The sequence below is a fragment of the Cupressus sempervirens genome, chromosome 6, assembly GCF_028749045.1.
Source record: "Cupressus sempervirens isolate cs-2001-9-10 chromosome 6, ASM2874904v1, whole genome shotgun sequence".
Lineage (NCBI taxonomy): Eukaryota > Viridiplantae > Streptophyta > Pinopsida > Cupressales > Cupressaceae > Cupressus > Cupressus sempervirens.
Window position 1 is genome coordinate 82,471,103 of NC_143123.1, and position 72,089 is coordinate 82,543,191.

At 34.7% G+C, this 72,089-nt stretch overlaps 2 protein-coding genes across 4 annotated transcripts; both read left to right on the top strand.

Annotated features, from left to right (window-relative positions):
• Window positions 1-26,111: 26,111 nt before the first annotated feature.
• Window positions 26,112-39,056, top strand: EMB2768 (Tyrosyl-tRNA synthetase, class Ib, bacterial/mitochondrial). Of its 3 annotated transcripts, none has more exons than XM_089786828.1 (3): window positions 26,112-27,161; window positions 27,568-28,200; window positions 38,321-39,056. In XM_089786828.1, the coding sequence occupies exons 1-3, from the start codon at window positions 26,300-26,302 to the stop codon at window positions 38,362-38,364; spliced, it is 1,539 nt and encodes a 512-aa protein (XP_089642954.1). In that variant the 5' UTR covers window positions 26,112-26,299; the 3' UTR covers window positions 38,365-39,056. The 3 variants fall into 3 exon arrangements, with proteins under 3 accessions (XP_089642954.1, XP_089642956.1, XP_089642955.1); XM_089786830.1 differs by lacking the exon at window positions 38,321-39,056 and adding an exon at window positions 28,605-29,391; XM_089786829.1 differs by lacking the exon at window positions 38,321-39,056 and having other exon boundaries at window positions 27,568-28,513.
• On the top strand, window positions 29,806-39,744 carry LOC149551269 (uncharacterized). Its single transcript, XM_089786827.1, has 2 exons — window positions 29,806-37,729; window positions 39,218-39,744. The coding sequence occupies exon 1, from the start codon at window positions 31,131-31,133 to the stop codon at window positions 33,657-33,659; it is 2,529 nt and encodes an 842-aa protein (XP_089642953.1). The 5' UTR covers window positions 29,806-31,130; the 3' UTR covers window positions 33,660-37,729; window positions 39,218-39,744.
• Window positions 39,745-72,089: the final 32,345 nt, after the last annotated feature.

The window sequence follows — 72,089 nt, forward strand, 5'->3', positions numbered from 1 at the left end:
ACAACGAAGCTATGATATTCATTAGATATGCAATTTGTATTTGAAATGTAAACATGTATATTGATATGAAAGGTTGAACATGACATTAACAAATGTAAATTAAAACCTCCATGATTGTATGCTTAAAATCCACCTTGAAAGAAGTATGAATAGATCTTGAAGATGAATAAAGGATCTTGAAGGAAGATCACACCACCATGATGGCTAGATCTAGGGTTTTGAGTGATGAATCTTGAATGCTTGAAGCAAATTCCTTCAAAGGCTTGAGTGCTTCAATTCTTGATCTTTAATGGAGAACTTGAATGCTTGAATGATAGAATGCTTGCTAACTTGAAAAGTAAGTAGTTGCTCATAGATCATGGATGGGCTTATGAAGTATAGATAGATTGTAGATAGTGGTTCATAGAAAGTGGATGTCAAAATGAGGGAAGAAGGCTTCCTTATATAGAGATCTAGGGCACAAACTCTTAGAGAAGGCTAAAATGGGAGCATTAAATCCCATTTAACCTCCTAGATTAAATGTAATTTAAGAGTCTACCATTCTAAAACTTGAAATAGCCAACCCAAAAGTGGGAAAAGAAACTTTTTGAAGCCCGAGATTCCAAAACTTTTGGAAATTGAAAATGGGACCTAGGGTCAGGGATGAGGTCGACCCTACCCTAGGTTAGGGTTGAGGTTATCCTTGACCTAGGTCAAGGTCAAGGTCAACCTTGACCCAAAGGCCAAAGTCCTTAGTTTCATAGAGTAGTTTGTCAGAAAAAGGCTGAAAATAGAGAGAGAGAGAGAGAGAGAGAGAGAGAGAGAGAGAGAGAGAGAGAGAGAGAAGTAGAATAGGGGAAAACATCCATATCCATGCAAAGACTCATTCAGGGCACTTGGCATGACCTAAATGCTCTTAACATGGAAATGCTTCCATTTTAAGATGATACAATATATAATCAATTTTTTGAGTCTAATTTATATATTTATCAAGATAAAAAGGAAGTGTGAAGAGTATTAAAAGAAGAATTACTTTTGTAGAGTTAAAAGTAGTGAATGATATATATTAAAAGTGAAATGGTGAAGAAACTATATAAAGGTGGGATTTTTTATTTTCATCAGTAGTGAGAGTAGGAGCTTCTAGTAAGTTAAAGCCTATTAAGTGTGGAAGTAGGAGCTTCGAATAGGTTAGAGCCTGTGAAGTGTGGGAGTTGGAGCTTCTAGTGAGTTGGTTCCCATAAACGTAAGGATTGAAGCCTCTAGTAGGTTGTAGCCTACAAAACATTGTAAAAGAACAATTTATATAAGAATGCATTTATTTTTCATGGTTTTCTCTTGCATTGGGTTTCCACATAAATCTCGTGTTATTGTGTTCAAGTGCATAATTATTGATTTCATTAAATTAATTGTTTGGATAAAAATTTTAAATTGGAAAAATTATTATTATAGTAATTCACCTCCTCCCCACTCTCTCTTCCTCCTTCTCAGTATAACTGTGTTCTCTTTAGTGTCTACTACTATTAGTTGCATAAAGCCTATTTACAAGAGATAAACATGTGAAATCCAATTAAGACAAATTTATTCAAGGTTTTTTTGAAATATTTCCTTAGTTGAAATGCACAATCTTGAATGCACACAACTTACTTCTATTCCTAAAACTTTGATTTGTTTTTTATTATTTTGAAAGAATAGCAAAGACCTTCTTGAATGAGAGATCATATGAGTGTTTATAAAGTCATTGATTGATTAATGAAAAAAGTGAATAGAATCATAAAAGATCAAACATAGGTTGCAATCCATCACATGATAAGTATAACACAAAAAAGCATAATTATCTAGAATTGAATTGCATAAATCCATATGTAGAGAAAAAAAGATTATTACAATGCTTATAATATTTCTAAAATACAATTGCATTTATTAAATGGTCAATTCATTCATATTAACAAGTGTGACAAGAAAGAAGCTCAATGTGAGGTTGAAATTCCCTTAAAGATACTAATTAGAAAAACAAGTTTTAAAGAGGCCCTGAAACCTTTTACATCTAGATGTTGAGAGAGATCTATAATGCAACATAGATGAAACTCTATAGAAAGATATTCAACAACATAACAACAGGATACAACTAGATGTTAATAGGGATCTGAATCCCAAAGATGAAAAGATGTTGCAGACATACATTCAACAACATATCAACAGACAAAGGTTAGCTAGAAACTAACATAAAGACAACAACAACAAAATGGATAGACTAACACATAAGTTGCACTCAAAAGCCAAAAATGGCTGAAATAACCTCCAATATGATCATTTAGATCATGGGGTGAAAGAGGGGAATACCCCCAACCCCAAAACATAGCAATATTCTTTGAAGACATCCTAGTCAGCCATATGAAAATATGCATCCTTGATCCAACTAACCCCATATGAAAGAAAATCTCTCCATTCTAATCCTCCCAGCCAAGCATCCTTCCACCTCAAAAGAAAGGGAATCCACCTCAATAGGATAATAGGGAGGAGAAGCCTCAAAGGAGCGACTCCTGAAACCAACCCATTAAACTAGCATGGCATATGGAACTTCATCTCTATAGAAGCCCTAAGGGGGAGACAAAATAAAAAATAGAGTCCACCTAATGATAGATACATATGAGGCCCAAACTCTAATGAGGAGGAAACTCCCCTTACAATCATAATTAGTTAACCAAGAATAACTAAGATCCAAGATCTTTGATGGACCAAAAAAGGTAATGTATATCATACCAAAATAGGAATCTAAACTTGAAGAAACAACTGTATAATCAAACCCAAAATAGTCAAACCAAAGATCCTTGAAAATCTCCCAAAGCCTGCTAACCCTGCAAAATAACATCCCACAAAGTAGAAGAGGACACTTCAAGTCTTCTTCCAAAGAAGCAATAGTGAGCACATGAAGCCCAAATTTATTTAAGAAGCCACAATCATCGTCTTTTGGGAAAACCCCAATCACATTAAAACCCTTGCTTCAAAAAAGACCAGACCACCATCATGGAAGGAAGGAAGGTGGAAGCGGCACCAAATGGATAGACCCCAACAAGCATCTTGGGCTTGGTCATCTTCCATACCCAAACTAGCCCTAAGATAAGGGAAAGCCAACATCATATCCTCACCATCCAAATATTTGGCCTTCAACCGCCAAATAGGTTCACCCCCATTGCCCTTGCCACCATGGGCTTCCTCCCTATGATCATTATCCCTAGTGTTGCTAACACTACAACAACCTCTAGTCTATCCATGTAGCTGCACCTAGGTAGAAACAACTCTCACCCACCAAACAAAAATAGGCTGGCTAGACCAGTTGTGCTCAGCCCAAGCCTCCTCATCATCTACATCATCATCTTCACCAGATTCAACTTCTCCATCCCCTAAAGCAGCTATAACCCTAGCACTATGATTCAAAATCCTCCTTCCACGTGCTTCTCTTAGTCTCTCACCCATCGCTTCACCCATCCATTGTGTATTTTGACTTTTGGAAACTAGATGTTACACTATTGAAACCTTACTAATTATTTGCACTTGTAAATGTTTGGGGAAGTAACCAAGAACCAACCCCTTTGAAATGTCCCAAAAAATAATTTCAAATACACTTAAAGTGAAACCCCTTATTATAACATTCCAACACATCAAAATCCATAACCTTAGGAAAACATCACACAATGAATTAGGTTATATCAAAATGGATGTTGGGTAGATGAGATAAGGCCTTGCATTCATGGAAAATACATAGGGAGGGAAAAGAGAACAATCAAAATCCTTTCTCATATTCATTTTGTGCATTGAGTAGTTTTTAAAAATATTCAAATATTCATTACTTTTATTCAAGCACTCGAGGCTCTTTAAAACCTTTAGTATTTTTACTACAATATTTTCTTTTAATATTGTAAAATCATTAGAAATCTTTGTTATTTTTGTCTCTACCTTTTATTTCTCTCTATCAACATTGGAACTAGGCCTAGAAAGTTGATCAACAGACAATGTCACTTTGAATAATCAACACCTAGATTCTTTAGGGATTTATGTCAAATGTTAAACATTTTTAAAGAAAATGAGGGAAAATTTGGTGCAAAATCTAGCACATGCTTAGACATAGTTTTTTTTATGGAAGAGTTCAAATAATGGCTCTTGTTGGGGATTTGTACTTCTCACTAGTATGATGATAATCTAAAAGATTTCTAGTTACATACCACCTGGAATAAATACACATGCAAGAAGGACTCTTCATAGAATGGTTGTAGTTGGGGATGTATGCCTCTTACAAGTATAATGTGAATGCATGTAACTATAGTCACATACCATATAGAAGAAAAATATGCATGACACGAGACCAAATTATACTTTATCATGATACATAGAGTCATAATTGCACAAACAAAACAATCTTTGAATGGCAAGACAATTCAATAATTGACAACATCTACAAAATGCCAAAGATGAAGAAGAAAATTATATACAAGACAATCTTTCACAACCAACAAGAAGAGAATACAAAAAAATTTAACACTTGATTGGAAGTATAGCTATACATCTTTTATGTAACCCATATTGCAATATTAAGTGTTTTATTGGTACAATAAGCAATTTAAATAATATCAAGTATACCTTTTATTTCTCCACTCTTTTGTGAAGGGGTGCTATGGTTATTTCCAAAAATATTGACTTAGAGGTAAGGAAAATGTACGTCTTCTCTTGTTTTGGTGTGCTTACATGCCCCCCATTATACAATTTGTCAATTTAAGATTTTTTATTAAGATTGAATGATTTGATAAGAAAAAATCCATAGATCCAATAGAACACCCACATGCAAGAACCTATCATAGAGAAGAAAAAGACAATAGAAGGAAAGGGTTTGGTTCTTAAATATGCAAGAATATATTATCAGACAAAAATAATAAGAGAAATATACAATGGATTAATCCTTATAGAAGGAGATCGTAAAATCTAGAAGAGAAACCCTAAGAGGTAAATGACATTTAATAATTAGTATATAAAGTGAAATCTTAAGTAGGGAGTAAAGGTAATTAAATAAATGTAATTAATCCTTTATTCTAACACCCCCACCCCGCCTTAAGATGAGAAACAATGTAGCTACAAACAATGCATGAAAAAGAAAGGAAACTACAATGCGGAAAGCATAAAGGGTCCCAACAACATGGCTTGATGAGGTACCCAACATAACCACATCTCTCAAAAATAAAGAAATAGAGAAAACCACGTGATAAAAACCCTACTCCAAAAAGAGATAGAATAATGCTAAAAACAAAAGAAGGAAGGAATGACTCATCATTGAGACCCCCTAGTACAACTTCTTTCACCCTAAGCATATAATGCAAATAAAGATATCATAGAGATGAAAAAGGTTTAGTGAAGATGTCTACATCCTGCTCAACAGTGGGAATATACTCCAAGCTAAGAGAACCATCCTGAATCAAATCCTTGATGAAGTGCATATGAAGCTCAATGTGCTTGGTTTATTGATGCTCAACTAGGTTGCGAGAAATGTGCATAGCACTATGATTGTCACACCAAGGAAAGGTGAAACTATTAGGGGGAAATCCAAACTCTGTCATCAACTGTCAAAGCCATAAAACCTCTTGAATAGCTAGCACAATTATCATGTATTTTTCCTCTATCTATAATAATGCATGAACATGCTGCTTCTTGCAAGACCATGTGATAGGATCATAACCAAGACAAAATAACAAAGTCATAAGTAGATTTTTTATCATCAATATCACCATCCCAAACTGAGTCTATATAACCAACAATGTGATGATCCCCTGATGTATAGTGAATGCCATAACATGTGATAGCCTGAATGTACCTCGAAATACATTTGGCAGCTTGCAATGAATCTCATGAGAATCATGTGGGATTCTAGAGACAAGGCCAAACACAAAGGAAAGACCAGGATGTGTGTGCCTAAGGTACAACAAACTACCCATAAGTTGTCTATATGAATTAGGTTATATCAAAATGGATGTTGGGTAGATGAGAGAAGGCCTTGCATTCATGGAAAATACATAGGGAGGGAAAAGAGAACAATCAAAATCCTTTCTCATATTCATTGCGTGCATTGAATAGTTTTAAAAAATATTCAAATATTCATTACTTTTATTCAAGCACTCTGGGCTCTTTAAAACCTTTAGTATTTTTACTACAATATTTTCTTTTAATATTGTCAAAATCGTTAGACATCTTTGTTATTTTTGTCTCTACCTTTTATTTCTCTCTATCAACATTGGAACTAGGCCTATACAATTGATCAACTGACAATATCACTTTAAATAATCAACACCTAGATTCTTTAGGGATTTATGTCAAATGTTAAATGTTTTCAAAGAAAATGAGGGAAATTTTGGTGCAAAATCTAGCACATGCTTAGACATAGTTTTTTTTATGGAAGAGTTCAAATAATGGCTCTTGTTGGGGATTTGTACTTCTCACTAGTATGATGATAATCTAAAAGAACTCTAGTTACATACCACCTGGAATAAATACACATGCAAGAAGGACTTTTCATAGAATGGCTCTAGTTGGTGATGTATGCCTCTTACAAGTATAATGTGAATGCATGGAACTATAGTCACATACCATATAGAAGAAAAATATGCATGACACAAGACCAAATTATACTTTATCATGATACATAGAGTCATAATTGCACAAACAAAACAATCTTTGAATGGCAAGACAATTCAATAATTGACAACATCTACAAAATGCCAAAGATGAAGAAGAAAATTATATACAAGACAATCTTTTGCAACCAACAACAAGAGAATACAAAAAAAATTAACACTTGATTAGAAGTATAGCTATACATCTTTTATGTGTCCCATATTGCAATATTAAGTGTTTTATTGCTACAATAAGTAATTTAAACAATATCAAGTATACCTTTTATTTCTCCCCTCTTTTGTGAAGGGGTGCTATGGTTGTTTCCAAAAATATTGACTTAGAGGTAAGAAAAATGTATTTCTTCTCTTATTTTGGTGTGCTTACGTGCCCCCTATTATACAATTCGTCAATTTAAGATTTTTTATTAAGATTGAATGATTTGATAAGAAAAAATCCATAGACCCAATAAAACACCCGCATGCAAGAACCCATCATAGAGAAGAAAAAGACAATAGAAGGAAAGGGTTTGGTTCTTAAATATGCAAGAATATATTATCAGACAAAAATAATAAGAGAAATATACAATGGATTAATCCTTATAGAAGGAGATTGTAAAATCTAAAAGGGAAACCCTAAGAGGTAAATGGCATTTAATAATTAGTACATATAAAGTGAAATCTTAAGTAGGGAGTAAAGGTAATTAAATAAATGTAATTAATCCTTTATTCTAACATCCCCACCCTGCCTTAAGATGAGAAACAATGCATGAAAAAGAAAGGAAACTACAATGTGGAAAGCATAAAGGGTCCCAACAACATGGCTTGATGAGGTACCCAACATAACCACATCTCTCAAAAATAGAAAAAATAGAGAAACCCGCGTGATAAAAACCCTAATCCAAAAAGAGATAGAATAATGCTAAAAACAAAATAAGGAAGGAATGACTCATTATTGAGACCCCCCAATACAACTTCTTTCACCCCAAGCATAGAATGAAAATAAAGATACCATAGAGATGAAAAAGGTTTAGTGAAGATGTCTACAACTTGCTTAGTAGTGGGAATATACTCCAAGCTAAGAGAGCCATCCTGAATCAAATCCTTGATGAAGTGCATATGAAGCTCAATGTGCTTGGTTTGTTGATGCTCAACTAGGTTGCGAGAAATGTGCATAGCACTATGATTGTCACACCAAGGAAAGGTGGAACTATCAGGAGAAAATCCAAACTCTTGAATAGCTAGCACAGTTGTCATGTATTTTTCCTCTATCGATAATAATGCATGAGCATGTTGCTTCTTGCAAGACCATGATCATAACCAAGACAAAATAACAAAGCCATAAGTATATTTTTTATCATCAATATCACCATCCCAATCTGAGTCTGTTTAACCAACAATGTGATGATCCCCGTATGTATAGTGAATGTCATAACATGTGATAGCCCGAATGTACCTCAAAATACATTTGGCAGCTTGCAATTGTATGCACCCTAAAATGGTCGCCTAGACTATGGGCCCCCATTATTCAATTTATCAATTTATCAAATTTCCTGAATCAATGGTGTGTAATATTTTATTAAATCAATTTAAATTAATTTCCTTGATCAAATTCAATTATTCTATTTTTCTAAGGATGACATTTTATCCTAAGTCTTATTTAATTAAAAGAAAATCTCCCTTTTAATTAAATAAAATAAGTCCCCATTTAATTTTAAAAAAACCTCTCTTTTAATTAAATAATTCATCCACATTTAATTAATTAAGAAAAAAACCCCTCTTTTAGTTTAATTAAATATCTCCTATTTAATTAAAAGAACTTGCTCCCTTTTAATTAAATGAAAATTCTGCTTAATATCTCTTTTTGATGAAAAAGGAAATAAAATAAATTCTTTTATTTAATTTATCTACACTTAAATGCACATATTTCTAAGTGGGACTTATCTTTCCACTTTCTTCTCAACCACTCCTCTTTTCTCATTCATGGATCCTTATTTCACATGGATCATTATTTCTCCACCCTTGATTAAATCTTTTTCCTCTTAATCTAGATCGTCCAATCTTCTTTATAAGGGAGAGCCCTCTCCTCATTTTGGATACCCATGATTATGCTATTGTTATGCTACAAGATTGGAGAGCAAATTTTGAAGAAGGAGTTTTGAATGCTAAAGCTTTTGTGAAGAACTTCTATCTTCTTGTCTCATTCTCTCTTGCACCCATGGCTTTCATCATGGGCTTTTATCATTGCATTTGCATATTAGTTTAGAGTCATATTTTCTTTCATAGATTAGATCTTGCTTTGTCTTGCATTGTTATCATTTAGATTAGCTTGCATCTTCATTTTCATAAATATTTGATGATCATGGAGACTAGCACTCTTTCTTTTCCTCTCTGAATCTCTCATTTCATGGTGTACTTGCATGGGCATGAACTAGGTCAAACTGAGGGCCTCCATTGCAAACCCTTGCACTCCATGAATAAAGAGCTATGAGTTGCCATTTGAGACCTCACTTTTGAGAAATCTTGGATATAATGACCCATAGTAGTGTGCCCACATTTTAGGCATACAACAATGAATCTCATGAGAATCATGTGAGATTATAGAGACAAAGTGACACAAAGGAAAGACCAAGACGTGTATGCGTGAGGTACAACAAACTACCCATAAGTTGTCTATATAAAGTGGAATCCACTATAGGAGTAGAGAAAGTGGTAGATAAAACAACACTCGACTGAAAAGGTGTGGGAGCGTAATCAAGCATGTTGAATGTCTAAAGAATATCAAGAGCATGCTTCTACTAGAGTATGGCTATCACATCCAAAGACTGAACAACCTATAGGCCCAAAAAATAGTGCAGAACTCCAAGGTTTGTCATCTCAAATTTCTCTCTCAAATCTCATTGAGCACTCTTAATCATAGAGGGTAAGCTACTTGTAATAATGAGATCATCAACATATAGCACAAGTATCAGTAGATCAGCCCCATAATGTTGAATGTACACTATAGGATCAAAATGGCAATGTGTGAAGTGTGAAGCAAGCAAGAAGGAATCTATCTTCTCATACCAAGCTTGAGGGGATTGTTTGAGGCCATACAAGGACCTCCAAAGTCTACACACCATAGAAGAGTCCTACATAAAACCTTGAGGGTGCTCCATATATATCTCCTCATGTATGTCTACATGAAAAAAGACACTCTTTACATCCATCTAAAATATTTTCCATCCATGAGAAGCTGCAAGAGAGAGGACATGGTGAATAGAACTCATCTTGGTGATAGGTGCAAAGGTCTCAGAGCAATCAATACCCTCCACTTGTGAAAGGCCCTTCACAACAAGAGGTGTCTTGTACCTATCAATAGAATCATTTGTAGCATACTTGGTATAGTACACCTACCTACACTGAACCAACTTTCTTCCTTTCGGAAGAGGACAAAGATCCCAAGTGTGGCTCTTCATCAAAGAAGAATACTCCTCATCAATAGCCCTATCCCAATCTAAGTGTCTTATTGCCTATGAAAAAATTTGTGGATCATCTTAAATGGCATGAATCAATAGTCCAATACCAAATATCTAAGCATGAGTGCGATGAGAATTTGAAGGATCTTCTGTCATATGTCCAACTACATCAATAGTATCATAAGCCCACATGGGCACTTGGAGAACATTAGGGGAGGAGGGGAAGGTGGATCATCATCAAAGGATAAAGAATCTTGTAGAGAAGAAGAGGAATTACAAGTCAGTGAGGGAGAAGTTTTTGATGAAGGCTCCATCAAAGGATAATGCTCCATCAAATTGGACATCTAGCCAAAATAAGACCTCTCTGGAATCATGATCAAACAACCTATACACCTTCACATCCTCATAGTAGCCAACAAATATGAGTGTTCTACTCTTCCTTTCCATGGATTTCCTCTAAGTATCTGGAATAAATGTGCAAACCTCACTACCAAAAATATGAAATGTAGAAATGTCGAGGATGACATGAGTCCAAGCCTCCTCAGTAGTCAAATGTTCCAATTCCTTCTAAGGCATTTGATTATGAATATAATTGGCACAGCTAACAACCTCACTCGAAAAAGGACTCATATCTTGAGAACAATTGTGCCATCTCCCATAATGTCTCATTCTTTTTCTCAGCAACCCCATTCTACTGAGGGATATGGGGAACTGTGAACTGGTGATGTAAAACAAGCTCAGTGCAAATATTTTTGAAAGGTTGATTCATTTATTCCCTGTAATTGTCAATGCATATATTCCTGACAAAAAGAACAAGTTGCTTCTCCACAAATATCTTAAAGATTTGAAATGAAGCAAAGACATCAAACTTGTACTTTAAAAGGTACACCCATGTGTGTCTAGAGAAGTCATCTATGAAGTAAGTACATATCAGGCACCTGAAAAAGATTGAGTGGGGAATGCCATAAGATCAATGTGTATCAACTCTAATGGTGTCGTAGCACGTGTGGATCTACCTACTAGAAAAGGATCTTTGTAATGTTTTCCAAGTTCACAACCTCGACAAATACCGTCTGTACAAGAGATCTAAGGTAACCCAGTCACTAGCTCTTGTGTACTTGTCTATTGTAGATATCTATAGTTGACATGGGCAAAATGCTCATGCCAAAGTTTTCTCATTGTGTCCACATAAGAAATAGGAGAAACACCAGTAGCTCTCAAAGTCATCAAACTAATATAAGTAAGACTATAAATTAACACTCTCATTAGCAACAACCAAATCAGGATAATATAGGTCGCGAATAACCACATCATGTGGTGAGAACTCAATTGTCTTACCAGAGCTAGAATGAAAAATATGATAGATAGACAAGAGGTTCGTAGAAATGACCAAAACCATTATAACATCATGTAGGGAACCACCTTCCAAAGAGATAGTGCCAGAACCTGAAACTAAAAGTTGTGCAGAGTCGGCAACTACAATCTATGTAGTAACACTCTGAAAAAGTGTGGTGAAGAAATCAAGTGAGTGTGTCATATGGTGGGAAGCACCTGAATCAATGATCCAAGTAGTAGAAGTAGACAAAGCTCATGCAAAAAGAGCATGCCATTTCCCTGAAGGAGGAGGTGGTGGCTTTAGAGAAGTAATATTGTGTTGTTGCATGGCCTCCTCTAAAGCCTCAAGACATTTCCAACACTTAAAAATTGGATGTCCTTCCTTTCCACAAAAACTACAAGGATCACCTACAAACTTCTTATTCTTGGATAAAGACTCACCAAACTTATAAGGTTTACCCTTTAGAGTGGATTTCTAAGTATCTAATCTAGGAGATGGGTTGGAGGAACTCTCACTGCTAGCTAAATTTGTTTTGGACTTTGATTTTTTCTTTGGCTTCCCTATAGATGTTTGAGCAACCAATGTCTGGTTCTTTGATCTTGTTAGATAGTCCAATTGTTGAAGCTCAACCTACTCTCTAGTCAAGCAACCACATAATACCTCAAATGTGGGCATGATAAATCTAGGACCCAAAGCATCCATAGTGGAATAGAAGGTAGAATAGAAAATATGAAAGTTTCCTTAAAGCTTTGACATAATCAGGTAGATGCACTCTGTATCAATCTTGTTCTTTCCACAACCTTGTAACAATGATCTATGTTGTTTAAATCTCATCAGAATGTCCTCAAGGAGGGAAATGAATTGAGTACAAGTGATGTAAGTTATGCCTCAATCTAAAGTGTTATGAACTCATTGATGGTACTAAACAAGTTCTTGAACTTGGCCCACATCTCTTGAGGACTATCACACCCATCAAGATGAAACTATAAGTTGTCTGAAACACTCAAAGAAATCAAACCCATGGCCTCATCCATCTTATTCATGTGCTCCAAGATCTGATATGTACTCTAAAAAATTGATTGTACTTCATCTAAACAAGACCACAAACCCTTTGAACAAAGAAGTCATGTTATGGTAGTTGTCCATGTGTGATAATTATGTGAGTTTAGAGGAACTAGATAAGAAGAGGTCTTAGCCATTTTTTTAGAAGGTGTTTGTTTTAATATATTTCTAGTTTATAGATGTAAATGATAGAAACAAGAATAAAAAACACCCCCCACAATGCAAAAAATTGAACCCTAGATGCCAAAAAGAATGTGCATACAAGTAAAGAACAAAAAATAGGTTCAATTGAATGGCATGTGTACCTTTGAAAAAATTTGATAAAAATAATAGGGAATCTAGAATTAGCTTGAAGAGACCTTTCCAGCACTTATTTTGGATCAAAAAACATAGCAAAATTGATCAAGTTATGCCCCTCGGAATGCAAAAAGGATCATTGGACTTCAACAATGAAAATAGGTACCATACTAGAAAAAAATTGCACTAATGTGTCCACCTTAGAATCAACTTTCTGACAATATCTCATTTTCCCAAAATACCTCTATATACTCAAGATATCGCAAAAAAATGACCAAATACTCTATAAGGCAAACAAATTAAAACCCCCTTAGAGAAAAAATGTAAGCCCCACATGCTTGCATATGGTTGGTCGCTAAACAAAAAAGGCCTGGTGGCCCAGTAGTGGTGCAGTGACGATTTTCCTAATGGAGGCAACGCGATCGTGGCTCCCAAGTGGCAAATTCACAGAGCTCTAGTGGCACTTTCGATGAAGGCTGGGTGGTGGAGCACCGACAGCGTGGTAGCCCCAAGGTGGCACATGAGAGGTTGTTGTGTGGCACAACATCAAATTTTAATAAATGTGCTATGTTTATATTTTTTTGCCTCGATTTGCATGTCGATGGCCATACGACCTTGGTAAGCAAAACAAATTTGCCTTCCCAATCAACAACATCCAAAATTAAAGTTCTTTAAATGAAATAGGGGTTTTGATGTGTACTGAATCCAATCGTGATGTCCGTTTGGACTTAAAGTACTTAGAATTTCAAAGACCCCCCTTTTTTCACAAAAGAATATCAACAAATGCTAGATTTGTTCTGTCAACCCCTAGTTTCTCTTTTTCTTCAAATAAGAACAAGCTACAATAGATCCAACTCTGATACCATGAAGGATTTGATAACAAAAAATCCACACATCCAGTAGAACACCTGCATACAAGAACCTATCATAGAGAAGAAAAGGACAAGAGAAGACAAGGTTTTGGCTCTAAAATATGCAAGAATCTATTATCAGAGAAAAAGAAAAAGAGAAATATACAATGGATCAATCCTTATAGGATATTGTGAAACCTAAAAGGGAAACCCTAAGAGGTAAATGACATTTAATAATAAATATTTAATTATTAAATGGGAATGCGTGTGCATAAAGTGAAATCGTAAGTAGGGAGTAAAAGTAATTAAATTAATCCTTTACTCTAACAAAGATAAATTTCAAACTCAAATATTTGTCAAATTATTGGTTGAATCAAAGCTAAAATTTTGTTAGAGATCAATTTTGTTGTAATTGGATTGCTAAACCTATGAATGAGAATTCTTTGTACTCTTATGGCGATGATGAAAATATGATATAGCTTCTTATAAATTTAATATGGAGTGGAGGTAGGTAGGAAATCAATAACAAGTGTAATGGAACCATAGTAGGAAAAGTAAGATGGGGCTTGGATTAAGTCTCAAAGTGTTCATTGGAATATCAAAAGGCTTTTGTTGTCAACACGATGTGGCACATGCTTACTTCAAAAGAAAAATGGTAAACCAAATTTACATTAAATGATTATAGATGTCAATTACAAAATATAAAATTGTAAGCAATAGAGTGAACACGTTCATTTTTAAAATGTAAATCCTTTTAAGACAATATTTTGAAAAAAAAGGTTTCAATGGATCAAAATGGATAGAGGCTCCAAGAATAGTTAGATTCTAATAACACTTCTTTCCCTTTACATTTAGTCCTATCTTTTATCTATCTAATTATTAAGACAAGTGAAAAAATAAGAATAAGTATAGGAAATAAGAAAAGAGAATAATGAAGAGAATAAGGTAAGTGAGAGGGAAACTCTTTATCATGATAATATAAAGTGTGTTATCCCCAATTAATGATGTAATGGAGAATGTTATGAATGTATGTGAACTAGTCATATAAGTTGTTATGTTGTCATTGATGTCAAATCCTTAATTGGCTATGTTAGAATGTTTAGAATAATTAAGAGGGGGGGTGAATCAGTTATCTAAGGTTCAAATGTACCAATTGAACAAACAAACATTTAAACAACTCCATATCTTAACATTCAATAGCTTGGTCTCTATAGTCAACTTTCAATAAACATAAACTAGTTGTCCACTATCCTAAATATAACATACTTGCAAAATGTAAACATTAATAGTAAATCACTACATTTAATATCCACACAAGTTTGACACTAACATTTATCGTGGAAGCCCACTTTGGGAAAAACCTCTAGTAACATGTCACCAATCTTTTCACTCTTCTGAAGTGGTCTCTATTAGGAGCCAACCTTATTAAAGGTTACAAAAAACATTGTTAAATATGACCTTGTTAAAGGATTTAATCAGCCTGCTAGGAGTGGCCTTGTTATAGGACTTTAGAACATTCCATTAGAATGCCACCTTGATTAAAACATTTACATATGATTGTTAGGTCAACCTTGATTAAAGGATTTCAAATGTTGATACAATGGTTAGAAAGTAACAACAGGTTTTGATATGTCAAGTACAATTCACTTTGCAAATTCATATCTTAGTTTAGCTTACAAGTTGATCCATGGCATGCCTTCATTGTCGTCTCAGTCTCTGATTTGCTTGGCAACCCTTCCAGAAATCATACTTCTCCTATTTTCAACTCTTCTCAGACTTCTTCTTAAGTTTTCCAGTCAATAACATCAACTACTGCTCAAACCTTCAACCACTCTCTTAAGGTTAGCCCTTGTACCTCCTTAAATATGTAATTATGATCTTTTGTCACCTAAACACCACCGCAGATCTTAGGGTTATGATCAGATTCAATACATACAATGAATTTATCCACCTTTTTGTTCATCCTCTTCTTTTCAAGAAGCTTCTTCATGAATCCTCACATATAAATGCACAAATATAGTTTCTCTTTATTTGAATACTTTAGGTCACTCATCCTTATCTTCAACATGCTTTCCATATCCTAAGAAATCAACTATGTCGACTGGAAATTATGATTTCGCATAAACTATCAAAATGTTGTTCCTTGGCCAACACTATGTTTTGACACTTGGTCATCACTGGATTACTTGGTCGCTACTAGATTTCTTGCTCGGTCCATATACTATGACTCGGTCAATATTGATGCTCGATCAACACTATTTCTACTCGGTACATAGTGTGGCTCGGTCAACACTAGCATCACTCAATATATACTTCAAGTTCCTTAATCTTCTGCTCTATTGCTCAGTCAAGCATATGCATTCAGTCTATCTTTGATCTCTTCTTCAAGGCTTTAGTACTACTATCTTTTCCACTCATAACATGATTTAAAAAATCACTTTATCTTGTCAAAGTCTAACTAATCAAGTGCCCATTTTTGTTTCCTCTTCATAACTCAACCTTTCCTCTAGGTGCCTTCTCTATGACTAACTTCTCAAATCCTCTTCATCAATCAAATAGATATGACACTTAGATTAGATAGAAAATGATCTCACCAATAAGGTTTGACATTAATGATGACATAACAATTATTCCAATTGTAATTTTCAATAGGTTAGACATTATGTTAATTCGATAGAGTGGATATCAGTTCATTGATAAAGAGGATTTAAATAAAGTATGTTGATGACAGAGTTGATAAGTATGGTATTCAATGGGCACTTGAATGAGTTGGACAATGATAATGTAATATTGGTTTGATTGTTTTACAATCATGTAATATAATGATGAAGTCTATGTATTTGCTAAGTTATACGAGCTAAACTGATTAACAAGGTCAAAGGAGTACATTATTGATCGAGAAATCGGTAAAAAGAATGTAAAGTTTAGTATCAACCAAGTAACCCATACGTTAACAGAGTGATGTATTAACCGAGGGAAACGTAATGTTCATCAAGTATGAGTTGGAAGAAAAAGTTAAGAAAGATGGAATCTGAGGATGACTTATGGTGGAAATAAAAAATGCTCGAGAACTTTAAAGACTAAAGTCAAAGTTTGTTACAAGATCTACAATTGGAAAAATAAAATAGATGATGGAGATTTTAAAAAGATAAGGATGAGGATAAATTTCAATGAAAGCTATATTTTATAAGTGACTAAATACATTGAATTTGAGATCTATATATGTCGTTAAGTGATGAAACCTAGAAGAATCCAAAAGCGAAGATTTTACTATTTAAGGATATGTTAGAACAAGTTTTTGGTTGTTGATTGTATTTATGATTGTATTGTTGGTTGAGTGTTGATTGTTTGTGCAAAGAAATGACAAGGAAAGAAGAAAGGAGAATCAAGCAGAGCAGAAGGAAGATCAAGCAGAGTTAGAGCAAAGTGAAAGTGTGAAGAAGTGAATCAGCCAAACAGATATCAGAGAGGAAGAAGACAGAAGGGAATTGAGATCTGAACAAGCAAGGTAGTGTTAAATCTTACAGATGATTTGACTATTACTTTCTTACCATTGTATTAGAAAAATATCTTAACCAAGTGAACCTAACAAGTCTATGAAATCCTATATGGTAACATTGATTAGTGATGTTTTTAAGTCCTTTAGAGAAAACCACATGTTAGACGGGATCAATGAGTGATAGGTCTAGATGATCTTTATGTTAAAACCCTCTAACCAAGTCCCACTAAAAATGTGTATGTAAACCTTTAAACAAGTTGGCTCCTAGCAGAGCTCACTTCAAAAGAGTGAAATTATTCAGGTTGTCAGTCTTAGATGGTTGTTCCCTTTACAAGATTTCCACGTTATATCATGGTGTCAAATGCATGATTAGTTTTGTGTTGCAAGTTATTTTTCATAGTATTTACTTAATATTGAAACTCGATAGTAATAGAAATAATGAGATAACAGTTTGAAGTAAATTGATTACAAGATTGAATTGTAAGTTGAATGTGATCACCAAGTTATTGCTAATGAAGTTTTTGAATTTGAATTGGTATTAAAGTATTTGAAAGGGTTGTAGGATAACTAGACATAACTGATTCACCTCCCTCCCCTCTCAGTTATCTAACAAAGGGTTTGAGGTGAGGCACACAAATAACATCAATGTGATACAAAATTAAGGGAATTCAAGTAAATATATTTAAAATATTAAGATGAATGAAAACTAAAAAGAAAAATAATAACAACAAAGGATAGGAGACAAAGATAAAAATTCAAATAGAATATACCATTCTCTAAAAAATAATAATGAATGAAATATGTAATAGGAAAAGGGAAGACATGAAAAAATGTTATAAATGAAGCTACACGCACACACGCACACACACACATATACATATACATATATACATACATATATACATATATATATATATATATATGTATATATATATATATGTATATATATATATATATATATATATATATATATATATATATATATGTATATATGTATGTATATATGTATATGTATATGTGTGTGTGTGTGTGTGTGTGTATATATATATATGTATATATATACATATATATATATACATCTATATACATACATATATATGTATATATATAAATGTATATATGTATATGTATATATATATATATATATATATATATGTATATATACATATACATACATATATATATATATATATATATATATATATATGTATATATATATATATATATATGTATATATATGTATACATATATGTATACATATATCTATATCTATATACATATACATATATGAACATATATATGTATATACACATACATGTGTACACATATACATGTATACGTGTATATACATGTATATACACATACATGTAACGTGTATATACATGTATATGTTGTATGTGTATATACATGTATATACACATATTATGTATATATGTATATGTATATGTGTATACATGTATGTATATGTGTATACATGTACATACATGTATATGTGTACACATGTATGTATATGTGTATACACATATACTATACACATATACATGTATATGTTTATACATGTATGTATATGTGTATACACATATACATGTATATCTAGATACACATATACATGTATATATATGTGTATATATAGATATACATATATATGTATATAGAGATATACATATATATGTATATCTATATATACATATATATGTATATCTATATATGGGATAAACTATGCTACAAGTGATGAAAAAGAATAAATTTTTCATAAATAAGCCAAAAGAAAAAAGAACAAAAAAATTAGAGTAATTAGTTTGAAAGAGGAAGGAAAAGATAGAAGAAATGCTCTAGATAGGTTGAAGAGAAGGAAGGGAGGGACAAATGACAGAAGTGAAAGAAAATGGAGACAATGAAATGGGGTGGGGAAGAAAAAGGTAGGAATGAGAAAATTGGAGAGGGTTGAAAGGAAGATAACTCAATGTAGGAAGGATTGCATTTAAGTTTAATTATATTATCAATTATTCCAAAAAATATATAAAAGATAAATTCATATTAGTCTAATTTAATTTGAAGAAATTAGATTAAATTAATTTAAGGAAATTGTTTAGATGTATAATATATTTTTTCACTCACAATATTAAAAACTCCAATAAGATGAGATAAAACATAAATAAATAAATAAATAATATTTTTTTATAACATATTATTTAAACAAGCAAACCATTGTTTGAACAAATTATTCATCCAAGCAAATGATGTATATGTATCTCAATGTTTGTGCAAACATATTTTGAGTAAAGATGAAAGCATAATGTACATATGTATAAGTGGTTTGTTTTTAAACGATATAGATCTCAATTCTCTTTTGTTAGTGTTGAAGTTGATGAAAGATCAATCCCACATCTCCCAAGAATCACCTCCATGCAAACACCTGTCACAGAAGAGAGAAGCAAAAAAGTATGGAGGCTGGAATTTCCAGATCCACAAGTGAGACATTCTTGATGAGCAAAAAAAGAGATTGCTATTATCAAAAGTGAATAAATAAATTACAAAGAGAGTAATCCTTATTAAAGGAGATAAAAATCCTAATAGGTAAAACCTAGGTTGCATGATAATAATTAATAAAATAATTAATTATATGCTTAAAGTTTAGCTTAAGTAAACTAGAGATAATAAGTGACTTAATAATAAAATCAATATGATTTAATTAATAAGAAAATACTTTATTACTCTAATAGTTAGAAATTTGAAGCATGTTCTAACTGTGATATTTCTATCAGGAATTAACTATGTACTTTTTGAGTCAAACTCATTACCCATGTTGCATGAGTAGTGATCCAAACAAATCCATCTCTCATGAGAATAAATGAAACACTTAAAATTCATTGGATCTAGGTAATGCTCACAAAGGTGAAGCAGTGGAACTTACCAAGAGGTCACCCATCCCAATACTACTCCAACTTGAGTGTGGTTAATTACGTAGTTTCCTCCATGGTTAAATTCACATTGCTTGCAAACCCATTTGCAAAACCTTACCAAGTGTTTGTGCCTTATGGACCATTCACTAGAAAGCTCCTTAAGCTCGTCAATTGATAATATTTTCCCCAACAAGTCAAATTGTGATATTGATATCAGGATTTAACTGTGTAGTTTTTGAATCAAACTCATTGAACCATGTTGCATAAGTAGTGATTAAAACAAAACCATCTCTCATGAGTAGTGTTCTAATGGATTTTCCTTCATTGTGATAATTCATATTATGTATCTTACATTCAAATTAGTGACACATTGAAGTCCTTAAATATTAAAATACAACTCAACATGTGTGAATAAATATAAGTGTGCAATCAACTCATAATGGTTAGTAGAACTAGGGTGGAAAGTTAGAATTTAAATTTAAATTTGAATATATGAATTTAAGGTATATTATTTTATGAGATTCATCTTATCAAACTAGTTTGTCACTTATTATGGTTTGACTAAATTAACAAGGCTAAGTTCAAATAAACTTCTCCAAACCCAAAGGTGGTTTTGGCATTATTGGACCCAAAAACCAAGGAATCTATTTGGCAACAAAATGTATAATTTAAGCTATGAATGAAAATGTACCTTGGAAAACCTTGGTGTATTTTCCCATCAAATAAGCATCAATGAAAATAAAAATGTTGAATTATGACATAAAAGTACAAACTTTCTTTGGATCCTTTTTTGCAAATTAGAGCTTCTTGCTCCTTATAGTCTAGTTGGAAGGCACAACTTGACAAGTTTACACATTTTTTAATTGGAATAATTACTCACTTGAACATTGTTTTAATATTTTTGGTTACTCTTTTATTTGGTGGAATAGATTGATTTGATACCATGGATAGTCTCTCGTTCTCTCATTTTCAAAACAAGCCTACCTTAAATTATTCAAGAAAGAAGTTTGTCAATTTGGCAATTTGCAATATTTTTCCTCCATGAAGTGGGATAACTAGTTAAACATTAAGATAAAGTTTGGTGTACACAATAAATTCAATGAATTTATGTGGAATCTTTGGTCTCCATTGATTTGCCTATAAAGCTTTGTGCCACTTTAAAATGTAGTTTTTTCTAAGGATTGGTGTTGGTCTTTAGAGCATCATTTTGGTTTCTTTTCACTAAAAGAAATATACCTAATTATTTCACCTATATTTTCCTTAAATCAAAGTCTTGATAAAAATGGAAGTAAAACTAGTTTAAACTAATGTCTAGATTCTTGCTTCGAAAATTCTTCATTTTAAACTCCTATTTGGTGATAGATTAAAATGTGAGTATTTAGATAGATAAATGTTCATTTGTCATAAAAAAGAAAGTCTTAATCATATTTTTGGAGATTGTGTGTGGAATAAGACAAAATGGAATGCTAGATCTATTAATATGTTCCTACTATTTGATCATGATTTATGTTGAAAAGAGGTTATTTTGGGCTTGAATATTAGAAGAACATTATTGTTGATTCTATGAGGCATATGAAAGAAACTAGAAAGAAATTGTGTACAAATGAAGGTATGAAATGGATAATTTTTGAGTACTCAGTAGAATAAGATCACTATACATAGATCACAAGGGTATAACAAGAGACAAAATATATATTCACTCTTGAATCCTAAGTGAACATATCAATTGAAATGGGCAAGTGAATAAAAAGAAAATAGAAAGAAATTGTGTTCAAATGAAGGTATGAAATGGACAATTTTGGAGTTCTTAGTACAAACACTCAACATTTAGTATGCACATATCCAAATCACTATAGATACATAGATGATCACAAGGGTATGACAAGAGGAAAAAAAATTACAAAAATATTGATCATAAGTGCATGGCAAGAGACAAAAGATATATTCAATCCTAAATTCCAAATGAATAAAGGGCATAAGCTATGACACACACAGTGAATCATTTTCATAGAAAAAGAATGAGAAAAAAACCTAATTCTCAACCTTATTTGCTACTTGATTCTCAAGTTGTTGTCTAAGAGATTGCGAGAAAATTGTGCTTGATTTCAAGTGTTACTTGTGCTCGATTTGGGGATTTCAATGAAGGTAGCCTTCTTGCGGTCAAAATGGTAACTACGCATGTATAGAGATAGATTTTGCATTTGCAAGTTATTTCAAAATGATTTGTCTTTTCCTTTTTTTTAATATCCCCAACATCATCGCAATTGTGATGACCCATTGAAATTGTGATGGTGTCAGGGCTATAAACAAAAAACAAAGACATATTCAAGTTAAATTTCCTCAGTCATAGAAAATTATCGTCACAATTTGGGGTCAAATGGACTAGTGTGAGCTACCAAAGTTGTCACCAAGCACCTAATAAAGAAGTGAAGGAACATAGTGTTAATTAAGTGATTTCAATGTTAACTAAGTCTAGTATTGATCAAGCGAGATGTAACACCAAGCATGAACATGAAGAACAAGTTTAGAAAAGATTAAGTTGAGGCCAACTTTTGATAAAAAATTAAGAATGATTGAGAAGTTTCAAGGATAAGGATAAAGTTAGTTATGAGATCAACGACTAGAGAAATTCAAAGAAGATCTAATGGAGAAGATTCATCAATTTGAAATGAAGTACAAAGTTCAAGGTGGAAATCTATTTCTCAAATGTCTAGATTTAAAGAATATGAACTTGATAAAGATCTATGGTTGTGATTAAGTGACAGAACTTGAAGATTCTAGAATAGAAAAAAAATCTATTTAAAGGGATGAAAAAGATATTTTTTGTTGCTGATGCTGGTGATTGTTGATTATTGTTGAAAAAGAAGAAGATAGTCAAAAGGTGAATAGAGAAAAATAATATGTAAAGATCAAGTAGAGGAAGTGCTAAGTTGAAGTGTGAACTATGAGAATCAACCAAAAAGGGATTGGAAGAAAGTTTGAGCGAATCAGAGATCTGAACAAGCAAGGTGTAGAGTTAAAACCTAATAGATCATTTCATTGTTACTTTTTTACCATTGTAGAAAAAAATATCTTAACTACAATCTTATATGGTAACATTCAACAATAATGTTTGTAAGTCCTTTAGAGTAAGCCACTCTTTAGAAATGTCAAAGGAGCAATAAGGTCTAAATGATCTTTGGTGTAAATCCTCTAACAAGGTCATAATAAAAAATGTGTATGTAACCTTTAACAAGGTTGGCTCCTAACAGATCTCACTTCATAAGAGTGAAAATATTTGGGTTGGTGGTTCCCAAGTGGTCTTTACAGGGTTTCCACGTTAAATACTTGTGTCAAAATGTGAATGCTTATTGTGTTGCATGTTTATTTAATGTTGCAACTCAGTACATTAAGGAACAAAAAATTAACAATTTGATGCAAATTTTTCATCAATTTGAATTGTGATGTTAAATATGTTTACCAAGTTAATGATCTAAAAGTTTAAGAAGCTTAAGTTGGTGAAAAGTATTTTAAGGCCTGTAGGATAACTGGTTATAACTTATTCCCCCTGCCCCCTAGTTAGCTTACAACCTTGGCTCATCTAGAGGAGGGTGTGTGGCTAGAAACTCACATGGTAACATTCTTGCTTTGGAATGAAAAAGCTTAGAAGAGGGGACCAACAATGAAGTTAAAGTCTAGGTAACAATTCTAAGGTTTGAATTGGCACATAAATACAGGTACAAAATTCATAGTTGGAAGGTGATTCACAAATAATTATGAATGTTATTGCATCAAGGACTTTATATACATGGTGATTACAATATGTTATTTCAATTATAAAAGAAGCTAGAAATATTTCAAAATCACCTGCATTTACCAAGAGTGCAACTCATTTGTGGATTCTTTGTCCAAATTGAAAGTCAACATGGAAAATATAACATAAGTAGATGTGACAATAATATGGCTAAAATTGGTGGTTGACATGACAACCATGACATTGGCAGATGTCACAATAACATGGAAATAATGTAGCAAAGTGGTGATATTAATTTTTTTGAATTGGTAAGGATTTTGAAGGATAAGAAAGGATAATATTGCATTCATATTGGGAAACATGGAAGAGTGTGAATTCATTTTGGTTGTCCTCACACATGTTGCATTTAATATAACAATTGATAACTACAATTATAGTTTATGCATTTGATTGTGTAAGATTTTTTGCATCGATGTATCAAACCCACTCCACAATCAATTCTAGAAACAACAATTAATGATCTTATGAGTTGTGGAAATTTAGTAGATCTAACTAACAACAATGAAGCATTCAAATGTACGTAATCCAAGTTTTTATTCTCATTCTCTTTTGTGATTGGTTGTATCACAATTGTCTTGTACAAAGTAGTGAAGGAAAACATACGACTTAAATATCACACACTAATGCTTTATTCCTAGGCTAAAAGTGTTAAATAGTCAAAGTTTATTTATTTTTCCAAGCTTAATTTCTCCCTTAGTGTGTGATGTTTTAAGGGTGGCCAAAGGAAACAATCATGGAAGAAAAAATTAATTTCAACGTTAGAAGCAATAAATGATGTTTATTGTGGTCATGGTTGAGGATGAGATGGAGTGCTCGTAGATGGAACCAAGGATGTGGTACTCGTGGAAGAGGTTGAGAAAGAAGAAATTCTCAAGCTGGAGGAAAAGGATGATGAAGCACTTGTGAGGTTGCAATAGGAAGCGATGGTGGGCAACACGATGCTAAAAGATATGGCAAGGCATCCTCGACTTGTGACACTTCTTCCCTAGTTCTCCATGGTGTTTTAGTTTCTATGGATGAGGGTTTTGAGTATGTTGGCATTTCTAGCAAAGGTGGTTCTCTAGCTTGCTAGTTTCTTTCTTCTTCCTTGTGATTCAGGTGGTTTTTTGGTTACATTATAGTTGGTTGGGTAGGAATAGTAGTAAAAAAAAATCATCTAGGTTTGATAAAAATTTATATTGTGTTTTTTTATTTATATATATGTTCCTGCACCTCTTCGCTATGTGGATTTTTTTTTTTTTGAGGTACAAATTACAAGGTGGTTCAATGTTGAATTAGGGTTCTTAGTGTTTTAGGTATCCAAACAACTACATAATGTCTGGAAATTTTGTTATGTGGCTATTACTAATGGACACATCTAAGTTCTTGACAAAATGAGTTGCTAACTAAATGCTAAAAAGTCGAAAATACAATGGATTTTTTTCTAAGAAAAAAATACTGCAAAAATAGTTCATTTTTTTCATCTTTGGTACATTTTGTCTAGAGCTTAGCCATCATCATTATTAATAAGTGGTCAAGAGAGTTGTAAATTAGGTTGAATATTATCCACGTCTGGAAGACGAGTTTGTTATGGCAGGCTTTTGTGTATATGCCCCTCCAAACTATATTTGTGACGGTTGTTGTATTTAGTGGTTGGGTTGTTTTAAGATGATGCAATTTTGTGAGAAAAAATGGAACATTATCAAACAATTTGAATGATTATATGTACCTCATATTATATTATAACAATAAAATCATCTTTTACAAAGCACAAAAAAGTACCTAATTTCAATTTCTAGTATTTAACATAAACTAATAAATATTTAATCTCAATCCTTACTATTCATTCTAAATTACTAAATATTTATATACATAATTTATTCAATTCATTTAAACTAGAAAATTAAAATATATGTAACTGAATGAAACTTAACATGGAAAAAATAACCAAGCAAAAATAATGCCCATTGTTTGATTCTTCCATCTCCTCTATAATGAAAGGAAAAATCTTTCATATTGGTTCTCCTTTGATAGGTTCAATGTATGCCAACATGTAACATTAAAATTATGTCTCCAATCTATCAATCTTTCCATAAACTAATGTAACAAATCTTACATGAATGAATAAAAGATTCTTATAACATTTACGATGCCAAACTAGTCTATAAGACCTGAGACTAACATACACCCACAAATTGTAACCTCTTAATTGAATTAAACCTTCCCTCGTACATGTGAAATCCCATAATTATAATTTCTTTTACAAATAAAGATGCCCTTAATCAAATATTAAAACCAACCCCAATACTATCAAAAAATATAAAATCGGAAATAGAGCGGCCTATCGCCTGCGGGAGGTTTTAGTGCCACAAAACCCCTTACTGCGAAAATGGCAAGCCTTTTATCATATCCCACGTTCAGGTCAATGCATATGATCAATTGAAATATTTTTAAGCTTTGGGTTCGAATTGTGAACTCGTCCTTCTGCAGCAATGGCGTTCAGAATAACACCAATGTCGATAATGGCTTCTTCACGCCATTGCCTGGCCTTTCATCATTGTGCTACTTTCATTAAACCCCGACACTTCAACCTTGAAATTCCTAAAAGATTGAGTCCATTTTCGATGTTTTACACAAATCATAATCCAAGCTTGTTCACCAAAGCTTCCGCTCAAATAACCCCGGTCGTAGATACTTACGCAGTGCGAATGCAGAGTCAAAACGTGGTGGAGCTTTTGGAAGAACGCGGGCTCATCGAAACAATGACCCACCAAGATCTCAGGTCAGCTTGTTCAAACCCTGATTCTAAACCTTTGAAAGTTTACTGTGGGTTTGATCCAACTGCTGAAAGCTTACATTTGGGAAATTTGCTTGGCATAATTGTCTTGACGTGGTTCCAAAAGTGCGGCCATGTGCCCGTGGCATTAGTTGGGGGCGCTACCGCTAGGGTTGGAGACCCCTCTGGTAAAAGCTTTGAAAGGCCAGTGTTGGACGAAGCAACTATTAGGAAAAATTCCGATGGGATTAGAGCAATCCTTGAGAGAATTCTAGGGCAGGAAAATCAAAGTCAAAATCTATGGTCGGGCAATCCGAGGGCTTTAGTTATGAACAATTACGATTGGTGGAAGGAGTTCAAGGTCCTAGATTTTCTCAGAGATGTGGGGAAGTACGCGAGAGTGGGTACCATGATGGCCAAGGAGAGTGTGAAGAAGAGGTTGAATTCGGAGGAAGGGATGAGCTTTACGGAGTTTTCCTATCAGTTGCTACAGGGGTATGATTTTCTTCACTTGTTTAAGAATGAGGGAGTTTCGGTTCAGATTGGTGGAAGTGATCAGTGGGGAAATATTACTGCAGGTAAGGGAAATCTATTAGACATTTTGTATTTTTAATAAAGCAAATTTTTTTTCAATATAATGTTTGACAATCTTTACGAGCAAAGACTAGAGATTTCGACAATCCATGATAATCATTGTTAAGAGTATCTAGATTTGATTGTGGTAAAACAAATTGCATCAATGTTTCAAATTGCACCCTGAGATTCATCCTCAACAGAGTATGATTCAAAATGTCAATGCAAAAAAAATTAACACGATCGAATCTGGAAACTCTTACCAATGAATCTTTAGGAGTTCAGATTTTTTTAATATAAAGAACTACGGTATTTTCAAAAGTGAGGTGAATCATCATTTTCAAGCAGTTGAAAGTAGTGGGATCGTTTGGCAGTTGGTGAGATGAACCGTTCAAAATTCTTCTTAAGCAGGGACTGATTTGATCAGAAAGGTTCTTCAGCAAGAGGGGGCTTATGGTTTGACATTTCCTCTTCTTCTAAAGAACGATGGGACAAAGTTTGGGAAGTCAGAAGAGGGAGCCATCTGGCTTTCGCATTCTATGCTGTCTCCTTATAAGTTTTACCAGCATTTTATTGGCACTGCAGATGCTGATGTCATTATTTTCTTTAAAAAGCTCACCTTTCTGACCATGGAGGAAATTTTAAATTTGGAAGAGAGTATGAAGAAACCTGGGTATGTTCCCAATACGCTGCAGCGGAGACTTGCCGAGGAAGTGACTCGTTTTGTCCATGGGGAAGAGGGATTGCAGGAGGCGCAGAAGGCAACAGAGGCTTTGGCACCTGGTTCGAAGACACGCTTGGATTGGAAAACAATTGAAGCCATTTCCAGTGATGTTCCCTCATTGTCGTTATCATATAACGAGGTGTTAAACTCATCTCTGGTGGACTTGTCGGTGAAAGGAGGGTTGCTTGAAACCAAAGCAGCTGTGCGGCGTCTCATAAGACAAGGAGGCTTCTACCTTAATAATGAAAGAGTAGAAAGTGAGGGAAAGATTATTGAGCAAGCTGACATTGTTGATGATAAAATGTTGCTTCTTTCTGCTGGTAAGAAGAACAAAATGGTTGTAAAAATAGCCTGAAGTGTAGTATATACTTTGAGAATCTGAATTGTTTGAGTGGATACATATCCACAGTTTTCTAATTAACTGAGGTTTAAGGCTCTCTGACATCCTGTGATCAAGCAAGCATGTGACATCACCAAACTCAGTTGCTATCTTCCAGGTCTCTCTTGTGGTTTAGGAGTCTTTTAGTCCAGTATAAGATCATTAGTATATTATGTTTTGACGGTGGTGGTTGTCATCCTAAATTGATTTTCAAATCTGATCCATATCAGTCAATGTAATTGCTTATTCCCTCACCCTTCTTTCTTGTTGGTAAATGCTCCTTGTACTGCTATCAAATTAACTCAAACCCATTATTAGACTTGACTTTAGCTTCCCTTACCAAAGGGGAGTTTTGTGATAATTTATTGTAGGTGAGTTTTCCAACATTATTCTTCATCGATCTTCATGTGTTTGTACTTTAATGACAGCCATCATCGGCAATAACAACTTTAAAGTCATACTGGTGCAATGTTATCAAGAAAATTGGAAATAGATCAACAACTACTATGAAAGCTACCAGAATGCACTGAGGACCTTCCCCTAGCTCTTACTCTTAAGATAAAAAAATTCAACTTTCATAGTTTATAATTTTGATGGCTGTGGTTGTCATTCTAAATTGATTTTAAATCTGATCCATGTCAGTCGATGTAATTGCATATTCCCTGTCCCCACTCCCTTTGTTTCTAAATGCTCCTTGTAGTGCTATCAAATTAACTCAAATTCATTCTTATTGACTTAGCCTTAGTTTTCCTTACCAAGATCATTTGTATCTGAGATCATTAGTATATTATATTTTGATGGTTGTGGTTGTCATCCTAAATTGATTTTAAATCTGATCCATATCAGTTGATGTAATTGCTTATTCACTACCCCTGCTCTGTTGTTTAAATGCTCCTTGTAGCATAAACAAACTAACTCAAAATCATTCTTATTGACTTAGCTTTAGTTTCCCTTACTACAGGGATTTTTGCCAAAATTTATCATGGACGCTTGTTCAAACATTAATTATTGCTGCATCAGTGTATTGATGTGCCGTTTGGTATTTCCATCCATTCTGAACCTAAAATTCTGCTTTAAAAGTTAAACTGATATATCTCGAGTGGGTTGGTTGTGGTATACTGTTCAATTTCAACCTCAACACTTTATCATACCTACTGGGGATTTGAACTTGAAATTCTCTTTTGGAAGCTCTTTGGCATTATCTCTACTGAATTAAACGTGTAATATCCCTTGGGGATTTGAATACAGAATTCTCCTTTGGAAGCACTATTGCATTATATCAGGCGAGTTGAATGCAATAATTTACCAAGGTTGGATGCTTGGATATGTCTTTTGATCATCTGAACCCAGGACTGCTTTGCAAACTGTTTTGCTTCATGGAGCTTTTTCCATATTGGCTATCTCTATTGATGATTTTGTCTTTTTAAAGATGACTAGGTAGTTTCACTTTTGTTTAATTGGGGAATTTGTGTCTTGGTTAGCTCGAGGCAGCAATGTTGTATGGTTTTTAGGTTATTGTTAACGTATGCTTAATCATAAGAGGTTTTTAAACTCTTGCAACTTAATGGTTGATTTGCAGTTATATATCCATTTTTATGCATGCGTGAGTATTTTTTCTTCCACATGTTTTGGGGAGATGGTAATTTTGAGATCATCATAACTCCATCAATATTAGTTGATTTGACCAGTTTGTTATTTCTCATTTTAGTTGTGTGAACGATTCTATATTTTTTTTAGATATTTGGGTAGTTGATTATTGTACTAATGGTACTGGTCCATGCTCTTTAAAATGTTTACATTTTTCATTCATACATGTAAAACAAGTTTTGATATCTTCCAAATTATACTGCGCAATTTTGGTTGCTTTTCAATAATTTTTTCACTTAGTATTTCTTCAGTCCTGTTGCACAGCAAAAGAACTTAGAAGCAGTTGTTCCAAACTTACAGCCCCTCCCACAGCCACGTAGAAGTATATCTAGCTTTGGAATTTGTTTAATCTTGTGGCTCTTATATTTCAAAGAGATGCAATTTTGAATTCGGGATAAGAGTAAAAGAAGGATTCCCAAATTTGATTAATGGCTAGGTGTAGAAACTGTGTTCATTAGGGATCTATTGTTTCAGTGTTGTGATGGGAAAAGCAAAAAGTTTTCAAGTAAACCATTTTATTGGTTGGAAGGTTTCATATTACCCATAAATTTGTTTTTCTGCTTGATATGAGAGCACGAGCCTATGATGGTACCTTTTTGTGTGAGAATGAAGGACTGAGCCTCCCATTCTGCCAAGTTGTGAGGGGGACGATCTCAGATCTTGTCCCTTGTGTATTGTACCTACAACACATTTAAGGTTTTTTGGATGATAAGTTCAAGGAACATACCATCATCCTTATCGCCTTCAACCAATTGAACTGCAGTGCTTTGGTCAGTATTTATTTTTAAAACGTAATTTTAAAAAGATATGTGAGCAATGTTTCTGGATTAGATTGTTGAAGAGGGAAACCACTTATCCTTAATTTTTTAATTTTTTATTTATCTACTTATTTATTTATTTTTTATTTTTTATTTAGTTATTTATTTTTTATCATTTTTTAATGCATAATATAAAATTCCTTTACATATATATACATTATCTGCATTTATACATATGATTGGTTATTCTGTACCGGTTCTCTTGGTGGTTGTGTCTTTATTTTTGGTCCTCTTGGTCTTTGTGCCCCTCCCTCCCTCTCCTTTTAGGACTGCTTGTGGTTTCCTGGTCTGCACATTCCATATTCTGATGTTCTCTCGTCCTGATGATGGATCATGTAGTATGATCCGAAATGTTGATGCTAAAAAAACTCACACAATCTAATCCAGAAACATTGCTCACATACTAATGGATTGTGGAAATCTGATTATGTTAATTGATATCCTTCATGGGAGGGAAATTTGTTTCAAATCCAAGCAGCTAGAGATGCTCAGAATCAAGCTGATGAAGAAAATTGCAGACCTTGCCTTCCTCAAGCGTTGCAGAGACTCGAATGTTCTTCCTTGTTTTGTTAGAGTCACACACCATCTTTGGAGCGTATTCAATCAACATATCTTCCATCGTGCTGGTCTCTCCCTCCTCAAATCGGTCATTCAGTCAACGAGGCGGGACATCAACCACCTCAATGCCAAGTTATTTCACCTTCACCTTGAACTTGCCGCAGCTCTCCGTCCAGACCTTTGGATCAGGTTAGACACCTCTTCCTATGCTAGAGCAGTGGGGCGGCAGGTACAGTGCAGCATCAGACAAAAAGCCAAGTTTTGGCACCTGCTCCAACGTTCATGCTACTGTTATGCTTCCTCTTCGCTCGGCACTTCTCGGTTCTCTCTTGCCTGCGACTCCTCTCTTCGTTCAGCCTCCTCTTTGGCTGATGTCCCCAATGCAGTGGTTGACCACGCAGGCCTGTCTACTCCTTTACTTGGCAATCCCGTGGCCCCTCTTGCACCCGCGTGTCCTCATCACTCGCATGATCCAGACCAGTCATCTTCAGCCCGGCGCGCTCCTTCCTCGCAAGTCTTCCATTATCCCTCGCCGGTTGCTTCTTCACCCAGACGCTTGGCTCCAGCTCCTCAGAGCGTCACTCCAGCGCCTTCTCTTGTCTTGGACCCATGTGTCTCTCCTCGGAGCGCTTCCAGCCCTGATCCTCACCACTCGTTGGCGGCTAATGTGCACAGGCAACACAACGACCCCTTGGTCATTCCTAACGCGGGGTCCTCCAGTAATCGGTTGCAGCAGTCTCCCATCCTTGGTGCGCTCGATCAGAGGTCCTCCCCCTCTCAACGGTCATCTTTGCTCAACGGATCTCTTCCAGCTTGCACAGGTACGCCTCTTGTTCACACGTCCTCTTTCGTGCTTGATAAGTCTCGCATTAAATTAGCAGATCGTGGATTTGATTTGTTGAGGTGCCCCTCGCACCTACCCCCTCCCCTTATTGGTGCGGGTCCTGTCACCCAAAGGTGTGCCGACCTTATGTCAGCAGCCCCCGTAGCCGCTGCCTCAGGCCTCGGTTCGACCTTGCCAACGTCATCTTCTCCTGTCCCTTTGTCCTCCTTGCCTTCCCTTCCCGGTGAGACCTCCTCTCCTTTCACCTTTCGGGCTGTCTCGCCCTCCTCGGTCTCGTTGTGCACTCCCCCTATTCTGCATGTACCCCTAAGCTCTCCTCTTTCCACCTCTTCGGTTCACGATTGGGAGAATAAACTCGTGGTCAATTTATCTAGTGCCAGCATTGACCCGCTGTCCTTTAATTTTCTTAAGCGTGGTCTCAATTTTGCTTGCACCCCTATTGCCATCCCTCATGTCAAATTTCTGATTGAGATTGAGAATGCCATTAGTGGCCTAGCTGCGGATGTCGCCGAAGAAATTAGGCAAGACTGTGCAGTGGCCCTGAGGCATGCCAAGCCACCCAAGCGCAATATCCCCAATTCTGAGATGCGCGCCTTCCATGACTTAATTCGCAGTAATGACATTGTCATTACCAAAGCGGACAAAGGTAATGCCACTGTTGTTATGAACAGGCAAGACTACGTGTCTAAAGTTCTGGACTTACTCTCAGATCCGAATAGCTATAAGATCCTCTCTCGCAACCCTTGCTCTATGATCCTTAAGAGAGTCAAGTCCAGTTTGGCCAAGTCCTCGTTTGATGAGTCAACAAAGAAAAAACTGTTACCTTCTAAAGAGGTGACCCCTCGCATCTATGGGGTTCCGAAAATTCACAAGCATGGCATCCCTTTAAGACCAATTGTGGATACCATTGGCTCTCCCACGTACTTGTCGGCCTCCCACCTTGCCAAGATCATCTCGCCTCTGCTAGGAAAGTCTGACTCTTTCATCAAAGATTCCAACCATTTTGTCCAATTCATTCAGGACACCAAGTTGGAACCTAGCGATATCTTGGTTAGTTTTGATGTGGTTTCCCTCTTCACCAAGGTCCCCATTCTTGACTCCATCAATCTTGTCAAACGCAAGGTCGGGGATGAGATCGCAGAGTTGGTTGAGCTTTGTTTAAGATCCACCTTCTTCTCTTTCCAAAATGTCTTCTATGAACAAGTCGATGGAGTAGCCATGGGTTCGCCCCTCTCCCCGGTCATTGCCAACCTCTTCATGGAGCATTTTGAGGAGATGGCTATCCAGTCCTTCCCCCTCAAACCCAAATGGTGGAAACGATACGTTGATGACACTAATGTTTGTTGGCCACATGGGCTTGAGAACCTTGAACTATTTCACTCTCACATCAACAGTTTGGTCACCAACATTTCCTTCACCAAAGAGCTCGAGTCAGACTATCAGTTGCCTTTCCTAGATGTCCTTCTTATCCGAAAGGCTGATGGGTCATTCGGTCACAAGGTTCACCGTAAGACCACCCACACTGACTTGTAGTTGCACGCATCCTCCCACCATTACCCCAGCCAGAAGGTTGGCATCCTTAAGACCCTCGCCCTCAGAGCTTTCAGAATTTGCGATGACGACAACTTGCATGAAGAGCTCACTCATCTTCGTCATGTATTCATGTTAAATGGTTATTCTCACAAGCAAATCTCTAAGGCTATCAATCGAGCCAAGTCCTTCTTTCTTTCTAGGTGTACCCTCAGTCCTCCACCCAACCGGCCTCCCCGGTTTGCCACCCTTCCTTTTGTCGATGGCATCTCTCAGAAGTTGGCCAAGATCTTATCTAAAAAGGGTCTTCATACTGCTTTCAAACCCCTTTCGCAGTTGCGTCATCGAGTTCCTCCCCTTAAGGACACCAAAGACTCTTTCCTCGACTCGGGAGTCTACAAGATTGAGTGCTCTTGTGGGGCCCCTTACATAGGGGAAACAGGCCGTTCTTTTCGTACCAGAATTCGTGAGCATGGTGCAGATATCAGACATGACAGAACCCATAAATCTGCCCTTGCTGAGCATTCTTCGGCCACCAAACATCACATTTGTCTGGAGACCGCCAAAATTCTTTCCAAGGAGGATAACTTCTTCAAAAGAAAACTTAAGGAAGCTATTGAAATTAACTATCATCCTACCAACCTCAATCGAGATGATGGATGGTCCATTAGCTTGTCTTGGCAATCTCTCCTGGGCTCGCTTAATACTCAGCATCACCTTTGATGCTTCTCGAGCTTTCCTGCCCCCCCTGATGTGTCCCCAAGTCTTCCCTTGTCACTCCCTCGTTTTGGCCTGTTCGGTGTATGGGGAAGCCCCCCCCCTTTCGTCTTCAGTCTCTTGGCCCCACCTTGTGGTCTCTGAGCTCCTCCCTCCTCATGTTCTCTGTGTTCTTTTTTCAGGTTGCTTCCTGTTGTCTCTCCTCTCTTTTTTCGTTTCGTCTTAGCCCTCCGTGTCGCTCTAACCCTCGAGCTCTTTCCTGTGCTGTTGGTTTCAGCCTTGGGTCTTCCATCTTGTTGTCTTGTTTTTTTTTTTGTTTTTTTTATTATTATCCTCATTTATTTATTTATGATTTGTTTTTTATCTCTTTGTGCTTGTATTCTTTAATCTGGGTTGGTTCCAGTGTTGTGTCTGTTTCGCACTTATGGCATATTTACGCATTTTCTTATAGTAGCGTTTTTAGTTTTCAGGTTCGATCTATTTATTTATTGAGGGTTTTTTGCTCCTGAGCTTAATTTTATTTATTTTGTTTATAGCTTCTTTGTTTTGGTATTAGGGTCCTTTCTAATGTTTCTCTTCTTGCTTTTTCTCTTGGGGTCAAAATTTTTTTGGCTTGTTCGATTTTATTTCGATATAGTTGTATATAAGTTCTTAATATTTGCACATGCTTTTATTTATTTATTTTTTGTTCATTTATATATATATGTAAGGGATTGAGTCTTCTTTATTTTTATTATTATTATTTTAATATTTAATTTTTTAATTCCTAATTTTTGTATTTTTAACCTCTTATAGTTATTTATTCATTTTCATAATCGTGTGCTTCCTCCCTTTTTCACACTGATCCTTAATTTTTTAATTTTTTATTTATCTACTTATTTATTTATTTTTTATTTTTTATTTAGTTATTTATTTTTTATCATTTTTTAATGCATAATATAAAATTCCTTTACATATATATACATTATCTGCATTTATACATATGATTGGTTATTCTGTACCGGTTCTCTTGGTGGTTGTGTCTTTATTTTTGGTCCTCTTGGTCTTTGTGCCCCTCCCTCCCTCTCCTTTTAGGACTGCTTGTGGTTTCCTGGTCTGCACATTCCATATTCTGATGTTCTCTCATCCTGATGATGGATCATGTAGTATGATCCGAAACGTTGATGCTAAAAAAACTCACACAATCTAATCCAGAAACATTGCTCACATACTAATGGATTGTGGAAATCTGATTATGTTAATTTAAGAAGATATGTTAGCATCTATTCAAACTGATGAAATATAACCATTTAATCTAATGGTCACATGGAATATATCTTTTAGTTTTAAGGGGAGGGTGCTGCTGGGACATTTGTGGAAAACAATAGCAAGTAAAATTTCCCCCGCAGAAAATTAAGATTACCCTGCTCAGAACAGAAATTAAGAATCTCTTTGAAAGTACAGAGGAATTCTACAGATAATTATTAATGTGTGAAATATTTAGAATTACATGCTGCTTCCATATGGCGATAAAAGCTTCCAATATTTCTCAAGTGATGTCGCCTCTCCAAGTTCTTTAACTAGAGATTTGGCAGCTTCCTTTGCAGTCTACTCTCTTTGAATATCTTGGCCCCGCCTGCACAGAGAAATTTGAAGCAATAGTACCTTTGAGTAGGATACAATTGGAACATTACGTGTTGTGATTAAAAGTTACCGTTGAATTCCTTTCCTTATGATATTGGGGAAAGTGTTTATTAGCCACTACTGATAAGTGGGTACTAATGTTTTCATGTGAACGTAATGGCAATATTGTTGCATAGGAAAATGAGGATTGTTGCTAAGGTTTTTTTTTTTCCTCTGTTGTTTGCTTGCATGGAAAATAAAAAGACTTTTCTGGCTACTGGTTGGATGCTGGTTATTTTTTGGTAGTTGAAGATGCTTTTCATTTCTTTAAAATCTCCAAACTAAGTCATACAAATGGGGAAGGGTGAGGAAAAATCTGAATGGCTTTTATAAGGTTCTTTCTTGCGTGTTGGTTACATATATTTCTGTGAAGCTGGCTGGGGTTTAGACATATTGGGTGTTGTGTAGCAAGCAGCATACATATCTACTGTGGTAGTTGCAATGATATCATCGAACAGAATCCCAAACAAGGGAAAATGTGATGGGAGTGGACAGAAAGAAGCATCTTTCTGTTCCTGGTATTTGACTGGCATTGAAGAGCACTTCTGTACAGCACTTTAAGGCTTTTTGGCAGATTGCATCCACTAAGTAGATTGATGTTGTTGGATACATTGCATAAAAGGACAGTGCCCCATGGTCATGTACGCTCTTTATTTTTATTCAGCAATGGATTGTTTTATATTTCATAAATTGTTTTGCATATAAATTACTCCTTTGTTGCCAGTACTTGTTAAGTTATTGGTAACTTTATTCAAAAGATTGGATACAACATTGTCTATCGGTTTCCGAATATTTTCTGTTTTTTTCGCACAGGCAAGGCACATGATCTGCATTTTAGTACAAAGAGCATGTTGAATTCCTTTCGTATGCTATTGGTGTGTCTATTAGCCCCTGCCAATAACTGGGGACTAATTTTCATGTGAACAAAATGGGAATATTGTTGCATTGGAAAATGAGTAATGTTGCTAAGGTTTTTCTTATCTCTGATTTTTTTATGCATGGAAAATAAGAAGACATTTCAGGCTGATGGTTGGATGCTGGCTTTTTTTTCCTAGTCAAATATGCCAGTTTTCATTTTAGTAAAATCTCCTAAACTAAGTCATCCAAATGAGGGAGGGCTAGGGAAGAATTGCATGGCTTTTTAATGTTTTTTCTTGCATGTTGCACATATATGTCTGTGAGGCTGGCTAGGATTTAGACATATGGGGTGTTGTGTACCAAGCAGCATACATATCTACTATGGAAGTTGCAATGATATCAATTAAACAAAATCCATAAAAGGGAAAATGTGATGGGAATTGAAGGAATGAAGTGTCTTTCTCTTCCTGGACTTGACTGGCATCAAAGAGAAGTTGTATACAGCATTTTAATGCTCTGTAGATTATCATTGTGTCCATTGAGTAGTTCGATGTTGTTGGATATAGTGCGTAAAAAGGACAAGCCCCCATGATCAGGTAGGCTCTTCATACTTATGCCAGTTATTTATTGATAACTTCATTGAAAGATTGGATACAATAGTGTGTACTGGTTTCCTAAAATATTTCACTTTTTTGCACGGGCCATATGTTAGTATATGCAGCTGGGTTTTCTTTTTCATGGCAGCATTGTGCAAGGTGTGGACATACATCAAATTGCTTCCAGCAGTGCAGTGAGTTCAAATAACATGTTTTCAAATGGCATTGACATTCTTTCATGTAAGTTATACACATTTCAGTCACCAGTTCACTTGTATATTTGGTAAAATTTCTTCATCTTTTGTAATATTTGGTCATCCATTTCCCATTCCTTTGGTGCTCGCAGTTGAATGGTTGTCTAATATGTATGATTTTTCAGCCTTATGCTTAAGCATTTGGAAAAGTTGTTGCATTAGAATAAACTGACATTGCTTTTGTGCCTGTGAATATATATTTTAAATTTATGTTTGTTATGAGTAGATATGTTTTTTGCACTTGTTGGGTGGCGTATCTCAGTTGGCACTTGTTTCTGGTATAGTCAATGCTATGCCAAAATGCCTGTTTCCTAGTTCAGTGGCCGTATTAAGGTGCTTTTGCCCTAAAACACCAAGTAAAGTGTATCTGGGTGTATTTCTGCATCTTCTCTTTACTTACAAAGTAGGACTTTCTCTTATTGGCTTATATTTTGCAGAATGTCAAAACTCTGAATGATTGCAGTCTTTCTTTGATATTTTTAATCTGTAATATTTTTCTTTTGAAAATAAGGCATGCCTTAGCTTTTAAAGGGTTTGCTTGTAGTGGAAAATTGGCTCAATTCATTTTTATTTCCAGGCAGGGTCGACCATCAGCAATTTAAGAGCAACATTTTCCTGTAAGATTGAGCTTCCAGTGGGCCATCTAGCAGCATACTTGAGCCTTGTGATCCAAGATAATCTATGTTCCCCCAAGTTTCTGGGACGGGGATGGCAGGGGACAACTGGACAGCAAAAAAATTTGCTGATTTGGGGGAAGGGGGTTGGACGGCTATATAACGATAGGGGAAATTTAAATATATAGAGAAATTTAAAACATTTATATGAAAACATGGATAAAGCATGTACTTATACATAATAGAACCTTTAAATATAAGAATCAGCAATTGATATGCCATATTTGTGTTACTTTGAGAGTCAAAGTCTAATTTGTTATAGAAGTCAAAGTCAAAGTCCTCAAGATGTCCCCAAGTCTCTGAGACGTTTCCAGGACCGGGTCACTGAAAATATACCAGGGACCATCCCTGGGTAACACTGAAGGTAATTGATTGTCCCAGGTGCCATTTCTACTTTGCTGTGTGTCTATCGACACTAGCAAAGCAGGTTGGTCAATAGGAGAATTCTGTTTCCTCAATGATTGCACTATCACAGAGACCCAATCTGGGATTTGTAAGGTCTTTAAGAGAACATTATGGGCTGCATATTTGCGTCAAGTATTGAGATTCAGACAATTCTGCTGATTAAACTATTAGCAGCAATGATTTGTTTTGTAATCCTTTATGCTGGAACCACTAATAAAATTGCATATTACTGGATCTTGATGATTGGCAATGAATTGTGAAATTTAGTGTGATCTTTTCAAGTGGTATATACTGTTGTCGATTATGTTATTTGTTTGAGAGGAACTGTTAGATGATCTTGTTAGACAGATATGTATTGTAACAATGTTCACCTGTGCAATGGACTGACCCTGCAGTTCAACGTTGCAAGTGCAATGTTAATACTGTGTCCTTGGTTCGAATCTCACCTGGGCCAATGCTTGGCCAAGTTAGGTCGGAGAGAGTAGGCATTTGATGGAGGACAGATGATGGCAACAGGAGAAGGGGGTGACTTGACCAGTGAAGAAGAGTTGGAGGAAAAGAGGATGGCAGACATGGAGGACCAACAGATGGAGGAGGTGCATACTAGTGCTCACATGGAGGAGGATAAGGAGAGGAAGACAGGTAGGGAGGAAGAACATAGTAAAATGAAACAAGGAGGAGGACAGAGAACAAGAGTGAGGGAGGCTGGAGAGAGAATAGAATGAAAAGAAGGAAGATGAAGAAAGGAAGGGGAAAGGAGGGCAAAGAGGAAGAAGAAAGGAACGGGCAGATGCCAATTGAGAGGTGTTAATGCCTCAGTCTGATCTTGGGGATGGGGTCCCCCGTTGTGGCCTCACTGGTTCATAGCTCCAGTCAAAAGAATTCACGATCAAAATTTAGAAAAATCGTTTACCTGTGCAAACTGCATGTTATCCTTTTGTTGTTTGGTCTGCTATCTGTGCATATGATATGTGTGTCAGTAATTACCTAATGAATCGAGATTTGTTTAGGAGAAAATAATATGAAGCAAATATTCATCCATGTTTGTGTGCGGCTGTAGCCTATGACCTCATTAGCTCATTGTGTAAATTATAATGATTTATATATTTTACTCTCCTGTAAAGCTTATAACTGAAGCCTCCTCTTGCTAGAGGGGTTGCACTTGTCGCATGTTGCACTAACTCTGTTAACTAGGTTGATCAAAGTGTTTTGTACTCACCCATTTCCATTCTGTGAACCCACAATAGCAGGCCTCTTTTGAGGACTGTTTATGCACTGGAGCTTTTGTTTTACGGTTGCTATAAGTCATTGTACCTTTTAGGATGTGAACTTATTTCACAATAATCTGAAGTTATTGTATGTAATTTTTGGCGGGGTATATATTTGCCTTGTGGAGTGTTTCCATCAGCTCAGATGCCATGATTGAAGGCAATCTCAGCAGCGAAGGAGTGGTAGTCTATTTAATTTAAGTTTTTGTGGGGAATTGAACACAGTTGACCACTTTGAAAACCCCAACTATTTAGTACTTGAGCTTGTTCCATTTGAAAAATTGTGAATAATCTTTATTACCTTTTGGAAGAGGTTTGTTTATGGTAGGTTTTCAGTTTAGTGTGATGAAACAAACATCATAGAAATTTACTGTTATTTCATTGGGTGAAATTTGGTAATGGAATTGAAGTTGCAACAAGTTTTGATCAATTTTGATGGGTTAAATAAAGATGTTGGGAAAGGGAGTCTTCTGTAAACATCTCACTCAATTGGAGGCATCTGAATTTAAATGTATCGTGGGATTGAACAACAATTTGATAGATTTTTAAATTAATTAAACTAATAATATAATTATTAGAAGGAAAATAAAAGTTTTTTAATAGAAATAATATGGGGTGGATGATTAATTATAACAATTAAATTAAGTTGAAGTTATGATTTGGATGATTTATGAAATGAAATATGTTTACAAGAAGCATTAAAATCAATGAAGAGGATCGGGGCATTTTGTTGCAAGACTGGTAGAATTTTTTATGAGAGAATATCTTATTTTTAAAGTTTAATTTGTAAAGTCAAAAAAAAATTGTGCCTAACCATAAAAGTGATTTTCATACGTCCATATTTGACATATATCCATAAAAATGATCTTTAAGCTTTTGATCATCTAGAAACTAGTCTCCTAAATTTAAACTCATTTTTAAAAAATTAGTAGTATTTACAAACTTCTTGACAAGCTTGCAATATGACAATATTTTCTCTCTAGTTATAAATTCATTGAAGGTATGTAAAGTAATCATGTAATATGTCAAGTCATGCTCATGTCATGTTAATACTCACTATATGTAAATTTAATTGTCATAAACATTTAAATGGTCATAATGAATTGGGCTTTTTCCTCTTTATATGATATTGTAGTGTACTTTTTGAACATTTCCCTCTAAAGTGGGCAAATGGCAACATGTTGGAAGGGATTTGGCTTGGACCAAGATAAAAATATAATTATAAAATCCGGTGTCATAGATTTGACTTAGAAAATATTTAGATAAAATGTAATGAGCCTAGTCCTTGGAAAGGTGCAAAGCAATCCCTAAGAAAATATTTAGATAAAATGTAATGAGCCTAGTCCTTGGAAAGGTGCAAAGCAGTCCCACATAAATTGTAGGGATTGATTTGATCTTTGTTGGATCACCCTTTCCAACAAGACTTCACCTCCTTATATCAAAATGATTTTTATTTAATTTTTTATTGTTTACATAGCTAATGTTGAGCTTGGATGCAAACAAACAAGTTTCCATTGTTTCTTAAATTCCCCAAGAACACTACACAAACAATGAGTTTTCATAGTCTCCCAAATTCCCAAAGAATATGCCAAGGAATATCAATCTAGTGAAGTTGGTAAGATTTTCAAGACTTAAGATATAAAGTTGCCTCAATTTTTCAAAATGATTTAGACACTAACGTGGATATTTAATCATTCTACATATAAGTACATGGCATAAGAAATAACGAGTTCCATTATAGAATCCTATTTTGGATTAGATAACTACTATTATTGGATAACTACTATTGATGTGAATTCTCGGCTATAGTCCAAGTAACTCGCAAGGTGAGATCTAGGACATATTTAATCATTTTACATGTAAGTATATGGCATAAGAAATAATGAGTTACATGATAGAATCTTAGTTTGGATTGGACAATTGCTATTGATGTGAATTCTCGGCTAAAGTTCAAGTAACTTATAGGTTAGTATTGGATACTAACTTACAATCACCTTTAGTTTGGGACACAATATCAAGTAGACTTTTTATTTGGAATCTGGGTTTACATTTGATAAAGTTGTCGGGGGATTCGCCCCTCCCATCATATTGATGTAGGAGCATCTTGAGTGTAAAGGCAATTTTGCATCACTCAAAAATATTTCTATTTCCATTTTTTGTATTTTGAATAAGGGTTATTCTTGTATAGAGATGATGTTTGTGAGAGCTTGCTAATTTTATTAAGTTGGTACTATGTGCTAAGAGTGTTCTAATCTCATATATGGAGGTTCATCTTTCACATATCAACTTGCTAGATGAGTTTTATTGTCATATCATATGTATTGGTGCAGTTATGGCATATTTTTTGTATGAATTTTGGCTACACAAATTTCAGGTCTGACGATGAATGCCTAAATGGCTCTGAAACGAGGAGAAATCTCGACTAATGGACACTTGTGCAATTAGACGTAGATTGTTAGTCGAGGATTCTAGAGTGGGGTTATAATAGCCCATCAGGTCAATAGTTTGCTAGTTATGGTCTCCAAAAGTGGACCCATCCGAAAATGTAATTTGTAAATTGCCTTGAGTCGATCTTATGAAATAAACTATAATGAAATAATATAATATGAGTTTGATTGGCCTCAAGGGTTAGGGATTAGGGCTTAGAACCTTCCTGGGTGGCAAAAAGTGCATATAAAAGGAAGGCCCGTAGGTTATCTAAGACAGTTCTAGCTGAAAGTCGTTGCTTTGTCTTGCAGACTATTGTAAGGAAGGCACCCATGTGGATTTGCATATTGTAATTTTGTAATTCCCAATTTGTGGCGATAATAAGAAGCCCATATTTTGTTCTCTCAATTTGTATTGTTCTTTGTTTCTATTGTTTATTATGGTATTAAAGGGAGTACCCTTCATCAAGTGGGAGTTCTTGAGTGTGTAAACAAATCACCAATTGGGAGGTAGTTTGCACCAAGACTGTGGTTTGGGCTGAGCATGTGGAAAGATCACTGATTGTGAGGCAGTTTGCACTAGGGTTTCAACAGAAGTGCAAAAATGCTTCCATGAAGAGAGTGTGGTGGAAGGATCGTAAGAGTTGCGCCTGAGGGTTTTAGAGTCCTCTAGAGATGGATGCAAGCATTGGAAGAACAAATGTACAGAAGAATAAATCTTGTCGTAAGAGATGAAAGTGAGGATGAAGAAGAAAAAGGAAATGTTTATGAAGAGGTCGTTTTGAACCCAAAAAAAGAGAGACTTTTTAGGGCCATTTTCCAATATTGGAAAAAGACCTAAGTTTGAGGTTCCCGCATTTTGAAAAAATCTTAACTTAGAGAAATTGATCAATTGGATCGATGAATTGGAGGAATACTTTGAGTATGAAGATATTGAAGATCTGAATAGGGTCAAATTTGCAAAGGTCAAGCTCAAGGGTCATGTGAAGATCTGGTAGCAGGAGATCTAGTTGGAACGAAATAGAAGAGGAAAAGACAAAATCACAAGATGAGACTAGATGATAGCCAAATTGAAGTGACAATTCATTCCTGTGGATTATGAGTTTGATTTGTTGAAGGAAATGCAAGGGTTGAAGCAAGTTGAAAGATCTGTTCAAGAGTATACTAAAGAATTCTACCAAGTTGTCATAAGAATCAGCCATGCAAAAGTTGATAAGGAGAAAGTTGCCTATTATCTTAATGGGTTAAGGCCAAAAATGCAGGAGGAGTTGAGTCTGGTTCGAATGACTAGTATTGAAGAGGCATACCAATTTTCCCTATGACTTGAGGAAAAGTTGAACAAGAAGTTTGAAAACAAAAATAGTGGCAGAGGTCGTGGTAGAAGATCTGGTGGATAGTTTAATGGAGGCCAAAATGATGATCAGAAGAACAAGGATGAGGCCAATAGTAGCAGTCAGAACTAGAGGGGAAACAATTCCAACCGTTTCCATGATCAAAACAATAAAGATTTGAGAGGAAAAGGAAGAGGACAAGGCTCTAGAAGAGGAGGCTTCTATGGAAAAAGTTTTCATTACAGAGAAGGTCATAGAGAATTTGAGTGTTCCTAACACCAAGGAAGGAATGATAGAACTAAAGGCCAGGCTAGAGTAGCATATGTTGATGAAGATGTCAAATCATCGCATTCTAAAAATGCCAAAGGAGAAGTCCTAGTCAACAAATGAGTGTTATTGAGTGGTGAGAATTAACTTGCTCAAAGGAGGAGTTTGTTTTACACAAGGTGCAAATGTAAAGATAAGTGTTGTGATGTGATCATTGATGGTGGAAATATTGACAATGTGGTGTAAAAAAAGATGGTCACAAAATTAAATCTCAAGAGGCAAAAACACCCATGTGCATTATTGATCTCTAAGCTTATGTTGTCTATTAGTGTCCAAACACTTAGACATTTACTAGGCAAGGATGAACAATCATCACTATGATTGAGTCATCTAATGAAGGTTGAGCATATATAACGACTTGTTTATTTTTGCATTACATGTCGAACAAGTCTGTGATTGTCGAGCACCCCAATTGAGACTGAGCACATATGTAAGCCAAGCTATTATAATAGAGACAGTAAATAGAAAAGACAATTTTGTCGAGCAAACAAAGAAGAATATGTATATAGAAGTCGAGTGCCGGTATGAATGTTACCAATGACCGAGTGTCAACACATTCAGATGTCGAGTAGTTCAGTTTTGTCATATGACTTTGTATTTGCACAAACATCTACATAAATCATTTTGGTCGTCTTCCATATGATATTTAATGTTTGTAAAGACAGTTAAGATGGAGATTACAAGTCATTACAAAAGGTAATGATCTCGAGGAATGCAGATCAACAAATCAGAAATAAATGACAAAAGGAGATGAATTATAAACCGCTGATTGAGATCCAAAACTTTCGAAGAACATCTATTTGTGGATTCTAACCCTAGAATCAACGTGTGTGATGATAAGATAAGGATGCGAACAGATAGAGAAGAATATGCACATGTGAACGAATGCGCAAGTGAAGAAGCGATCAAGGATAGACCAGAGCAAGAAAGGTTGCCTGAAAGGAGATCAAATAGAGCAATCGATGCAGTGAAGGACTAAAAGGAGATATCAGATTGAGAGATCATATCAAGACATTGTATAGAGGAGATCCAAAATCAGCTTGCAAAGAAAACCAAGAGTTAGGTATTGAATTAGTTTTTAGCAATATTGAATTAGGGAAAATCTCTTAACTAAGTGATCCTAACAGGTTATGTAAACCTCTTAACAAAATCCTTACTTAATTGTAGGTGTGAAATCCTTTAACAAGGTAGGACTTAATAGTCTTCAAGCTTTTAATAGGGCATATCCCTCAAAGGGGAGATCATATATTATGATCAAACAATGTAACCCTAACAGGTTAACTTTATTGTTGCAACATAGTCAAGATTTGTGAGTTTCATCCCCACCCTAGTTTCAACTTCACATTGAAGTGTTTTTGGGTTACCAAATCATTTGTGTTATGTGTTGAATCTTTCATGGATGTGATGTATTCATTTTCTATTCAACATTATAGTTTCAATGTTAGATCTAAGCTATGAGATGAATTAGGTGTGAATTCAATAATTTAATTTTTTAAGTAAAAGTTTAAGATCCTAATTCACTGTCCCCCTCTTAGTATCTTGTTTCCCATTTAATCCTTCCAACATCACATATCGTATTTGCCTAGGTGCAGGATGACCACTTAGTCATGGTCAATGAGAAATGCTTAATAAAGTTCAAGATTGGGGTTACCAGGATGAGGTGTTGTGTGATATCATACCTATGGACATATGTCATATATTGTTGGGTAGGTCATGGCAATTTGACATGCATGATGCACATTGTGGGTGGACAAATACCTACACTTTCACAAAGGATAGAATGAAACATAAGTTGAAGACATTGAAGGAGAAAGAAAAAAATGTATGTGGTGTTGCTAGAATATGTCTTGTTGATGGAAAGGAATTTCTCAGAGGTATGACACGTGAGCCTATGTGTTTTGCAGTAATCCCAAAAGATGGGAAAGAAGAAGTAGAGGAGGTACTTTAAGAAGTTGTTGATTTATTGGGAGAGTTTTCTGATATTGTGTCAGATAATGTACCAGATGGATTACCCCCAGTGTGGAAAATCAATCACCAGATGGACTTGATTCCAAGAGTCGATTTGCCAAATAAGGCAACACACAAAATTGACACCAATAGAAAGTGAAGAGTTGAACAAACACGTGCATGAGTTGTTGTGGAAGGGGTTGATTCAAGAGAGTTTGAGTCCATGTGTTGTGCCAACAATATTAACACCTAACAAGAATGGAGAATGGAGGATGTGTACAAATTCTCGAGCTATCAACAAGATCACAATCAAGTACATATTTTCATTGTCTTGGATGGATGTTATTATGGATTGTTTGAGTGAAGCTGTGTATTTCACAAAGATAGATCTTTGCATCGAAGAAGGAGTTGAGTGGAAGACTTCCTTCAAGAAAAGGGAAGGATTGTACAAGTGGTTAGTCATGCCTTTTGGGCTAACCAATGTACCGAGTACTTTCATGAGCCTCATGAATGAGGCACTGAAGGAGTTTTTGGGTAAGTTTTTCATTGTTTAGTTAGATGATATTTTGATCTCTAGTAAGACATTGAAGGAGAATTTGATGAACATTCATAAGGTGTTTGATAAGTTGAGGGACGAAAATTTGCTAATAAATTCGAAGAAGTGCAATTTTGTGAAAAATGAGTTGGTGTATTTGGGATTTGTAATATTAGCAAAAGGTCTAAAAATGGACCATGAGAAAGTGAAGGCTATCCTCCAATGGCCTACTTGAAGGAGTGCAACAGAGGTAAGATCTTTTCATAGACTAGCTAGTTTTTACAGAAAGATAATCAAAGGTTTTAGTAGTATTTGTGGACCTTTGACCGAAATAAGGAGAGGAGATAGGAAAGAATTTAAGTGGACTGTAGGTGTAGATAAGAGTTTCAATTTGTTGAAACAAAAAGTTACCGAGCAACCTATTTTAGCACTTCCATTTCAATAATGTGTTTTAAGTAGACTGTGATGCTAGTGATACTACAATAGGGGTTGTTTTGAGCCAAGAAGGTAGACATATTGCTTATTTTAGTGAGAAATTGAATGATGTCAAAAGAAAGTATTATGTTTATGATCAAGAATTTTACGCTATAGTTCAGGCATCGAAGAAGTGGAGACACTATCTTCTTCCTAAAGAGTTTGTTTTGTATATTGATCACCAAGCTTTGCAATATTTGAATAGTCAAGAAAAATTGAATCAAATACATTTGAAATAGGTTGATTTTTACTGAGTTATACATTTAATTTGAAACACAAAAATGCAAATCGAGGTGGGTTGGGTTGAAAGAATTCAAGAATTTGTATCTAGGGGCTCTTGATTTTGGTGAGGCTTGGAAAGCTTGTACAAAACTTGTTACACTTGACAAGACAAAGTGGTTGGGTTTCATAATCCAAAATGGTATGATGTTCAAGGGAAGTCGGTTGTGCATTCCTAGAAGTTCCATGAGAGAGAATATAATGGAGGATTGACTGGATACTTTGGTAGAGATAAGACCATTGCTTTGGTTGCTAAGAAATATCATTGGCCACCGTTGCAGCAACATGTGAAGAAGTTTGTGAAATGTTGCAGAGTATATCAGATGGCGAAAGGAGTGAAGCAAAATATAGGGTTATACCAACCATTATCTGTACCTAAGAAACCATGGGAAGATGTTAGAATGGATTTTGTTGTTGGTTTACCAAGGACACAACAAGGGCATGATTTGATATTTGTGGTGGATGAAAGATTTCAAAATTGGCACATTTCATTCCATGCAAGAAGACTATAAGTGATGTTATTAATGTGGCGGAGTTGTTTTCCAGAAAAGTGGTGAGACTACATGGTCTGCCTAAGAGTATAGTTTCTGATCGACATACCAAGTTTGTTGGGTGTTTTTGGCGTATATTGTGGAAGAAACTAAATACATATTTGAAGTTCAATTCATCCCATCATCCACAGACTGAAAGACAAACAAAAGTTATGAACTTGAGTTTAGGGAATTTGTTGAGATTTTTGGTTGGTGATAAACCAAAAGGTTGGGATTTGATTTTACCACAAGCAGAATTTGCATACAATGATTCTGTCAATAGAAGTATTGGTAAATCACCATTCCAGATTGTATATGGGAGTAGTCCCAGAAATACTTCTGAATTGAAGCAGTTGGATAAAGAAGAAATAAGTAGTGCTGGAGTAGAAGCTTTTGTTGAACATTTGAAGAACATCCATTAGGAAGCACATTACAAAGATGAATACACAATCTAAGGCTAAGGAAGATTTCAAAAGGAGGTACAAGGAATTTCAAATTGGAGATGAAGTCATGGTTTATTTGAGGAAGAAGATATTTTTAGTGGGTACATATAATAAGTTGAAAATGAAGAAGTTTAGATCATGCAAGATAGTGAAAAGGCATGATTTTGGAAATGCTTATAGAGTAGAGTTGTCTATTGAATTGAATATTTCACCAGTATTCAACTTTTCAAATAAATAGAATATTATGAGGGAGGTGATGGAGATGATGTTGCAGAAGCTCTACGAAGTATTCCAACATCTACTTCAACTACACAAGAGATTGAGGAGATATTGGACAGTCGTGTGGGAAGAAGCACAAGGAACATAACATATGAGAAGTATCTATTTAAATAGAAAGGGAGGCCAAGGAGGATTCATCATGGCTAGCATAGGAGGAGGTTGATTGTCTTGGTTTTCCTTTGATTACCTAAGATGTGACAGGGTTACTTCTCAAATTACCTCAAGTGTTTGATGCAAGAGCATTTTGGGTGTAAGGGAAATCTTGCATCACCCAAAAATATCTCTATTTTCTATTATTCATTTTTTGTGTTTTGAATAAGGGTTGTTCCTATATAGAGATGTTGTTTGTGGGAACTTGCTAATTTTAGTAAGTTGGTACAATGTGCACAAAGTGTTCTAATCTCATATATGGAGGTTCATCTTTGACATATCAGCCCGCTAGATGAGTTTTATTGTCATATCACATGTATTGGTGTAATTATGACAAATTTTTGGTATGAATTTTGGCTATCCAAACTTCAGGTCCAACGATGAAGGCCTAAATGGCTCTGAAACAAGGCAAAACCTCAACTAATGGATGCTTGTTCAATCAATCCCTATAGATCATTAACCAAGGATTTCATAATGGGGTTATAATAGCCCATCGGGTCAACAGTTTACTATTTATGGTCTCCAAAAGCAGACCCATCCAAAAATGTAATTTGTAAATTGTCTTGAGTCGATCTTGTGTAATAAAGTGTAATGAAATAATATAATATGAGGTTGGTCGGACTCAAGGGTTAGGACTTAGTGTCTAGAACCTTCCCGAGCGGCAAAAAGTGCCTATATAAGGAAGGTTTGTAGGTTATCTAGGTCAGTTTTGGGTGAAAGTTGCAGCTCTGTCTTGCGACTGTTGCAAAGAAGGTGCATATTGTAATTATGTAATTCTATATTTTTGGCGATAATAAGAAGCCCATATTTTGTTCTCTCAATTTGTGTTGTTCTTTATTTCTATTGTTTATTGTGGTATTAAGAGGAGTAGCCTTCATCACATATCTGGATCGTATTGCGTTGTATTGCTTTTGGTTGCATTGTTTTGCTATGCTTAGCATCATTTAAGTCATTACAACATTGGGAGTAGTCAAATCTGATATTTATTCGCATTCCACAAGCCTATATGGGGAGGCGTAGTCTAGGATTCATTTCAGTGTTATGCGATCGAACTTGCATTGGAGGAATTGCTAGTGTTGCACATGGTTGCTCCCTAAGCCCATGGTAGTTGGTATCAAAGCCAAGTTTCAATGACCATGTTTTGACGAAGGGTTGAGCCAACATTTACATTGGTTTGTGTCAACTCTAAGTGAATTGGCATGTAAGAGAAAGTTTGATCGGAGCCAAATTAAAGTGGTATCAACAAGTTGGTATCAGAGCACAATTAGAGCAAAGAATCTTGCAAATCATATATGAGTGTGGTGAATTGGTTGCAACATGGATGAAAGTAGTTCAAGGGAGTCATGGTGACTTAGCAACAAATTAGATCAAAATTATCTTGGAATAATTAGGGTTGAATCAGTCATCTCGGTGAGGGCAATCAAAGGCAGCGATTTGAGTTCGACAGGGTGATTCTTGATCAGATTTGATGGATCGCAATGAGTAGATGTTGCAAGGCAGTTTGGACGAGGTTTCCAAATGCATTAGTTAGAGACTTAGTGTTCACTTTGACGGGATGAAGAGTGGCTTGCCTTGGAGAAGTCAGATTTGGGTGAAGTGGTTGAAGGGATTGGCGATGCAAGATCGAATTGTAGGGATTAATGCATAGCTTGCACATCTCAACTAAATGAGTCAACAGTGGAGAGGTCAACTCATTTTTAGGGTAAAGAGGTTAAGTCATATGGAGGTTACTTTGTAGATTTAGGGGTGACTCATGAGACAATGAGTCGTGCCATGGGGCTTGGATTGATGTTGAAAACGATCGACTCGGGATTTGAGGCATGACGACTACTCCAACACAAGAAGTTAGCATGGTAATTAGAGATGCAATCACGAGGATGAGTTCATTGTAAGGATTAGTGGATTTGGTTGTAATTGGATTGGAGGTATCCAATCTGATTGACTTCTCAAGACAAACAACGATTGCTACTCACTTGAGTTGGATACTCCTATTTGATATGATTCCAACATGTTTAGTTTCTACTAGTAGCAGTGCCTTGAAGGGATTAAGGGGGTTGTGCATGAATTTATCTTGAATGTAGTGTTGAACTATTCTTGGTGATGTAGCTGAGATGGGTTGTAATCGTATCATTGGGATCGTTGACATCAATAGTAGAAGGGGTGACGAATAAGTTTGTAGTACAAATGTTTGTCCAATGATTTGTAGAACTAACACTTTGGCGATTGGGGGATCACAGAGTTGAGTTAGCTTATTTGAATCTGTTGAGTAGGGATAGCTACTTGACAGATGGTGATCAACATGGGTTGATTTATGGGTTCCCAAGAAGGGAGAATTCACCTCATCAAGAGTGATCAATTTGAGATCACCTCTTGTTGCATTGTGGGTTGAATGTGTTTGAGGACATCGTCACTAGTTTAGTGGAGGATGTAACAAGTCTAGAGATCTAGTTAGTTTTGATTACTTGATTTCTTAAATATCACACACTAAGGAAGAAATTAAGCTTGGAAAAACAAGTCAACTTTGACTATTTAGCACTTTTAACCTAGTAATGAAACCTTGATGTGTGATGTTTAAGCCATTCGAATTTCTTATTCAGATGATTTGGATTTCATGTCAAATGACTTGACTAGGAAAAATTGAATTTGAGTTGGCATGACTTGGTTTGAAGTCTTGAGTTAGGCAATTTGCAAAGTGACTCGAGGAGGCAATTCTTTTGGTGACTTGAGAAGGTAATTAGTGAGCTGAATTCAGTGGGCAATTGAGGTGCAACAACTTGATTTCCACATTGGAGGCTCAACTTAAGTAAATTTGGTAAATTGGCTAAGTCTTGGAAATTAGATCGACTCAGCCTTGAAGATTGAACGGGGTAATTTGGGTCCCATGGTTGAGTTTTTTAAGTTGTGCATAGGAGATTGAGTTTTGCAACTAACTTCATGTAGTGTGTGACTTAATTGTTGCATTAGGGGTTGAATCGAAGTTGACTTCAATGTTACTATTGGAAGCAACTTAATTAGTGTAAGGTGTTCTTGCATTGATTGAGGGGGTTGGTAATTTAGGTCTTGCATAACAGTTGTGACTTAATGGATTGGTAGATGTGCTTTATTTAAGGAGGCATTAGCTCATTCATTTGGCATGCTTGGAGGTCATCATGCATGGAATGCAAAGTTCACATCATTGATCAAGAGAAGTGGAGTAGTAGCAACAAGGTGAAATTCCCTTAGTAGCATTAGATCATGGAGATTCATCCAATCAGGGGAGATTGATGCATCATTGGATCATGACAAATTCATTTGATTCAGGCATGTCGATCAAGTTTCAGTGATAATTCTCTTTGGTAGAGCAAAGAGGCAATTATGGAGATCATTATAGCACTATGGTAGTAAAGTGTTCAAGAATCACTTGGAGGATTGATCAATTATTGAAGATTCAGATTGGGGAATTCAGATTCAAGCAACTGGAGATTGGTTCAGAGAGAAGTGAGAAGAGGCAAATTCTTTAGCGGGCGACTTGGTTTATGTTGTGATTTGTAATAGTTGGAATCTCATTTCTTTGTAATAAATGTAAGGGCTAAGAGGGATTAGCAATTACATTTGGGGTGATTTGTGTTCTTCAACACAGATTCGGATAGGCTTTGTATTTATAATCTAGTTTACATTTGGTAAGGTGCTTCAGGTATTCGTCCCTCCATCATATCTTGGTCCTTAATGTATTGCATTGCATTACTTTTGGTTGGCATTGTTTTGCTATTAAGTCATTACAACATTGGAAGTAGTCACATATAATGTTTTCCCCATTCTGTAAGCATATTCGGGAGAGGCTTAGTCTAGGATTCATTTAAGTGATGTGTGATCTGACTTGCATTGGGCGAATTGTTGTTGCAGCATGGGATCACTCCCAAAGCTCATGACGGTTAGAAGGGAGCTGGCTTGCATGAAGATACAAGCTTAATTATGAAATCATGGGATTATTTGCATGTCATAGATTTGACTTAGAAAATATTTATAGATAAAATTGCAATGAGCCTAGTCCTTGGAAAGGTACAAAGCAACCCTGCATGAATAGTAGGGATTGTTTTGACCTTCGTTGGATCACTTTTTCCAATTGGACTTCGCCTCCCCATAGCAAAAGTTATCTTTATTTGATTTTTGTATTGCTTACATAACTAATATTTACCTCGGAGTCAACAGTAGTAAACCTATATGCACAAATGGGTTTTCATTGTTTCTTAGATTCCCCGTGAAAACTACAGAAACAATGAGTTTTCATAGTCTCCAAACTCCCAAAGAATATGCCAAGGAATATCAATTTAGCGAAGTTGGTAAGATTTTCAAGACTTAAGATATAAAATTGCCTCAAAATTTTAAAATAATTTACAAGGTGAGACCTCAAGGTGGATATTTAATCATTCTACATATTAGTACATGGTCTAAGAAACAACAAATTCCATGATAGGATCCTAGTTTGGATTGGATAATTGATATTGATGTGAATTCTCAGCTAAAGTTCAAGTAACTTACAAGTCTATATTCAACCCAATTTATTAAGCTACAAGATCTTTAAATTTAAAGTTTATCTCATAAAATTTTTTGGGGCCTAATTCTAGAAATTTTACAAGTTCTATTTGTTAGGATTAGTTAGACAATAAATAGTAGTTACATGTAAATATAACCAATAGCACAAAGGAATAAAGAACACATAAATGGAATAGAAGACACAAAGATTTAATGTGGTTCACCCAATCCTAGGCCACATCCACCAGAGAGTCCAATATCTAGTAACTTCAACTTGTTACAATCTATAATCTCCCTTATAACTCAATATTGTTGCAAGAATCTATATATTCACTTTAGAAAACTCTAACCCTAAGCCAATATTACATTACTTATGTCGGCTTAACAAGTTAACCCTAAACATACTAGACAAGTCAACCTTGGGAAATGGTTGAAGGGTCAATTCAAAAAATGCTTAACGAGTTAAGCAAACCATGCCTAATGAAAAGTGCATAGTACTTTCTTGATTAGTCAACACAAATCAACAGTACCTTATACAAATTCTTCAAAGCTTAATGTGGATTTCGACTAGCATTGTGGTTTGGCATGTAGATTTGTTATTTTTTGGCCTTCTCTTCTAGATCTTCATCATTGGGTGACAAATTCTCAAAGATCCTCAGCCCCAAGTAACATTGATCTTTTCCCTTTATGCAAAGAATCCTTTTTATTGTTGTTTTCCCCTCTTTTGAAGATCCTGATTTTGAGTTGAACAAGTTGTGGAGCTGGGGTACTCACTTTCTCCGAGTTAGACCTTGGACAATCTCTTTTAATCCTCTAATTGAACCACTTAGTATGTGTCTAATGTGGGTTCGTCTCCCCAATCTTCCCTTCACTTCTACGAGAACTCTTGTTTTGAGGTCATTGACAACTTTATTGATTGTTTCTTAAAAGTGGATGAGGCTATAGTTTCTATGTGTCTCTCTACCTTCACTCATATTATGTTTGACATTTATCTCTGTGCCCCTTATAGGTGTTGATTCTCATAGTAGCAGATTGGCCATGGATTCAATTGTTGGATTATGAAGCTTTCCCTTTTGATGTTGGTGATCCTTCTCTATCAGTCATCTATCTGCAAATTATTCTCACTTGTGGTGTAAAGGCTCTGCTACTTAGGGGGTGGATGCTAATGATGAGCATTTGACTATCCTAATTTTTATTCTTCCTCTAATGATGCATCAAAAGCTGATGATACTCCCCTCTAAATGGAGCTCTTGTTGCAAATTTTTTCGATGATCCTATTGCAAACCTAGCATCTACAGTCTCTATGGATCCTACTCATGTTTTTATTTGTTCAACCCCCTTTAGTTTTGTGGACCCTTCCTTATCTACTACTCTTGCTATGTTCCAATCTTTAACTAACAATGTACAACTTTCTTAACACTTTATCCCTTGTGCTAACAAATTTTCAATTAGATTCTCACTTCTTGCTCCTCCTTGTGGTTGGGATCCTAGTCAAAGTATCATTTGGATAATTGTCTAATAACGTAGGAAAAATAGGTATTTAGTCTCATTCTCCTTCCCTTGTTGTAGGTGAGTTGTCTACCCATTGTTGAGGTGGTCTACTAGGCTTTCTGGTAGTGGGTCATTGATAACCAACATCTTGATTGTTAGTGGTTTTTTTAAAAATCTCTATTGATGCTTATGGGTTATTGTTGTGTGTGACTCAAAATCCTTGTTTTGATGTTGGCTTTAGTAAAAAATAATTCATCTAACCTCAGTTCTAGAAATGTTATCTTAGTGTTATGCTTCAGTCAATTGAAAAGTATTGATGTACAACTTATAGATCTTGGCACTATGTAATATTGATGGCTAATAATTGTGTAAGTCACTAAAGACTAAAACTTAAAAATTTGTGACTTTGGGAAATGATGTAATGAGATAAATCTGTCCTCTTGGCAATAGGGGAGGCTCCCTTCTTACTGCGGGTGTCTTTAATAAAGATTTAACTAAATTTGACAAAATGAGCAGTTCTATTTTTTCAAGAATGATGTATGGAAAAGAAACTACTTCAAACTTAGCAAAAGTATCTACTTCTATGGGAATATTAGTGGCTTGGTGTTTGACTTAAGAACAACTTCTAAGACAACAATTGTGATTATATTTGGTAGAGTAATAATAAGGTCTCAAAGTCTCTCGCGATTAATATATTTTGATGAAAATTAGAATGAGTAGCAAAGCACAAAGTATCCTACTAACTATCCTAGATTAAAATAAGACATTTAAAATTAAAGTTCAAAGTCTTAACTCTGAGTATTTGCAACCATTGTCTAATTATAACAATCTCTTTCTTTGAAGCATAAAGTCTTCAAGAAACTAAATTAAATGCTCAAATGATTCACACAAGAAAATTGTTAATTAAATCAAAGATAAATCAATCGATGCAATATAAGAATACACCAATCAATCTCAAGCTTCACAAAAAAAAGTGTGGCAACACTTGCTACTTCTATTCAATTCATAAATGTTTGCATCAAGAAACACGAAGTTTTCAAGTTACAAATAACTTCAGCATAGTCTCCCTGCACAAACAAAAGATAAATATTTACAATGAACTCTCTCCCTTATATAGGGAAAGATGATAGAGAAAGGTGGAGAGAAAATGGGAAACCCTCAACCACCTTGAGTTATTTTATAACTACTTATGACTTATTCAAAGTTGCATACCTAATGCACTTGCAACTTGATTGCATTAAGCATGTATAGAGGTACATGTTTTCCTATATTTACAAAGTATTCTAATTCTACATGCAATCTTCCATATAAACTATTTATATTCCTAAAAAGCATGAAAGAATAAGTTCCCAAGACACTTAGAAGTAATCTTCATAGAGTATCAACTAGGTTTCCAAGATTCTGCAGAGACTCATACAACACAACATTCAGTCCACTAGTATGTTGTGAAATGGGGGTCACTTTCTAAGTGTGTTGACACCTTCTGAAATAACATTGTTACATTCCCTTACCTTACCATGTAAGACACTCAATGAAGCTTTCCACATTGCCAGTATATTTATCATGATAAAATTGAAGTCATTTTTCTTAAGCTATAGATGAATAGCTTCTGTGAGTTGAGTTAAGATACATTCATTTATCAATTCACCATTTTTAGGATAAAACTTGCATGTCAGCTCTTCAAAACCTTTACTAATCACCCTCTCTTGAGTTTTGCCTTGTTCTATAACCTCTTTGATCTCAGTCACTAGTCCTTGCATGATGTGTTCTTTGTTGGCTATAAGATGCAAATACTCATAATACATCTTCATGGAAAATATGACCTCATACTCACACAAGACATTGAGATCAACCTCCATCATGATTCTCTAGACCTTTAGATCCTCATTGAAAAGATTGAGTTCGTGATTGAATGACAAGAGAAGTTTGCTCAATGTGGTGGTTGTGGCTTTCCATTCCTCAATACTTTATACACATCTCAAATCACTCCTACACCTTTTAATTTTATGTGATTGCCCCGCTCATCCACAACCTTGGCTTTCTTTTGAACCTGCATTGCACATTCTAAAGAAATAGCATCAGTCATCAAAGAAGAGGTCTTCATCTTCTCATTGGTTTCAAGAAGTCACATAGTCTCCTCATTTAGCCCATTCTTCTTCTCCCACAATTTGAGTAAGCAAGTTAACAAAATCACATGTATCTTTTTGATAAGTGAAGTAAGTTTTCTTGCCAATTCAACTATGTTGAATGTGTAGTCACTTGATTTTATATCTTCCATTGTATCTTCAACGAGAGACTCAACTACCTCTGCATATTTGGTGTTGTTAGCATCAACCATGACTCTAGAAACTATCTTTGCCTTCTTGGTTTTAAGGGTCTTTCTCCTAGTAACCTACCTGAGATCATGATCTTCGAGCAGGAGCTCTTCTTTCTTCCTCTTTTGAGTAACTATAGTGAACCATAGAGGGAGAAAGAATGAAGATAATCTCGTTGCAATGGTGGTTGACCAAACAGGATACTAAATGATCTCATGTAAAGATATTCACAATGGCTCGAGCTTTAATCTAGATTGCGACTAGAGTTGAACTTTGTGTAGGACCTCTACCATGAATTGTTTCAACTGCGTTGATGGGGTATCCATCAGTCCCATGGATAGAACTATGACAATAGGAATGGTTATGGAGTATACATCAAACACAATATCAAACTATCATACTAATCCACTACCAAGACTGCAAGGGTAACCAAGGAAATAGCCAAATAGGCTTTAACCAGGATTAAGTCCTCATGAGAAGGTGCATGATCTTTACAAAATTTATCCATTGATGCATGTCATGGTAAATCAAGTGATTCATCTTAAGTGGGTGCAAAATTAGGGTGAACTTTGGGAGCTGGCACTTCTATAAGAGGATGTACCTTTGGGGAGGATTTCCTTGGTAATGGTGGTAGTTCATCATCACATAGATCAATATAGATTTTCTGAGACCCTGCAAACTTTACTTCAAGCACACAACCCATTGATTTGTCCCCATTAATGGTTATCTCTAGAGTGGATGCTACCAAGGGTTTTGGATATGAGGCAGACGTGTCATCCTTCCTGATGCAAGAGCATCCTTGGGTTATTGGAAAATTGCACCAATGAAAAAGATATTTGTTGTTTTTTTATATAGTCACCTGTCTGGTAGTTTCATTTGGAAAACTCTTGTTTGTCTTCTCTAGATTTTTCAATCTTGGCTTCCTATTGTGGACATACCATGGAACATTATCCTAAGTATGCAAAATTCAATGTGACATCTAGCAAAAGTTAGCCTTCATCATCTCAAGTTCTATCTTTAAGAGTTAGCTTATACGCTCTTGGATATAGGCAAATGGTTAATGTGTTGACATACACCTAAGGCCGCATAATTTTATCTTGTGCATTATGTTCTTAGTCATTAATTATTTGACGGTCAGTCCTATATTGTAATGCATGCTTCCTATTATTAGAGATTGTGAGCTCTAAACCAACTTGTGTGTCTTGATGGCAATGTATATAGAGTCCTTGAGTCTTAGGAGGTAGGGAGGGAAGTAGTATCATTCAGTAGTGATCAAGGAGATACTTGAAGGAATCTTTGATAGCGAGTTTTGGTCTATAATCTAGAATGTATTTGGCCCTAATCGGGAAGGCCTTATAACCTGACATGTTGCTTATCATTTTGTATATGAGTTGTCTTATCAATCAATAATGAGTGATGTATATGAAGGTTTCTTTTTTATAAGTGTGTTATTTTCAATTGTATCTCGTTATATTCTATTGTGTTTTATTTGATGGGGCTTGGTTATCTCCTTCGGAGGTACACCTTCCTTATACAACAATAGATGGTATCAGAGTTGAAGGTTGTTTGATCTAGTTGATCTTATTAGAGGTAGAGGTTGATCCTGTTGGTGACTGATCAAAGAGTGGTTGATCTGATAGTTGTTGATATGATCTTGGTTAAGCTTGGGAGCTTGTGAAGACTTGAATCCTTGATTTTGAGGTGGAAGATTGAATTTTTGGTCACAATTGCAGAGGATTTGTTGAATTTTTATTTGAAATCATGTTACAGACATGTTGATCCTTGTTTGTGTACTAATCTCCAAATTTTGAGGCAGTTACACCTTGTTGTAAGTCAGTATGCCACCTAGAAGAATGAATCCTTAGAGGTTGGAGAATGTCTGAAGAACTCAAGGCTGAGATAAGGAATGAGATTTGAAATGTCTTGAATGAATTTAGAAGGAACCTTAAAACTAAAGAAGAATATGTTGAAGTTGTTGAAGATCTTGAAGTACTTGAAGTAGACATCCATGCAAAAGAAGAAATATTTTTGAAGGCCGTTGAACAATTTGGTAAGTCAAAGAATGGAAGTTTCAAATTATTTTATTTCTTTAGATACTGAGAAATCAATATATTTGACTAATGTACTTAAGGATTACTTTGAGCTTAAAATATTGTGGATCCGTAGAGAATTAGGTTAGCAAAAAAAAAGTTGAAAAGTCATGTTGCCTTATGGTGGAAAGAATTGCAGAAGGATAGAGAAGATAATGATGAACCTAAAATTACTAGATGGAAGCCCATGGTTTCTAGATTGACTGCTAAATTCATTAGTGAAGACTATACATGAATTGTTAAAGAAATTTTAGAACTTGAAGCACAAAGATATGTATGTGAAGACTTATTCTAAAGAATTTTACAAAATACAAATCATAACTAGATATCATGAATCCTCTAATGAAAATGTTTCTAGGTATGTTAATGGTTTGATTTCAATGTTCAGGATGAATTGAGTATGTTGAAACTTAGTTCAGTTGAAGATGCTTATCAATATGCATTGGAGGTTGAAGAAAAGTTAGGAAGAAGGCAAGCTAAACCTATGACTAAAGATGATAAGAGTAAGAAATTTGTTTCTGATAAAAAGTTTATTTTCAGAGGTACTGGTTTTAAATGTAGTGAGGATGGGCACCGAGCTTTTGAATTTCTTGGCACGAAAGTTGACAAACAAAACTTGGTAGTACAAGAAGAATAGAAAGTTTAATCTTCTAATGTTGATTTAGCTTCACTAGAAGTTGAAGAATCTCTTTTGATGAGAAGAATCATGTTGGCTAAGCATGATGTTGAACTAGTACAAAGAAGGAACTTATTCTAAACTATTTTATGTTTGGAGGTAAATGTTGTAAATTTATTATAGATGGAGGTAATAATGATAATCTTGTTTCTGAAGAGATGGTTAGGAAACTTGATTTGCAAATATTGAAATATCCTACTCCTTATGGTATCAGTTGGTTTCAAGATGATCATTGAGTGTAGGTTAAAGAACAATGCTTGGTTAATTTCAATATTGGACCTTTTAAGGATGAATTTTTATGTGATGTAGTAGACGTGAGTGCTTATCACATTTTACTTGGAAGACTTTGGAAATTTGATAGAGGACATATACATGATTACAGAAAGAATACTTTTATAGTTGAGAAAGATGGTAAGAAATTTGTTTTAATTTCTTTGAAGGATGAGGAATTTGTTAAAGAAAAGAACCCGAGTGTTTTCAAAACTTTCAATTCGAAGATAGCAGAATCTGTGATTAAGGTTAGTACTGATGAAAGACAATTATGTGATCTTGTGATAGAGCAGAGATAAAATGAAGAAATCTTCTAACTAGATGAAATCATGTGGCAGGTATGATTCATTTGATCTTGGTAGTTGTAACAAGATTAATAGATCTGAGGTTTATTATGATACAGTTAAATACATTTGTGAGTTTGGACAAACTTCTTTGTTGATTAATGAAGAGGGTTTGTGGATTAAAGATGGACATAGGATTTATGTGTTGAATTTGTTCAGATGTTCATAAGTCCTTATGGAACAACGATTTTTCACCTTGGGTGTCTGATGAAGAAGCATTCTTGGGTTGTTGGAAATCTTGCATCACCTAAAAAAAAATTGTTGTTTCTATTTTACAGTTACATGTATGGCAATTTGATTCAGAAAATCCTTGTTTGTCTTCTCTAGATTTCACAAGCTTGGCATCATATTGTGGACATATCATGGAATATTATCCCATGTATTCAAAACTCAAAGTGACAACTAGTGGAATTTATTCTTCATCTTTTCATTACGATGCTTGGTATTTAATTTGGTGAGGTTCTATATTTAAGAGTTAGCTTATGCGCTCTTGGATCTAGGAAGTCGGTTAATGTGTTGACCTATACTTGAGGCCACATAATTCTATCTTGTATATTATGTATTTATTCATTAATTATTTGATGGTCATTCCTATATTATAATGCATGAATTGTATTATTGAGGATTGTGAACTCTAAGGCAAGTTGTGTGTCCTGATGGCTATATATGTAGTGTCCTTGAGTCTTAGGACGTAAGGAGGTAAGTAGTATCATCCAGTAGTGATTAATGAGATACTTGAAGGGAAATTTGTTAATGAGTTTTGGTCTATAATCTGAAATTTAATTGGCTCTAACTAGGAAGGCCTTACAACCCGACATGATGCTTATCATTTTGTATGCGAGTTTTCTTATCAATCAATATTTAGTAATGTATATGAATATCTCTTTTTTATAAGCGTGTTATTTACAATTGTATCTCGTTATATTGTTTTTTTGTTTTTGTTTTTTGGGGCTTGGTCATCTCCTTTGGAGGTACACCTTCCTTATACCACATCAGATGGTATTAAAGCTTAAGATTGTTTGATCTGGTTGATCTTATCAGAGCTAGAGGTTGATCTTGTTGATGACTTATCAGAGAATGGTTGATCTGATAGTTGTTGATCTTATCTTGGTTAGGATTGAGAGTTTGAAAAGACTTGGATCCTTGATTATGAGGTGGCAGATTGAAGTTTTGGTTGCAATTGTAGAGGATTTGTTCAATTTTTATTTGGAATCATTTTAGACCTGTTGATCCTTGTTTGTGTACTAATCTCCAAATTTTGAGGTAGTTGTACCTTGTTGTAAATCAATATGCCACCTAGAAGAATGAATCCTTAGAGGTTGGAGAATATGTTTGAAGAACTCAAGGCTGAGATGAGGAATGAGATCTGAAATACCTTGAATGACTTGAGAAGGAACCCTGAAATTAAAGAAGAATATGTTGAAGATTTTGAAGTACCTAAAGTTGATATCTCTGCAGAAGAAGAAAGATTTTTGAAGGCTATGAAATAAGTTGGTAAGAGTCATAGAATGGAAGTTTCAAATTATAATGGTTCTTTAGATCCTAAGGAATTGATAGATTGGATTAGTGAGCTTGAGGATTACTTTGAGCTTGAAAATATTGTAGATCCAAAGAGAGTTAGGCTAGCACAAACTAAGTTGAAAGGTCATGTTTTCTTGTGGTGGAAAGAATTGCAAAAGGATAGAGAAGATAATTATGAACCTAAAATTACTAGATGGAAAACTATGGTTTCTAGATTGAAGGCGAAATTCATTCCTAAAGACTATGAACTTGAATTGTTTAAGAAATTGCAGAACTTGAAGTAGAAAGATATGTTTGTGAAGACTTATACTGAAGCATTTTACAAAATAGAATCATATCTAGACATTGTGAATCCTCTAAGGAAAAGGTTTAAGTTTGAAGATAACAAAACCTGTGGTTAAGGTTATTACTGATGAAAGGTAGTTATTTGATAATGTGATAAAGAGCAGACATAAAAGAAAGAGATCTTCTAATTAGATGAAAGCATGCAACAAGTATGATTCATTTGATCATGGTAGTTGTAACAACATTAGTAGATATGAGGTTTCTAATGATATAGTTGGTTGCAACAATGAGCTTATACAAACGTCTTTGTTGATTGATGAAGAGGAATTGTGGATTGAGAATAAGCATGGGATTTATGTGTTGAATTCGTTCAAATGTTCATAACTCCTTATGGAACATATTTTTGGCATCTTGGGTGTCTGATGAAGGAGCATCGATGGGTTGTTGGCAATCTTGCACCACCCAAAATTATTTTTCTTTTTTGTATTTTACAGTTACATGTCTGGTAGTTTGATTCGATGAACTCTTGTTTGTCTTCTCTAGATTCCATGAGCTTGGCTTCATATTGTGGACATATCATGGAATATTAACTTAATTCTATAGAATTCAATTTGACAACTGGCAGAAGTTATTCTTTATCTTCTTAGGTATTGATTTCCTATGTTGTTCTTCATACAATGTATAGTATTTAATTTGCTGAGCTTCTATATTTAAGAGTTAGGTAGCGCACTCTTGGATCTAGGAAGTTGGTTAATGAGTGGACCTATATTCAAGGCTGCATAATTTTATCACATGTATTATGTATGTTTTAATTAATTATTTGATGTGTGGTCCTATATTGTAAAGCATGTTTTCTATTATTAAAGATTATGAGCTCTAAGACGACCTTTGTGTCCTGATGACTATATATGTAGTGTCCTTGAGTCTTAGGAGGTAAGGAGGGAAGTAGTATCATTCAGTAGTGACGAAGGAGATGCCTAAAGGAAGTTTGGATATAGAGTTTTGGTCTATAATCTGGAATGTAATTGGCCCTAATCGAGAAGGCCTTACAACTTGGCATGTTGCTTGTCATTTTGTATGCGAGTTGTCTTATCAATTAGTATTCAACGATGTATATGAAGATCTCTTGTTCATAAGTGTGTTATTTTCAATTGCATCTTGTTATATTTTGTTGTGTTGTATTTGATGGGGACTTGGTCATCTCCTTTGGAGGTACACCTATCTTGTACAACATCACTTTCCTTTACCTCTCATTTTGGATTATAACCGACTAGACCAACAAGATGGAAATCTCTTCCCAGTTTGATCTTTACACTTTGTAGCCCTCTTCCCTTCAACTAGATAATAGTGCTGGTCAGAATAAAGTGTAAACAGTCCTAAATTAAGGTGATTTCCTTTGATGACCATGATGGATGCAAAGCAACTAAGTTCTCTACATGTTACTTGACGTAGTCTAGATATAGAATTTGATCATCATCAACTATGGAAGAATTTCTAAAAGGTTAAGTCAATGATTTTCTTTATATTGAACTAGGAATAATCCATCTAGAAGATGTCTATCTTTGTTCAATCAATCCAAATGCATTCAAGATGATGAACATGGATGAATTGTCTTCTCATCTTATCATTCAAATTCTTCCAGTCAAAGAAATTTCTTTCCATGAACTTCTTCAAGATGATTCTCTGGAATTCAAACTCCATATTATTTTTTGTAGGCACTGTCTACAGAGAATAACCACCAATCTTCAAAGGGTTTCTTGAGTAAATCCTCACACTCATTTTATGCAAAGTAGATTGGTATAAATGCACCACTATGAGTTATCTTTCCAAATCCATTAGAATGGTCTTATGTAATGCCCTGCTAGGGAACCCAAAAGAAATTAACCTAAAATTTCACCAAGTTTGCAAAAAATTTTTTTTTTTGAAAGATAATAATTAAACAACATATATAATATAGCGAAATAAATAACTCACATACATACAACCATCATAAACAAATTACATCTCTTAAGGGTTCCATGGCATTGAATCACATTTAAGTTTAGATAAAACTAAATCCGATACATAACAAATCTACATCAAAGAATAACAAGTATGAATCCATCTAAATAATATATAATTATATAAGATGAAACTTCACAATAATCAGAATGCATAATCATCTGTTGTACAAGTCACAGGGTATGAAAAGCTCAAAGAATATACATCATGAATACAATACATCATCTCATAAGATCTCTGAAATCAAATATAGTATAAAAGGGTATAACCATCCAACAGAAATACAACATTAGATAGAAAGGAACAACTGTACAGGTACATCCAGTAATAACATCCAACGGTCAGATCTCAATGGTATAAGTAAAAAGAACTACCACTCAACCTCCTGGAACCTAAATGGCCCACTCCCACCATGCTGAGGAGATACTCTCAAGTCCCAAAAAGATAATAATCCACAAGTCATAACTAACATCTAGGTCAAGGAAATCCTGATAGCAAACTATCTCACAGGGTACCAAGCCACAAGTATCATCTAATCTTAGAGGCAACAAAGACACATAGAAAATCTACTATGTAAGTTGGCAAGTGTCATTGAATGACCCAACTCTAAGGTTACCCTGGCAACCTCTCTAGACTCTACCCCCTAGTGTCTCTATGTGACACCAATATCCTTTCGTATAGACAAGGTATACTAATGAAGCAAGGTCACAATCAAGCATCATCTCTACTCCCATCCTAGCCTATACTAGCACTCAAGGCATGGGCAAGGAAAAAAATGGCTCTTATTAATTCATTTTACTCTCATTTAATGTAATTTTATCACTTATTAAAACAACTCACAATGGGTTACCTAGGCAGCCACTTAGGGCTTCGACCTCCATTGCAAGCCACTTCCCAAAGTACACACAGATTACCTACCCTAGGCTCATAAAAAGTACAACTCATAAAATCTTAGTTTTCACCTCAGTCCTTTACAAGCAACTAGAAAGTGCCTATAGATAAAGCATAGTATTCACCTCAGTGCTTTACAAGCAACTGGAAAGCACCTAAAAACCAATCTTAATATCACCTTAGTCCTATACAAACAACCAGAAAGCACCAAAAGATAAAACACAATAATCACATCAGTCCTATACAAGCAACTAGAAAGCATCAATAGATAACTAATCGAAGACTAAAAAGTTACACCAGAAAAATCACACCATTCACCTCAGTTCTACACAAGAAAATTGGAAAGCACCACAAACATCCAAACAAACTCATCATATAAAATACGTGATACATCAGCATGGTCGGGTAAAAAAGATCATATACATAACATCATTAAAGAACAAAAGCCCCCAAGCCTCTAGTAAACATCCTGACTAGTCAACGTACTAAGTCAAACCCAAAACCCAACACAAAAGAAAAAATGTACATCATGCAGTGTGGTCACAAAGATTTTGTTTAAATCTCAAGTTCAAGTTTTTCGTTTCTTTCAAAAGTCTCAGATTTATCAAAGTTTACAATTTTCCCCTTTTTACAAATTAATGATCATTTAATTAAATCAACATTAGATCTAAAATAAATAATTCAAATATAATCTTATTAGTTTAAGACAAAAAACCATTTCCAAAAACTCAGAAATTAATAGCTAACATAAAATTTAAACTCGTATTAACAAAATTAAATAATTAATATTAACTATTAATAAATAATTTTAATTTATCAATAGTCACCATTACTATATAAAAAAATTAACTAATTTACTATTATTATAACTTTTAATTCAATTAATTAAAATTGAATTAGTTTAATAACAATTTAAAATAACTATATTTTTTTTTAAAAAAATTAAATTACTTTTAAAAAAATTCAAAAAACATAATAATTAAAAACATGTTTTAAGGCCCAACGACCTATACATAAGGTTGTTGCAGTAGCAGATTACTGCGTCAGCAATACCTTTTGTTGTTGCAGTACTGTTGCGCAAGCATTAATTGAGATCATCTTCGGAGATAGGAAGAGGAGGGGAGGTGGGGGTAGTGGCCCACCTCCCACTAAGACATTAAAAAAATTATTTTTAATTTTGTTTAAAACAAACGAAATTCAAGCCTCGCCCCCTTTTAAGATTTTAATTTTTAATTTATATTATGTATAAATTTATAATTATCATAGTAATTACTAATTACTGTTTTATATATATATATATATATATATATATATATATATTAGAAATATAAACAATCATTTGAATATGTATAAAACATACTTGATTTCTTTTCCAAAACCTACTCGTATCAACATACAATTCTCTAAAAATTTACAAAACAAGGGTTTCAGTTTCTCAATTCATATACATATGATTTCAAATGAAGAACAATGAAATTCACAGCAAGGGTTTCAACCCAATTGAAATTCTTAAAATAGATCCACAAAAAACACGGAGAAGACAGAGAAATCAAAGAACGGAAACTACTGTGCAAAACCTGCAAGATCCTACCTGGATTAGAGGCTAAACAATTGACTACACATAACTCGTAAGCAACTCCTTTTTTTCCTTCGTAACCCTCTTCTCGATAATTGGCTCCTCCAAACCTCTGTGTGGCGAAATGAACTTTGATTCCCTAATAAAGAGTTTTTCCCCAAATTAGGGCTTTGATTTTGCAATCACACAAAACCCTTTTTTCTTTATTATTTTATTATATTTTAATTTTCATGCACAACCTTTTTACAATTCAATTAAAATAACTTTATTAAATCAATTCCTTTCTCTTTTTTAATCAAATCATGAGACGTTTATAATATAATATTTATTAATTTAACTAATAATAATATTTGGAGTTTATTATAAAAATAGAACTCCTAAATAAATTATTATTAAATTAAATAAATATACTTACGCCAATATCAGAACTTTAATTATAACTTTAAATTTAATTCTTTTATAATTAAATGTAGATTTTTCTTTTTAAAATTTTCATTAAATTAAATCATTAAATTATCTTTTAATTTCATTTAATTATAGATTAAAATCACACCAGACCCACAAATCTAAATATGAAAACTCAAATAAAGAACATAGCACAGATTCAAACTCCAGGGTCAAAATTACAAATTCACATCACTTGACGAATTCAGAAAGGTAAACGACTCAAATACTTGTCCTACTTTTTAAGACAATTTGTTGAAGTTGATGAAAGATTAACTCCACAGCTCTCAAGAATCACGTGCATGAAAACACCTATCACAGAAAGAGAAGAAAAAGCTATGGAGGTCAGAATTCCTAGATCCACAGATGAGACATTCTTGATAAGCAAAAAGAGAATTGTTATTATCAAAAGCGAATGAATAAATTACAAAGAGATCAATCTTTATAAAAGGAGATCAAAACCCTAACAGGGTAAAACCTAAGTTGCATGATAATAATTAATAAAAGAATTAATTTTTATATGCTTAAAGTTTAGCTTAAGTAAACTAGAGATAATAAGTGACTTAATAATTAAATCAAAATGTTATAATTAATAAGGCAATATCTTATTACTCTAACACCCCCCGCCCTTAAAATAAACTTAGGGAGTAGCTAAAAACCTAGAAACTATTGCTGAAAGCAAATTTGGGTCCCGACAACAAGGGCTGATGAGGTACCCAAGCACAACTAAATCTCTGTAAAGAGGAGATAAAGATAAAATCACATGGAAAAAACTCTACTCCAAAAAGAGATGGAAAGAATGTTCCAGAAGATAGGAACAAAAGATGATCATGAAGAACACCACTGAAGCATGAAGTTGCAAACACTGCCAAACTGCTGATCTAAAGAACCTTCATTGTATAGAACATGACCACGTAGAGAAGACTAAGTTTGAAGAGTTGATCAATCGAAGATGGAAGGTGTCTTCATGGCCTCCAAAAATAGGAATGAAGGAATGTCTATATGGTAAATGATCCATCTCACTGAAATGCATAGGTATCCAGCCACTGCAATCGCCTAATACATAAGATCAAATGCATAGCTCACTCCATCGAACCAAGAAAGCAATAGAACCAACATAAGTCCCCTCTAATGTTGAGAGGTAAGACACGAACATTGAAACTGAATGCAATATCTCATGTAGAAAGAAGAACTAGGAACAACGAGAGTGCAAAAGAAGTACAAACACCTATATTGGCACGTGTCATCGACACATCATGAGGCTAATGTTGTGGAAGGAAAACTCACTTAACAAAGGAGGATGGTGAATATGGCCAACATAAAACCCCCCAATGCACTTTATAATGTAGTGCGAGTACAACAAAACGCAAAGATGTCCAAGATCCTGAAATGCAATAGAGTGGCACTTTATCTTGGTGCGTTTGCAAAATATTACACAAGGATGTCAACAAAGATCAAAAGAGACATAAGGTTGATACAATAGATAGTATAACCCATAAAAAGTTATCTGAAACAACAAAATCGATCCCTAGACTTGAAACGACCAAGATATCCATCAGAATGCAGGAAAGCAAAAAATTGAATGGGATGCAGTTGGAGCAAAATTTGGAAAACATAATGTCTCAAAATATGTCTCTCAGAGTGCAAAATATAACTTCTAACTTTGACAGCCAAAATAGACCACCAAACAACATCAAAAATCCAAATAAATTGCACAATTATGATGGGCTCAAAATCAACTTTCTGGTGCTTCTTTCAGATCGAAAAACAAAGTTTGGATGAGCAAGTTATGGCCAAAAAACTACATATAGGTCAAAAAAGCACTAGAAAAGCAAAAAAACAATTTTTTACTACATCAGGATCCATCCCAAAATGTCTCGAAAATGCACCCAATTGTATAAAATTGTCTTAGAAAGTGTGTAAGTTCCGTACAAAATTGTCTTGATTTGCGCTCCCCAAAATCTCGATTTTCATACAAAAACTTTGTTTGTGTCAAAAATACAAAATTATTACCTCAAGAAATGTGCCAAAAAAATCAATTTTTGAAAAATCTTGATTTGTTTGCATTAAAATCTCAATTTTGTGTTAAAATTGCCACCTCAAGAAATGTGGCAAAAATCTCGATTTGCATGCAAAATTTAGAAAATCACTGCATCGAGAAACATGCTAAAAAAATCAAAGAATCATCACCTCAAAAAAGGTGCCCAATCTAAGAGCAATATTTTTAGCCTCAAATTCCAACTGTGTCCAAATTAGACAAATTTTATATGAAAATAGGAGTTTTTGGGCGCTCTAAGCTCAACGATGATGTTTGTTTGGGCTCAAAGCACACAAAAAAATGGTGACCCCCAAAATTCAATACAAAAAAATTTATAAAATGAAAACCTCTGAACAAAAAATACATATCTGAAAGAAAAGACAAGATTCTCATAAACAAAGCAGGGGCATGAAGATCTGGAGCTCTGATACCATGTTGAAATTGATGAAAGATCAACCCCACAACTCCCAAGAATCACATGCATGCAAACACCTGTCACCAAAAGAGAGAATAAAAAGCTATGGAGGCTGGAATTCTCAAATCCATAGATGAGACATTCTTGATGAGTAGAAAGAGAAACTGTTATTATTAAAAGTGAATGAATAAATTACAAAGAGATCAATCCTTATAAAAGGAGATCAAAACCCTAACAGGGTAAAACCTAGGTTGCATGATAATAATTAATAAACAATTAATTATTATATGCCTCAAGTTTAGCTTAAGTAAACTAGAGATAATAAGTGACTTAATAATTAAATCAAAATCATTTAATTAATAAGGCAATATCTTATTACTCTAACACAATTGGCTTAGGGTTAGGATTTGGACTCAAGAATTATCTCCTCTCTTTTACCATTGAGATACTACGATAGGGCATGCTCATTTTGGCAATTCAGGGAACTTGATGCCTGGTAGCTGCAATCTACATAAAATCAGAGCATGTACATACACATGATCTAAACTAAACATGCAATGGTGGGGAGTGGTGCATCATGTAGATCCCGACTAGCAGGTGACTACGTCTCCCTCCCTCAACCATATTAGAAACGTCAATCATAAAGTAAAATGTACAAGTACACCATACACATGCAAGTATGGGGTAAGTAACCATAGAACTGCATATAAATCACACATCTAACTATCATCATGAGATAAATGAAATCAATGTATGAACATACATGTATCATCAATAATATTGAACATATGAAATAACTGAGTATCAAGTAGCTCATCAAATAAATTAAATGAGTGTGAAATAACATCTAATCAATCCAATAACCGATTACCACTAATCATAAAACATAATTGTAAAAATGGCCTAAAAGAATCTGGCAAAATATTATGAAAAGTAAACTAAGGGTATGCATTACATCCACTCCCCCTAGACTTAAGCTTACTCTTGGAAGCCTAAAAGAAAGATAAAACTAAAGCACTCACTGTGCAGGTCCCATAGGACCCTTTCCCCCTGTAAGAAGATAAGACTCCACTGAAAACACCCTCTGTGATCTACCCATATCTCCAACTATGGGTTCTGATGTTGTAGGTCTCTGATCCAAGAATTTTGATTTACATTGAGGACAATGGGACGACTTGTGTCCATGTTGTCCGCATGAAAAAAATTCTTCATCTAAACTCCTTTGCACTCTAGGTACACCTGATTGTTGCATTGAGAGTACTGAGAATCCCTAGAGTGTGAACCACCACCACCACTTTGTGTTGAAGGATAAGATCCTCCCTGTTGCTGCTACTAATTTCTTCTTGAAGAAGAAGTTTTTCTATTGCTACTCGATCCCTGATTACCTTTGGACCCTAATGTTGTAGGTGCTTGTAGGTAAAAGCACAAACCTGTGTCACCTTGTTACAAAGGAAAAGGCTAACAAAACTATAGTTGTTCACCTTCAATGTTATAAAACTGGTATTATTATTTAGAATTTGAAAATGAAGTAAACTAATGAAATGTGTAAAAATAGATGAAGGTTAGGATTATAATTATTTAGAATAAGAAATTATATATTTTCGTATTTTTTAAAGATAACTTTTAGTTGCTGAAAACCATTGCAAATCAGGGGTCTAGTTCCCACCACAAAACTACATGGAAATAAACTTATTTCCCTTTGATCTCAGATTATGTTATAGATAACATATGTAGCTAGAAACATCAAAAATAAAAATTGGCTTTAGATCTATATTTCTCTTTTATAACGATTCAAATTTCAACTTATTCAAATCGATAGTTTTCTTCTCCCACCACATTTTTCAAAATAAATCTATTCCAACCAAAAGAAAAATTATAGATTTTGGAAGAGGACTCTCTCCTCTATAACATCATATAATTTTTTAATTTTTTTAATATGATTTAGTATTTTTTTCTTTCTCAAAATTGACATCTTCTCGAGTGTTAAAATATGTACTTGTAGAATTTTTGAATTATAAATACTATATCTAATTAAAATACTATGAACTCTATATGAAAATATTCTTTAGTTTGAGCTCTATAAAATGGTTTTTATATGTTATTAAAAAATTATCATAACAAATAGTAGGAGTTATTGAAACATCAATTTTCTGAAATAATTGTATTTCTTTAGTAATTGGATACTAACTAGTATAAAACATGCATTTAATAGACATTTCCAATTGAAAAAGTGTGAGACTATATACAACTTAGCTAGAATAATTTTATCAAGATCGTATATTTGAACAAAAAAAAATTAGATAGAAGTACTCAAATTTAGTCATTTTGATAAGTCAACCTAAAAGGTGACATGGCTTTGTACTTTTACCCTCCCACAAAACCATCATTTCATAAGGTGACGCCTTGCTC

Bases quoted from the DNA above. Each gene is read 5' to 3' on its own strand.
- EMB2768 (XM_089786828.1), top strand. From the start codon at position 26,300: ATGGCGTTCAGAATAACACCAATGTCGATAATGGCTTCTTCACGCCAT. The intron at 27,162-27,567 runs GTAAGGGAAATC...CTTCTTAAGCAG, and splicing joins GTGGGGAAATATTACTGCAG to GGACTGATTTGATCAGAAAG. The intron at 28,201-38,320 runs GTAAGAAGAACA...TTTTATTTCCAG, and splicing joins AATGTTGCTTCTTTCTGCTG to GCAGGGTCGACCATCAGCAA.
- LOC149551269 (XM_089786827.1), top strand. From the start codon at position 31,131: ATGGATTGTGGAAATCTGATTATGTTAATTGATATCCTTCATGGGAGG.